At 46.5% G+C, this 72089-nt stretch overlaps 1 protein-coding gene across 2 annotated transcripts; it reads right to left on the reverse strand.

Annotated features, from left to right (window-relative positions):
- Positions 1-3521: 3521 nt before the first annotated feature.
- Positions 3522-55286, reverse strand: HPCAL1 (hippocalcin like 1). Of its 2 annotated transcripts, none has more exons than XM_042891645.1 (5): positions 55093-55286; positions 41386-41432; positions 7145-7544; positions 5843-5948; positions 3522-4742 (listed from the first exon to the last, which is right to left on the reverse strand). In XM_042891645.1, exons 3-5 carry the CDS (start codon positions 7520-7522, stop codon positions 4645-4647), a joined length of 582 nt encoding a protein of 193 aa, XP_042747579.1. In that variant the 5' UTR covers positions 7523-7544; positions 41386-41432; positions 55093-55286; the 3' UTR covers positions 3522-4644. The 2 variants fall into 2 exon arrangements, with proteins under 2 accessions (XP_042747579.1, XP_042747586.1); XM_042891652.1 differs by having other exon boundaries at positions 7145-7547.
- Positions 55287-72089: the final 16803 nt, after the last annotated feature.

Raw genomic sequence — 72089 nt, forward strand, 5'->3', positions numbered from 1 at the left:
GAAGGTAATAAGATAAAGGGAATGGCTTTAGGCTAAAGGAGGGGAGCCTAAATTAGAAGTTAGGAGGAAGTTCTTTATTCAAAGGGAGGTAAGGCCCTGGCACAGCTGCCCAGAGAGCAGCAGATGCCCCATCCCTGCAGGTGCTCAAGGCTGGATTGGGTGGATCCTGGGCAGCCTGAGCTGGTGGGGAGCAGCCAGCCCATGGCAGGAGGTGGGTTTGGGTCCCTTCCAACCCAAACCCTTCTGTGACCCTATGACATTCCCATTGCTCAGTCACAGCGCTGAGAAGCCCTCCTGCACAGCACTTTGCCCCAGACAGGTCCATTCCAATAGTAACCCCTATCTCACTGTCTCTCCCTCTGCCCCTTTTCAGCTGGTTTATGGCTGCATTACTGCAAAGCCTGCTCACAGATTTATGAGGCATCATTCCCATTTGTAACAACCCATTCTATATTTTCCCAAATGTATCACTTTTATCCCAGGATCTGCAATGTCTGCACATCACTGTAGCTTTTATTTCTTGTTTTCTGGTTCCAACCTCAGGCTGACTGCTGTGGCATTCCTGTGCTTCCCTGCAGTAATTTAAAAAATACAATAATCTGGGATCCTGTTTGCCAAAGGCTGCTATAAGCATGAGGTTACACTCTCATCTTTCTGCTCTTTTAGTACACTCGAGTGAATACCTCCAGGTTCCAGCAGTTTGCTGCTGTTCCCTTTAGTGGGCAGCTGTAAACCTTTCCTGTGGCATTTTGAGTTGGCACTGCTGTGCAGATGTTCTCTGCCACGTATGGTGGGGGTGGTGCAGCGCAATAGGCAGTGGGCACAAACAGAAGCACAGGAGGTTCCCTCTGGGCACCAGGAGCACTTCTGTGCAGTGTGGGTGACAGCACAGCCTGACCAGAGATGCTGGGTCTCCTCCTTTAAGCTCTCCAGATGCCAGTGGATGTGGTGCTGGGCACCCTGCTGCCAGAGGTCTGTCCAACCTGCTCTGTTCTTGCTCTGCCTGTCTACAGCCCTTCCACCACTGCAGCGGAACAGAGAGCACCTCAGGGAGGTAAATCTGTTCAGATGAAAAGATGGCAGGGGAGTAGTGCTCTGTTGGACTGCTTAGCCCTGTAGGGACAATAGCAATGGGACTGGTGTCAGCCGATGGCACCGCAGAGAGGTGGCTCTGAGATCAGCCCACGTCCCTCAGCAGCACCAGAGCTGCCTGCTTGCAAATATCAATAATTCAGAAGGGAAGCAACAGAGGAAAAACTGTAGCTGTGCAACACTGACATCTGAATTGGCTGAGTTTATTTTATTTTCTCCAAGGAAAGAGTGCACAGTGTTTGTGTTTTGTTTCTGGTTATTAATGGCACACGGCAGCTGTGCTGTGCCCACCTTTCCCCAAGGAGCGAGCTGCCAGCACTGTGCCTGCTTGCCAGCTCTGGAGGGAAGCCATGAGTTACTCTGAAAGGGGACCAGGGAAGTGCTGGAAAGAAGGAAGAGGAGGAGTGGGACTGCAAGGGTTCTGCTGTCTTCTGCAATGCAAACCCATCCCAGGAGCTGGGGCAGAAGAGGGATGAGCCAGATCCCAAGGAACCGCCAGAATCTGGTGGAACATCTGTGCAGGATGCCTAGTACAAGAGGGAATGGCCTGAAATTGCATCAAGGGAGGTTCAGGCTGGATATTAGAAAACATTTCTTCTCCTAAAGAGTGGCGAGGCACTGGCACAGGCTGCCCAGGCAGGTGGTGGAGTCACCGTCCCTGGAGGTATTCAAGAGAAGGGTAGATATGGCACTGAGGGACAAGGGGCTGATGGTTGGACTAGGTGATCTTAGAGTCTTTTCCAATCCTGATGATTCCATGATTCTCTGTCATGTGCATGTTCACTGCAATGCACCATGGCCTACCATTAATGCCCAGCGTCAGGCTGCTGTGGGCCAGATGCAGTGTAAAGCCTAGGAAGGTGCTGAAATGCCTCACTGAGGGGTGCAGGAAAGGTTACCAAATGTGCCTGGGAGGATGGTGCTGCAGCCCTCAGCACTGGGGACCAAGCAGAGAAGACACCAAAGATATCTCAGGTTGGACCAGGGGAGGTTTAACTTAGGCACTGGGAAGAGTTTCTTCATGGAGAGATGGCTGAGCATAGGAAGGGGCTGCGCAAGGTGTCGTGTGGCTCCATCCAGGGAGGTGTTCAGAAGATGCGTGGCAGTGGCACTGAGGGACATAACCCTTCAGAAGCATGGCAGGTCCCAGCCCAGCACATCCTCTGCTCCCACAGCTGCTGCTGAGCCACAAGCAGGCAGGCACTAACTTTATTTAGAAGGCAATGACACAACCTGGAATTAGTGTAACAGGAGCTGCAATTCATACAGAGAAGTCTGAGCTGACAAAGTAATTAGCTGGAGCTTTCAGAATGCTGGATATCTCCATGATGAAAGAATAATTACACGGCTTAATACAGCCAGGTAAAAATGGACCTGTGGTTTTGTGGGCTTTTTTTTTTTGTTGTTCCAAAATCCACTTTTACTAAGTTAGGTGATTTTTTACTAAACATGTAATTTGCAAAAATACTCACTTAAATTGCTGGAAAAGCTGAAGTTTTGAAGTTTCCCACTAAGCCCTTGGACACTATTTAAGAAGCAGGATGCAGAGCCCTCCCCAGCTGGCAATGTCTTGAAGCTGATGAGCAGCATGGCTCCATCCATCCTCCGGGATCACCGGGGTTGTTCAGCCTGGGAAAGAAAAGACTCCTGGGAGACTGCGTTGCAGCCTTAAAGGGACCTTATAAACAAGATGGAGACTTTTTGCATGGTATGACAGTGACAGGACAGAGAGAAGTGGTTTTAAACTAAAAGGGGAATTTAGGTTGGATGTTAGGAGGAAACTCTACCAGGGGCGTAGTGAGGAGAAAACTGAAGCCTGGAAAAGTATCAAACCTGGGACTGAAACATAGTTTGGGTTCTGGTGAGAACAGTTGGGGTTTTGTCAAACAGTGGCAGAAACTTGCTATTCACCAAAGGCAGAAGCAGAAATCAGAAGAGGAGGGATGGCAGGAACATACAAAAGAAGGGCCGCTTACAGAAGTAGTCAAATGATGGGAGAAGACTTGATGTATGTCTGAAAGCTACACCAAGCTCACTCTTCCATCCTCAGTATATAAAAAAAGGGACATTCTGCAGTGCTTGAATAAAAACATGCCTGGCTCATGTTAAGACCCCGCAGAGCAGCCATGATCTAAGTACTTGGTCCCCTTGGAGGCACCATGTTCCTGTGTTTTCCCAATATTTTTGTGGGTTTTTTTCCCCCTTGGATTACCCAGGAAAAGCAGACTCCTGATTGGCTTTACTTTCATAGAATCGTAGAGTCATTGAGGTTGGAAGAGACCACTCAGATCATCAAGTCCAACCCAGCCCACCCCCACCATGCCCATCACGTCCCTCAGTGCCACATCCCCACAGCTCTTCAGCACCTCTAGGCACGGTGACTCCACCACATCCACCAGCCTTTTACTTGGGTAAAAAGAAGACGGGAATGGACAAGAAAAGTAGTCTTTTATTTCAATGAATATTTCTTGGCATTAGGCAGATATTAAATAACACTGGAATGCACGAGACTATTAACGTATCGACAGCAAGGGGAGAGGTGCAGCGAGGTGGAGGACAGCGGTGCGACTCACGTCACCTCAGGTCACTCGAAGCCACTTGACGCAGCGACCACCAGAACGTAGGACTTCACTGAGAAATACAAAATGAGGATTTGCTCCTTTCGGGCCTCCCGTTAATACAGTAACGCCGGAACGATCGACAGTAAAAATGAACAAATATTTGCATTCGGGAATTAAACAGAGTGAAATTACCCACAAACTGCTACTCATGCATTTCTTTTGGAACAGCAATTTGCTAATGCATAAATACCACAAAAAAAAAAAAAATAAACAAACCAACAATCATCTCCAAGATCGGAATAAATCACGGACAACTAGAAGAAACAAAGCTGGAGTCTATTTTATGCCTTAAATAGATGACCTACATATTTAAAATTTTACTTCACCATATATATATAATTTATATATATATTAAAAGAAAGTAAAGACCATTAGATAAGTGCAAGCAATTTTCCTCAAAAAGAAAACTGGAACCATGCCCAGGAAAGCTGCGTTTTTGTTTTTTGTTTTGTTTTTTACTATTTTTTTTTCTTTGTTTTTGATTTTTAATTTGAGCTTTCTACTCTGTTCAGTCCACATGTTTTTTCTCACATAGTCACTTCTGAAGCGAAATAAGTTACCTGCCACCTGCTACGTTGGGCCAAAGTCCTACCTAGCGTCCTCCCAAGCCTATGGGGCATCCCCTTCCCTGCAGCTGAAGTGAACGGGACACCCCAGCAGAGATTCAGCTCTTTGCATCTGCATGTAAACACCTTTCAGTTACCCTTAGGCGTGCAGAGTGAATCAAAACATTACAGGAAAGCAGAAATGGAGCTGCCGAAGGAGAGCTGCACTGGTGTTAGTGAGGGGCGAGGGCTGTTTCACTCGGACACACACAATCTGGCAATGGTATCTTATCCACTAACTGTTGAGGAATGATTGAGAAGGCATCCATTTGCGAGCAAAGCTTGTAAGACAAGCTGAGATTCTCCTTGCAAACTGTCCGCTCTCATCAGAATTGGCTCGCGCTGCTGGGGTCGCACTGTAACAACCGCACGATGGAGGGATCGCTCTTGGCACCTTTGATGAACTCCTCCAGGGACAGCTTGCCTTCAAGGGAGGAAACGTAAAACAGAAAAGAAGTCATTCATCGCCGCCGCTCTCTGCAGCTTAATAAAAGCCCTCTTCTCACAAGCAGTGCACATATATCTAATCTATCACAAATGCATCTAGGGGAATTTAGCGTGATGCACGGCAGCCAAATCCTGCTCAAGCCCTTAAGCCTGGATGCATCTTTCTTCTGCAAAACAATCCTGCATAAAAATTGTCATTTCTTACTTAAAAAAGCGCTGCCAAAAGAAAAATCAACCGTTCTAATGTCATCAGCAGTTTGCATGGAGCTGAGCTACACAAATAATGCAAACACAGGGCTCGGTACTGACTATGGTTGTGCTTTGAATATGATGTTCCTATTGCTATGATGCTTTAACCCTGATGCCCCACATCTCTGCTTTGCACAGTCGCGGGTGAGCAGCGCAGCCCTGCTGTCTCTGTAGCCCCTCACCTCCCTCCCACTCCCCCAGGGCTTTTCCATTTGAGACACTGAGGCATGAGCCATTCACAAAGGACACCCATTTCATGGCCCAAGCTGCCCACAGGCACTATGCTGGTTGCTGCAATAGGCCACGAGGCACAGATGCACAGTGCTGGTGTCACCAGCTGGGAGCAGTGGTTCCCTTCAGGATGCTCTCAGTCCATTGCAGGAATGGGGAAAGGTCTCCATTTGGGTGCAGCACCCAAGCCAGGTGAAGCAACACAAGAAACTAAGAAGCCATGGCATGCTTCCATCCTAGCTTCAGGCTAGTATCACCCAAAAAAGTGTTTTCTAAAGTTTTTGCTGGTCTGAAAAAGAACACTCATGACTACTAGGAAGTTTATAAGTGTTTCCCTTTCCTTGCAATACTTTAAAGCAAAGAGCAAAGAAGTTGCCAGCAATGTTCTTGCTGAAGTCAAGGGTTAAACACAGCAGGACTGGGAATGTGCCCTGGGGCTGTGGCAGCAGACGACAAAACCCAGCCTTAAAATGCTCTGAAATAAAAAATAGCCTTTCTAGACATAAAACCACATTGTTATAGGTCTCCTCAACACTAGAGCTAAACCCTCACTCCCACCAAGCATCTCTCCCTTGCGCAGGATGAAGGGGATCGTACCGTCATTGTTTGTGTCCATCTGTCTGAAGATCTTGTCTGTTCGCTTCTCTGGAGTGGATTCATCTTCTGGCATTTTCATTACTGATGAAACCATTTTGTAGATTGCCTGCGTATTAAAAAAATAAAAAGCTTTAGGAAAAACATGACCCGAGCTGCAAAGCTTCAGGACTGAGAAAAATAATTTAAGCCTGCAGCAATAAAAAGACAGCTGACCCCAGAAGGCAGATGAGGGACTTTATAAACCAAAACAAATAGGAATTTCTGACTGCAGCTTCTTTTTATTTTTCTTTCCTGTCTTCATTCGCACTTCAAAGAAGCGCCCACGCCACTGGGTGAGGTTAAGAGAAAATCAGGGTTGAGATAAATGTACAAGGAGGTCTGAGTCAGGATAGAGGAGTGAAGCGCCAGTGTGAGAATCTGCCTTCTGCAAGGGGCTGAGGGAGGCTGCTGCTCGTTCACATTCATTTTCAGACTTACAGGAAGGCGCATAAAGGTGGACCTCTTTACCCAGTTGAAACGCACTGGGGACACCAAGTGTGATGCTTGTTTGGATGCAGTTAGGGGCTGAACCACAGGGTCGCAGGGTGGTTGGGTGGGCAGGACTTCTGGGTCCATCTGCTCCCACCCCTGCTCATTCAGGGACACCCAGAGCAGGGCGCCCAGCACCGTGGCTCTGTGATGGGACTCGGTAGGTCAGGTGGGTGGTTGGACTCGATGGTCTTGAAATCAGATAATCTGATTATTTTATTCTAAGTCTGGGTGGTTTCTGAGTATCAGTCAAGGAGGAGGCTCCATCACCTCTCTGGGCAACCAGCTGCAGTGCTTGGCCACCCGCACAGCAAGAAGTGCTCCCTGATGTTCAGAGGTACCTTCTTGTGCTTCAGGATGCTGAGCTTCCCACCATCACGGTGGATGCCACTGACCTGGGACTCAGCCTACAGGGGATGAGAATATGATATGGTCTTCTAATTTTGAGCTCATGTTGACTCAGATTTGAGTTTCAGAGCCCATGGTGTTGAACTTGAGGTCAATCAGGAGAGTAAAATTTGCATTTACGTATTTCTGACCCCATCAAAACCCCACTGAGGAATCTCTAGGGAGCACTGCAAGACTTTGGCTGCAGGCCCGTTGCACAGAGCTGCATTCATCTCTCGGGACCTTTGCTCATTTGCACCTCATAGGTCCCACCATGGCCCCAAGCCACCCCTTGAGAATTATGATGGGTCCCAGCACCACACACCATCTCCAGCCTCAGGTCTAGAAGTCACAGCAATAAACATAAAGCCGGGGGCAGTGGCTCACCTGCACTATTTCCAGCATTTCACCGCGGCTGATGTACCCATTGCCATCCAGGTCATACATGCTGAAGGCCCACTTGAGCTTCTGCTCCAGCTTGCCCCGCGAGGTGACGCTCAGCGCGATGATGAATTCCCTGAAGTCGATGGTCCCGTCGCCGTTGGTGTCGAAGGTGCGGAACACGTGCTCAGCGAACTTCGATGCGTCGCCGTAAGGGAAAAAATTGGCGTAGATTTTTTTAAACTCCTCCACAGTCAAATGGCCTGTTGGGCAATCTTTTAGGAAGCCCTTGTACCACTCCTGCAGCTCATGGTCCGTGAACTCGGTGTTCTCGCGCAGGTCCTGCAGCACTTCAGGGCGCAGCTTGCTGTTCTGCTTCCCCATCCTTGCCCAGAGCCTGGCTCAGCTGCTGCCAATGAGAGAGCATCTGTGTTATCTCTGTGATATGCTAACACTCCCCTAGAGTAGTTTGCGATGCCCAGGTCCAATTCCTGACCTCCACCCCTCCAAAACTGCTGATCCACTGCAATGACTGTGCTGGAACTGGTATAGGGACAGCAATGGGAGTGAAGGAGCCCAAACAGAGGATGCTGAGGCCCTGGCACAGCTGCCCAGAGAGCTGTGGGTGCCTCATCTCTGCAGGGTGGGATGGGCCCTGGGCAGCCTGAGCTGGTGGGGGGCAGCCAACCCATGGCAGGGATTGGGTAGGTAGGCTGTTCTGTTCAACTCAACCACTTCTTCTGTAAGCTCAGTATTTCCTACCACAGGCAAAAAGTTGTTAACCACCTTCTGTTCTGTCAGAAAGTGTAACAGTGCACAATAACCAAAGCAGTGTGCCATTGCCCTGCTTTGCATCCCCATCAGACTTATCCAGAGCCAAAAGAACAAGTGTTGAGCGGCATGGCATGCAGACACCAACACCACAAAATATACCAGGGCTGAGCAATTCCCAGAGGTAAACATCCCAGTGATGCACAAGAACGTGCAAAAATGTTACAGGTCAGCAAAAAAATAAGGGGCTGTGCAGCAGAGAGCTGAATTTAAGCTGATTTTATTTGCATTCCACTTATTTTGTGTGTTGTCCCAGCAAAGTACAAAAAGCACATCATGCCCTGTGGCTGAATGCTTGGAGACAGAACCCAGCTCAATGCAGCAAGCTCTGCTATCACCAACCAGCACAACTCTTCACCATAAAAGCTGTGTTTCAGGCATGAAACTCTACTTCTGCCCACTGCATGGCAGCTTTCTGCAGGTCTCTGCATGGCTCTGCTTGCTGGAACTTGATGGCCAAAGGAGGCTTGGAAACGTTTAGTGCCATTACTTTCCTTTTCCCTTACAAAGGGAGGTCCCTCAACAGCAGGAGCTTAGTTGTTGGAGTCAACACTTCTGATAGCAGTAAGATGCACTCTATTCTTTGGATGGATGCTCATTTAATCTCAGCCTCAAAAGCTTTATATCCCCGTCATCCTTGCGTTCATCAAATTACAGGTTGTTTCAACCCTTCCTCCTCTTCTGGATTTTATGTCAGAAAAGTAATGTGCAGCAATCTAAACACAACCCTTTTCTGTATACGAGCTTTCTGAAAGGCTTCATAATGTGCTCAACCCAAATGTAACCCTGCTGCTGTTATAACCAATTTGTGGAGAATAATTAAACAACCGATGTTAGCATTAATTTTTTAAAGCACATCTCAAAGCCACCTTCGCCGTGCATTGTGTTTCAGGTAGCTCCTCCAAAATGCGATGCCTAAATACCTCATTAATCATGGTAGGAGCCCCCTGCTGCTGGCACCCCACTGACATTTCATTCGATTGCTTTCAGCAGATCACTCGTTGGCCAATTTAGCTGCGAGAGCACTTGGAGGATAGCTGCTAATGGATACTGCAGGGAGGGGGCTCGGGGTGCTCAGGTCAGTGCTGTGATGAGGGCTGCGGGTAGCTGGGATGTTTGCATGTTGTTGTTCTTTTAAAGAGCCTGTGCTATCTGAATCCCTTGCCTCAGGGCCGGCTGTACACACTGGCATGGTGGGAGAGGGCGCTGCTTACACCAGGACCAGGCTGGCTTTTTCACTGCATTGTCTTTGACCTGAGCTCCTGAAGGGAGGCTTCCATGGCATCAGTTAAGACTGCAAGAGGAATGGCACCTTAGAGAGGCACTTCCTTGTGCAAAACTCCTTGAGTATGGATATAGCATTAATAAAAGGGGGAAAGACCTGAAATGCCTGAATGTGAGACAGCAGCGATCTTTAGCAGAGAAAGTGCACAGTGCACACAATAAATACTCTGTATTACCTCTGCCGCATGCTTTGCAGGGGGAAAACTGGCACCACTTGTCTCACAGAACAGAACTGAGATTCACAATGGTCCCAAACCTGCAGCATGGTGCCCCTGGGGCTAAGGGAGCCTGAAGCCAAGGAGCAGCGTAAGGCAGGCAGCCAGTGCTGTTCCACTGCTCTGAAGTGAGCTAAAATGCAAGAAAGGCTCCCACGGGGGTGGAAGACTTTCTATTAAAACAGCCAAAGCATCGGATCTGTCACTGGTGCCGTGGGGTGCAGAAGAGGAGACAAAAGAATTAGCCCACAGGGATACTGTGAGCGTTTTGTTAAGAGAGGCTCTGCTTGGAAATGTTATTTTACAGCAGTGGTGACAAAGATTGGCACAGGTTCCAAAGAGGCTGTGGGGTCTCCTCCTTGGAGGTCTCCAAAAGACCTGGCTGTGGTGCTGGGCACCCTTCTCTGAACTATGTCTCTGCACTATGATGGGAGGTCAGATGAGGTGATGTCCAGAGGTCTTCACCAACCTCAGCCAGCCTGTGCCTTCATCACAGCCTCTGCATCCCATTTCCTGCAGCCAGGTGCAGATGGCAGCCACAGAGATGTGCTTCATGGGGCAATGGAGATGTGCTCCAGGGGGCAATTCAGCAACAGCCACCCCCTCAAAAACCCAGCTGGATCTGAGGTTGGCTTTTATTGCAGCTTGATCCTTGTAAAAAAAGGGCAGGAAGCCCAAATAAAAGCTTTGGTCCCTTCCACCCAGGAAGGTCACATAGCAAATAGTGCTGCAAACCAGGACTGTAAAGATGGCCCATAATGAGCATGCTTTTCTGGGAGATGGGCATCAGGTCTGACCTAGGCTGCAAGGAGAAATGTCCAATTACACAGGCTTGGGGAAGATCATAGACTTTGCAGTGAAGAGCAGATTCTCTTACATGGTTTAATAGCAGTATTCTCAGCTGCACCAGAGAAGTCACAGGATACACAAGTACACTGCTGTAGATATCAGGTTTGTGTGAACTCCTATGGCATGGCAGCATCCTCATCCTCCAAAGTGACACCTCATGACAAAGTTAACAGCAACAAGGAGCCTCTCCGCATCTCTCAGTTAATAACAGAACCAGTTGGACAAACTCAGTCCTAATGCTAAGTATCCCCTGCAGCCTTCAGAGCAGGGATGCGAGCTTTGGCTGCAGGAGCTACAGGTTCTTCTGCATGGAGAAAGAGCCAAGCGAAACCCAGCAAGTCCAGAGCAAACAACACAAATAAAGAAATGGGCTCTTTTCTTTACGTTCAAGGATTAACCCTGCTTTGATTTCATACTGCTTACCTGAAACTTGTTGTCAAGCTGGTGAGTTGCACCAGAAGTCCCTTCCAACTCTAGGGATTCCATGATTCTATGATTCTAAGTTAAACTTTTTTCAAGAGCTCAATAAAAAAGTGCTTGGAAGGAAGTGATTCCCACCTGTATCAGCCTCAGTCTCTGCTGCAGAAAACCAGGAATCATATCAGCGTGTACACTGAGCACCATGCAGAAGGATGCAGATGCCCCCAGGGCTACATTCCTGGGAAAGCTGCACCATAAGCATGCACTCAGGCACCAGAAAAGTATCATAAAAATCCCAATTCTATGGCTGGGAACGACCAACAGGTGTAGCTGAGCATCCATTCCCGGCTCTCCAAAGAAAGACAGAATTACACTGCTCCAATACTGCCAAGAACAATGTCAGGGGAATGCCCCAAGATGGCACATTGATTTCATAGAGCCAAACACAATGTCTGAAACCTCAGAAATTCACTTAGAGGGCTCTGGATTCCTCCTATTTGCCACTTTCTTCAGGATTGTATTCCTGATTAACTCAGGAAATTAATTAGTCTGCGGGCACTGAGCATCGATGCACAGAGCTGAAAGCCATTTGGGGTGCAAGCTGCCAGCCTGCACCCTGCACAATTTGGCTGTGGGGCTTCCCCTGCCCCATTGCCCTGCCAACCTTCCCAAACCCATCCTGAATGCACCAACTGCTGCAAATGAGGAAAACAGGGCACTGGAGACCTGCACAAGGGCCAGAAAATCTGGCAGCTCCTCAGGGAGCTCTCTACAACGTTTTCCAACTCAGAGAGGAGAGCTTATTACTGTAAAGGGCAAATATTCCCAATGCAATAAGAAAAGCATAGAAATATTTTGAGCAAATTAGGAAATTAGGTTAATTTGGGTGGGAGCAGATCAGGCAGGGATGCAGCCTGTCATTTGAGACAGGAAAAGCAAACCATGAGTGGATGTTCCTCATCTCCTCCCTTTGCCCTTTTCTTATTTTTTAATGAAAGCGAGGGAGAAGCAGGCAGCCTCATTCTGCTGCTGGATGCTGTGCAGGGTTGGCAAGGCTTAAAAAAAATGTTTGGTTTGTTTACACAGTATTACATGGCAAGGAAAACATGTCAGCACAATGTCTTAGTATACAAGGTCTTTTTTTCCAAGCAGGTTGGGTTGCACGAGGAAAAACTCATGTCATTTTAATTCAAGGTACCATTGTGATATGTGATTCCAAACAATCTTCCGTGAGCGCAAACCACAGAAACTCTGTGTGCTTCCCAAAGGGCAGAGGGAAGGAAAGGACAGAAAGCAGCACAGGTTCAGCCTGAAGAAAAGGCTCCAGGTGCACCCCACTGCGGCCTTCCAGTACCTAAAGGGAGCTTATAAGCAGGAGGGAGACTGACTTCTTACATGGTCTGACAGTGATAGGACAAGGGGGAACAGCTTTAGGTTAAAGGAGCACAGATTTAGGTTGGACGTTAGGAGGAAGATCTTTGCTCAAAGGGCAGTGAGGCCCTGGCACAGCTGCCCAGAGAGCAGTGGGTACTCAAGGCCGGGTGGGGTGGACCCTGGGCAGCCTGAAGTCCCTTCCAACCCAACCACTCTGTGGTTCTGTGATTCAGTTTTATTACATCTGAGATTTCAGGAACAAAAAACTGAGCAGTGCCCAGCTACAGTCACACAGCGGCAACAGACTGGTCTCTTTTCCCCTTCTGGTCACCATCACAAAGTCCCTAAAGCATTACAGGATGTTCAGTGGCCTACTGACTTCTTAAAAGTCATGTTTGCTTGCACTAAAGGATAGACGTACTGATTTGAACAACAAATGCCATCTTCCCACTTTTTACATATCTGCCTTCTCTGCAGAATAATCACAGCCTTGGGGAAAAGGAAACTGAACCGAATTATTTCTTCTGCATCACAAGAATTACCAAAACGTGGCAGCATCAAGTGCCAGCCAACTGCACCTGAGCAGAGCCCACAGCACCAGTGCCATTCACGTGGGGAAGATGAAGAGTCTGGGGACAAAGACACTTGGAGAAGAGACAGTGACAGCCGATAAGCAGCCCTCAGAGGCTGTTCTGTGAGACCGCTACCACAGCTAATAACGTCTAAGTGGGAAAAAAAAAGAGATGTGACATGACTGTTTTCCCAGCTGCACGTATGGTGCTGAGACTGGGGGCTTTGAGGAACCAGGGGATCCCAGAGGAGCTGTCTCTGGCAGGGAGGAGGGCTGGGATGGTTTTCAAAGACTGGTGAGGAACTGAAGGGAAGCCTTACTTAACAAAGGTGTGCTTAGTAAGATGATCAAAAATGTGGGTTTGGAGGTACGCCAACCAGCAACCTCAAAAATTGAACTGCCATTTGTTTAGATGCTTAATGAGACACCAAGGGAGAAAGAAAAGAGGAAGACGGTTTGCAACTAACATTTTCATTGACCAAATACACAATTATTGCTAACAATTTCTACTGCTACTCAATATTTTGTTGCCAAAGTCTCAAACAGAACAAAACTACATCTCTATTTTATTCACCTAGCTTTCTACACAGACCTTCTCTATACCACTGCTTGTTTTTATGTATCACCATTTTAACAAAGGACAGAAGCCACCACTTAATTCACCTGCAAAAACAGATTTCACCAAACCACAAACAAAATTCTCCTCAAAACACTGCTTCCTTTCCCCTTTGGTGCAACTACTAATGATAGTAATCTAATTACTTCTTCACACCTTTATTTTCCTGTTTGCTGAATGAAACAAATGCCTAAATTGAAGACCTATAAGCAAACAGAGTGTTTTGCACTGTTTTTTCTTTCTGCACAGGTGTAGAAAACTCTGTAAAACAACAGCTCTGTAAAATAACTCTGTAAGAAGAGCATCCCACCAATATGGTGGTGCTGGAAACCAGCCCAAGCTCTGCACTGGAGGAGGGCATTGCTCAGTCTTTGTGCAGGTGGCTGTGCTAATGTCAGATCTTATTTTATTTTTTATAAGCAAGGAGCCAGAAGGTAAGAGGTTACTATTCCTTACAGGGAAGCCATGTCTGCAGCACCCAGCTTGCAGGAAAGGGCAGTGCCACGCTGGGAGCTTTATGAACAGGTCAGGGTCAGCACAACTTTCGTGCCTTGAGATCATAGCTTCAGCACCTTGTACTGAAACCAGATTGCAGAGGACAGCTGCAGACACATCCAGGCGCACGATGACATTTTTAGGGGAACAAAGAGCAGCTGTGGGACAATCTATTCCCTCCTCTGGCATTTCTGTGCGACATTCAATACTTGAACGCAAATCATCTCAGGAGCAAACCGTGCCATCCCCAGCCCAGACATCACTTTTCTCATTAACCTCCACCCCGGGGCTCTATCTCAGTAATACCCACATCAAATGTGCTTTCCCAATCGCTGCAGGGAGGGCTGCCTGGAGTTGCATCTGTCAGCAGGCTGCAAAAGACGGCAAGCGGAAAATCAAATCTAACTGAATTTATTTCTAAGTGATGCCAGTGGTGGCCAAATGGGTGTATTTTCCTCCCTAAATGGGTACGGTGACAGGAAGGAGATGAGCTGGGTTTGAGGCAGGAAGCCCCCAACAGGCATGAAATGAGGAGAGCTGACCTCCCCCTGAGACTACACATGGGGCACAGCCTGGTCCTGTCATCTCAGTGCCCCATCGGTGAAGGCTCGGCTGGAAAAACAGGAAAACAGGGTCTGCTCTGAATGGTTATGTAGATGGTGAATATTGTTGGGGGGGGAGAAAAAGCCCCACTTGTGACACCACCTTAAGATCTCACTTTCAGATAGCGCTATCTTTATGAACTTTGTTTTAGTGAAGGAAAAAGAACGTAACCGGTAAGGCTTTACTGTGCCAGGCTGCGGACAGATAAGGTCTTCTAGGTCTTGCTGTGCCAAGGTACTGCCCTCAGCTGACCTCTGAGGGTCCAGGCACAGTACTCAGCTGCTCTTTTCTCTTTTCCTTTATCATTCCTCCCATTCACCGAAGAAACTCCAGGCTGTGCCTGGTATCAACCACTGGGCAGCCCCACTTCTAACAGAGCAACAGAAAATCCCACAAAACTCAACATTTTACCTGTTTCTCACCTTTCACAAACCAAGATCCATGCTAACAACCAGGCTCCCACTTTTTTTTAATATCCCTTTCTCAAGGATGACACAACTATTTTCCTAGAAATGTGCAGCAACTTTTCTGTGTGGAGAGAAGGAATCCTGTGTGAGAAACCATGTCAACAAGACTTTTTTGTCAGCGGTCCATTTGCGCAACACCAATGCCATAATTTATCATTTAGTTCTTTCCTCTATGGAGAAACAGGAAAAAAGTGTTTAAAGGATGTGCTGGTGATTAAAAGGAGGGGTACACTGATGGAGAACAAGGTGCTAAATAGAAGGTTCTGGCGTGGTGTGCTCTCCCAGCATGTGCTGACATCACTTGTCAGCATTCATGAAGAAGGCCACTTCCCTTAGCCTTGGAGCCCATGAAGCACACTTTGTGCTTATTGAAAAGGGAACATACAACCTCCACGGCCAGGGGAGCCAGCTTCAAAGCTGCTGGAAATAGTTGGCGCCACATAAGAATAGGCAATACTTTAAAAGAATTTCAGGTGCTTGCGTCCTTGTGAAAACTTTACTTCAGCTTCTTAACCCTCTATCGCAGAGAAGACAGAACAAAGCTGTTCTGGAGACCTCCCTATCCCCCACAGATTCACAGCTACAACAAAAGCAGCAGCAAACATCCATGGTGCTCCCTGAGGAAGGCCAGCCCTTGTACTTCCTCTCTGCAACACGGGTGTCTCCAATTGCACAAGGAGTGGCAAGGCAAGAGCAGACAGATGGACATTTCTTCTGATTCTCCAGCCCATGCCTCCAGTCTTGGGCATTTTGGTGCAGCAGTACTTTGTTTTGGAAAAGGAAAGGAGACCCAGCTAAGGATGACCCTGCCAAACAATAGCGCACTGCCCTGGGCTTTGGAGTGACTCCAAGGAGGGTGGGGACTGCAAGGAAGCAGACAAAAGCGTCTGCAGAATTTGGATAGAGATCAACGTGGAGGAAGTGCTTCCTATATCCTACAGCCCACAGCTTTAAATAGCACTGCTCCAATGCGCTGCTGAACACCAAAAGAGTTGCCATTGAAAGAAATGACAGGGCCCCAGCACCACTCTTCCTTGGAGCTCTCCAGAAGCCCCCAGATGTGATGCTGGGCACCCTGCTCTGGGTGCCCCTGCTGGAGCAGGGCTGGGCCTGATGGACCCAAGATTCCTCCAACCTCAACCCCTCTGTGACCCTGTGATTTACTCATTTTAAATGCAATTATTCAGTTGCTGCACTTCTTTCCTGCCATATTCTCTACCTTGAGCATTAGTTCTTGTGAAGAAAGCCTTGCTTGCTGTTTTTCAACACACTCAGTGTACTGGAGGAGCACAGCCTGCCTGTAAGCCCAATACAGGAAAATGTGCACTGCGGCTAAGTTGTTTAAATCTACATCTCAGGAGTTTGCAGTGGGCTGGATGATTTAATAATGGAAAATGAGGGAGACTAGGAAGGAAACCACAGGTTTGGAAAACAGCAGGCTAGAGACATTAAGATGCAATGTGGGGAAAATATATTCCAAATCATACTCAAGAAACAAAACCAAAGACATAGGCAGGTCAGAAAGAGCAGAACTGCGCACACATGCTCTCTGGTAAGGAATGGCACTACTTTGAAATGCTATTGAACAAACAAACTTCAGCTTCCTGGAGGAAAAAATTAGTTCATGAATGGCTCCGCACAAAGCAATTACCCACTGGCTTGGAACAGACATCTGTGGTTTCAACCTGCTGAGATAGCCATCGAAACTGCACTTGTTCCAAAACTGAGAGAGATTAAGAGATCAACTCCTCCTTTCTTTTACAAAGGAGTGAAGGAGCCCAAACTATTTGTCATAGCAATTATCTGCCAGGTTCTGGGTTCAATGGACAACAAAATGTGCTCGGTAAACGTACATTTGCTATAAAGCTGCCAGCTTATCTCTAGTAATTCATATTAAGGCAATACTGTGAGCACTCAGCTGAGAAGCAGCTGTGTTCTGCTGAAGTCAGACAAAGCACAGCAAGGAACAGCCCATGGCAATGCCAAATTCATGGCTAGGGTGAGTGACATGAAGGTGCCTGAGTGCCAATGGCTTCCACACAGTGCTATGTGTGATCCTGCAATACAGAGTTTTAATAGGTGATCTGCCCCTATTACAAACACTGAGGATCTCAGAGAGCATCACTCCCACACCACTGTTCCCTGCGTGCCCTTCCTGACTGGCTTCCCATCCCCTCCCAGACATCTTTTTTCGTTTCTCTGTGCCTCTGGCCACCAGGACCACCCACACCATCTTGGACCAGGCCCTTGCCCCTACTTGCACAGTGACACTGCGTTCCCTTATCTGTGCTGGGAACCCATCCAAGAAGGGGATTTGGCTTTTCCAGGGCTGCTTCGGGTCAATCTGTGCTTGGCTGTACCAAGGCTGCTCCCCGTGCTCACCATGGAGCATCCTCTCCCCTCCTTACAGATAAGGGTGCATTAATGCAGTGGCACAGAGCTCCCCTGAATCCTGTGCCATTTCTCTGACCTCCACCTTAGGGTTAATCATCTTGAAACCACATCCTGACTTTCTTTTATGTTAATGACAAATGGCAACTCTGTGGCATCAGATATTTGCTCCTGCACTCCCAGATGCATCTACACCGATAACCAGTGAGGTCAAATGGAAGAGATGAGAAGCTCAGTGGAAAAACAACATAAGAAAGAAATGTTCCAGTTTGCTTCTGGAACATCTCCACCAGCACAGCCATCTCCACTGCAGGGCATGTAGGGAGTTGTCAGTCTCTGCTCCAAGTGATCAGGAGGGACACGTCTGCCACCCACCCCACTCAGGCAGGGAATAGTGCTGCATTTGTTTCATAAAAAAAACACCCACTCAGCCTTGTACAAAAGCAAACAAACAAATCTAACCACAGCCTTAACGATGGGAGACCACAATCGCTCTCTGTTTGCTGTGGAATTGGATACGTGTACTGGAAAACATTTTCAGCAAGTGCAGCTTCTTGCATCCACGTATTTGTACTCTATACGCCATCCAGCTGTTGCTTTGATTTTTCCTTCTGAAGGGAGTCTGAGATCTGGCCCAGCAGAGGAACAGCTGTAAAAACCTGAGAGGCCATTAGGCAGAATGGTTCGCTTAGAAAATTAAAATTGGTCTTTACCACAGCAGCAAAAGAGACAAAGATTGTTGGAAATACACTACTGAGCACTGCTAGCAGGCTGCAGTGTGACCAGAGCTGCTGTCACAGCTCAGCAGGTGCTCACACCCTTACACACTCAGGAAGAGAGCAGACAGCCAAAATGTGCCCTCTGCTGCTTCTCCCCATGGCTGAGTTGTGGTAGCAAAGGCACACACCCTCCCCAAAAGCAACAAAAGCAACCTCACTTTACACCCTCTGCAGGAGTACTGTCAGGTCCAATTGTTCACCAAAAACCCAGCAGCACTACCTGCATGTGGGCACCACACTTGGGCCAGGAGAAGCTAGAGGCCAACAGAGTGGCTCAGCTCCAGCAGTGCTGCCTCCTGAACCAAACTTTGAAAACCCACACGTTTGGGCGTGCTGCTTTGTAAAATGCATACGTAGAAATAGCCCACGGTGTGGTGAGGTGCTGAGCGCCCGCTGCCATCACTTGGCTACAGGCTGCCTCCAAATCCATCCTGGCAGGTACAGGGAAGGAGCCAGGGATGAAGAGAGGCTGCCTGATAAATGGCAACAGATAGCACAGCTGAATGCAATATCCACTTCCCCTGCTTCAAGAGGCTGTGGACTTCTTTCCTACCATTGCCTCTCAGCTCACAATGTACAGTTATGCTCACCCAGACTAACAATACTAGATGGTCATGTTTTAAACTCAAAGAACGCTTATCTCTCTCTGGATACTGGAATTCTGCTTACCTTCATCAAGCAGCGGTGCCAAAACCTGTTCATGCACAGTATAAATAGCAGCTACGAATCATCACAGCCTCTGGCATCCAGCAAGTACAGATTTTGGCACCTGATGTCACAGAAATGAGCTAAAGCACAATACAGCAGCCCATGGAGAGAGCTGGCGCATGGGCACAGACCACGGTCCTTATGTATGAGACAGAAGCAGGCTGACAGGGCTGTGGGCGCTCCAACCCTGGAGACGCTCAAGGCCAGGTTGGGTGGGCCCTGGGCATCTCAGCGATTGTTAAGTTTGCCTTCAACCTAAGCCATTCTGTGACAGGGCAAAGCTGCAGCTTCATGTCTAGAAACTCCACTTCCACACTTTACTTAGTTTTATTTAACAAAGTCAAAGCATAAGTGCCAAATTTTAGGCTCAGTCACAACTCTCCCACTAAACAAATTGGCTACTCAGATCGTTAGTGCACTTGAGGATAACTGTGCATCCTCCTGTTTACACTCTGCTAATCTCTACATTTCTCAGCCTGATAATAACACCAAAAAAAATCCACTTTCAGTTTCTGTCAGGAGAAAGCTTCAAGAATTCAAATGCTCCAGGGACCTTTTTTTTTTTTTTAATTAGAAATACTATTCTCAATATACTACTGATTTTAGGCAACCAAACAGATCTGCAAAATTAAACATGCCATAATATAAACCTGCTGCTTCTGCCTGGCACCACTCCTTCCTTCCCTTCGAAGCAGTGGCTTTACTGGGGAAGTTCTTCATCGAAGCAGAGAGGCCAAGTGATGCAATAGGGCTAAAGACACGTCAAGGAGAGCAGGGAAGGTAATGCCTAAGTCAGTTATGTAAGCGGGGAAGCGTGGGGTGAAGGAACGGGAGGACACTGCGGGACGGACGGCAGCGAGCCTCCAAAAGCTGATAAAGAGCTTTGGCAGGAACCAGCTGCCCCACCACAGTGGGCCCCCAAACAGTGCTGATGCTTTCACTGAGATCTGTTTTCTAACGCTGATTTATTTTTGTTTGCTTAGTTTGCTGCTGAAGTGCCTACGGACAATGATGCTATTAAGCTCTTATTATAGCATGAGATTAGTCTGGGTTTCAGTTTCTGCTGAGCCAGCTCATTTCCTTCTACATTCATATACTGGAACAGATGCTACAACACAAATGGGCAGTCATCATAACAGCATAAAAAAAAAGACTTTCCATATAGCAGGAGTTAAAATTATTCTTTTTCACAGCTTTAGCCAGGACAGTTCAATAGCCTGTTCCTCAGACTAATTACAGGGCATTTAAGAGGCACAGAGCTATTACGTAGCCTTTTCTTTAATAACGAAAAGAGCAACACACCCCAAAATATCAGGACAACAACTGACTAACAAGAAGACTGGTCTAACTGGCTGGATAAAAGCCTCCAGAGAAACCAAATATGAAAACTACTTTGTTCTCCTCCTGCCATGCAAGTGCCTCATGTGAATGTAGCACTGGCTTTGTACACCAGATTGGACTGCAATTAGTCACACAAGTTCAGCGTGAGTTAAAATCACTGGATACCCTAAGAGCATCCCTATGCTGCAACTGGTTCTTTCCAAACAGGAAAAAAGAGATTTAGGTTAGATATAAGGAAAAAGTCTTTTAAACTGAGGGTGGTGAGGCACTGGCACAGGTTGCCCAGTGATGTGGTTGATGCCCTGTCCCTGGAGACTTTCATGGCCATGCTGGATCAGGCCCTGGGGAACCTGATCTAGCTGTGGCGTCCCTGTTCATCGCAGGGGAGTTGGACTAGATGGCCCTCAGAGGTCCCTTCCAACTCTAAGAATTCTACGATTCTATGAATAACTCACCTTCCATAAAAACCCACCTCAGGACTGCAATGCCAACCAAATTCAAGTGTCCAAGCCATCCCAATGTCCCCAACCAAGTCACCAAGGGACCATCTCCCCATGTGCTGGTGCCCAGCCTGGGGCATCCCCAGCATGGGTAGATGCACCCCTGTGAAGCACAGGGCTGGGCAGCACACAAAGCCACACTCTCTTGAACTTTCGAGGGGGAAACAAGATGGAAAGACTTCAGAACCATTCATAAAAATGAGATGGTGGATCTCTGAACAAAGCCACCTCACCATCTTGTTCAGCACAAAGTGCTGCAGAATGCAACGGACAGTGGGGATGCCTATAGGAGGCAGACAGCCCACAAAGAACCAGCAAGCTGTGAAGTAGAAAAGCGCCACCTAAACATACAGATGATATATACACCAGTAGAAACTGAGTTAGGATGAGAAATGCTGATTAAGCTTAGAAGGGGTTTCAGAGCAATCTTTCTAAATCACTGGCTGTTGGATTTGAGAGAAGCAAGGCAGAGCAATGCATGGAGAAAACTTTCATTTAGCTCCCTGGTCTGAGAACGTTATTGGCATCTGCGTGCCCACTGCAAGTCCACTGGACGCTGCAGTTTGATTTTTGGTTTATTCTATGTACCTCTGATCTCCTTGCTGTTGCTCTGCTCCTGACCTGTTTGACCCCAGCACAGCTCAGGAGGATGCGGGCTGTCCTGCTCACTCCTCCCGTCTGTCCCCAGGCTGGCATAGCAGCCCTACGGCCCCATGGCTTGAGCTTCCCTGGCTGCTGCCACTCATCAGGAAGTGCAGGCTTGTGGGGAGCTTATTTTTAGATCCTTCTTTTTTTTTTTTTTAAAAGCACAAAGCCAAACGTGCACACACAAGCCACTCGTTCACTCTCACCCTGTTCATGCTTTATGTTCTTCCTATAGTCAGAAATTGGAAGAAACCCTAACATCGCTTCTGCCTACATCACCTGACATAGAATGTCCACTTCCATCCTGGCAAAAACAGGAGCTTCTTGAAACACAGTGCTACGTCTCCAATGAGGAGCTGCAGAGAGCACTGCAGGCTGTGGTGCTGTGGAAACTAGCACCTGGCTTCCACCTGGCAAAAGGCACAGGGCAAGCCCCCCCCAGGGGCCCCAGGCTTTCATCTTAGAGGCACAGGCTGAAGGTTCCTGGAGCGGTCAAGGCCTTTACTGTCAGCTGTATCTCAGAGCCAGGGGAATGGGTCACACACCCACCATGGGAACTGCTGGTACACTGCTGAGCTTCCCTCTATGGTAAAATAAAAGGAAACATTCGAAACGACAGAATATCCCAAGTTGGCAGGGACCCTCAAGGATCACTGAGTCCAATCTCCATCTGCACACAGCACCACCCAAAATCCAAACCCTGTGTCTGAGAGCAGTGTCCAAACACTCCTTGAACTCCAGCTCTCACTGCCCTGGGCAGCCTGTTCCATGCCCACTGCCTTCTGGTGCAGACCCTTTCCCTAATCCCACCTGACCCTCCCCTGAAACATAAATCTGAACTACGTGACACTGAAAGAAGGCATCAGAATCATTTCTAGTATCTCACTACTGATTTTTACCTCTGGGACAGGGGATACACAGTAGCTATGCCATTGTATGAGCACTCAGAGAAGGACTGGGCACCTTCACGTACTCCAAATGGTCATCAGACTCACAGGCTTTGCTTCCAGAGCCTCAACAATAATAACTTGTCAAATTATGTGGTGCTCCACACTAGGACAAAAAATAGACCTAGCACAGCCTTGCAGGTACCTTTAGTAATTCAAGAATCTTTTGTTATAACTGGCAAATATTCCTGTACATTTTAAGCAGCAGAGGTGACTTGCGAATATCTTCTCCCAGCCCAAATCAACAAACCTGTGGTAAAAGCCAAGCTGGTAGACTTGCAGAAAGGCTCTAGGGCAGCAGATGACATTAGCTAATAAACACTCTTTGCTTTACTCCAGACCAAGCCTATTGGCCCTCTGAGCCAGCTGGGTTTTCCAAGCAGGTCAGTGCTCCATGGTACCCAGAAGGAAATGGATCAGCTGTGCACAGCTGTGCCCTCCAGCCAACAGATAGAGAGGTGAGCAGCACAGTCTTCTGCCTCAAACCTCCTCACCCCACATGATGTTGGAAGCATGTTCTGAATGCACCACCATGGAGAGCAAAGTTCTTCAGAACTGCAACATGTCTTCTTTCCAAAGGTTTTCTTCCAAGTTATATATAAAAATGAAAAACAACCAACCAAAAAACTTTGTACAGTAATTAGAAGCAAACTAAGAGGACACTGACTATAGCTGCCCAAAAAACTTTGTACAGTAATTAGAAGCAAACTAAGAGGACACTGACTATAGCTGCCCATGGCATTTGCTGTACTGGAGATGGAATGACTTAAAACAAATATCATGGCAAGGCTTCAGGTGTCATTAGTCACCTTGCTGGTATTTTATCGGCTTCTGCACAGTGCCTGTGCAGCACCCTCTGGAAATGCAGCACAGCATGCACTGCCAAGGTCAGCCAAGAAGCCAGATACCACCTTGCTTAAAAATGGAAATAATTTGATCTGTGGCAATAAAAAGGCATACTTTCTGGAAGCTGCATGATGTGCCCCTGTGCCTCCTGTTCCTTGAATGCCCATGCATTTAAGTGTCTTGGCACTCACACATCAAGCTCCTTCCTTTCCCACCTTCAGTGAAACCTACAGACTACTCCAGCAGCAGCTTAATGGACTGTGTTTATTGCTGCATCCTTCACTTTATAGGTCAACATATACCAGAAAGCTAGCAATTCTCAGCTAATCAGATTTCAATGCAGACTGACAAATGGCTCCCAATAAGAATATAAAAAAAGCCATAAAATAAACAATCCCTGTAATCATGTAGCTCGATGTAATGCAATAAGCGTGCAGAAAGCTCACACACTTTACCAACGCATCTGTTTGCACTCTGTGGCAGCATCCTGGGGATAGTGGTGCAGAGGGGGACCCCTGCCTGGGCACGAAGTGTCTGCCCACATAGTAGTACTGCTGGTCACTACTGTTTGTGTTCCAGGAACAATGTGATATCTTAAAACACAATCACTAGCAGCAGTTCTTTGACATACCATTAGTGCACTTGTACAATGCCAAAGTCTGAGCTGAAAGCCAACTGAAATGATGCTTACAAAGGTCTTTGCTCCACTGCTGGATAAAACCAGGCTGGCAACTGCTATGAGGCAAGTCCTTTCTATCTACTCAGCCAGCCGTCCCACCCCATAACCACAAACTGACATCAGAGACAGGATGCTTAAATTGGTCTTCCCGTGAAAAGCAAGCAAATCTTTCTACCCTCCTCTGCAGCTCTGCTCTATTTGGTCCTTCCAAATCCAAGTCCTACACACACAACCACATCTTACCCCAAGACAACTACTACATAGGGACATAATAGAATACTCATCAATGGAGGTCCTCAAGAGGCAACTGGACTGAGTCTTAGATAAGTTCATTTAGGCTCTTTACCCAGGAAAGATCAGATCTGACGAACTTTCAAGGTTGTTCCAAACCTGGGTTGTTCTTAGTCCTGTGTTTCAGAAAGCTCTCTCATAACAGAGAAGAGCTTGAGAAATTCAAGTAAATCACTCCCACACATCCCACCTCTCCTCCAGCGGAGCACTGTTGGCTGTAGGCACTTCACACCCCAAGAGCCAAACCATTGGCTCACCAGGAAGCAAGTGAGCCAGGAGAAGAGAGATGCTGAACAAAGGCAGGCAGAACATCCACACAGGCCCTCAAGTGGCTTTAAAGGATGGCTAGGACTTCCAGCTGAACACCAGTGTTTCTGGAGGTCTGGCACCCGAGCTGCTGCACAGGTAAAGGGGATGGCAAACCTGCCAAGGTCCCAGATTAGGAGTGAAAGAAAAACCCGTGTACACAATACTCTTACTGCAGCTATAAATAGCCCCCTCTGAACCTAAGTTTTATACACTGCACTGACACTCCTGACTTAATAGGATTTGCTGGGTAGCCTGAACCAGTTCTGGCTGCACGGGGCAGCTTGGCCAAGCGGTGTGGCGGCATTTTCACAAGTTGTGTGCAGAGAAAGCAGAGAGAGCGGGGCACAAACTTGTTTTTGGTGTTGCATTCAGGCTAAACCAGGAGAAGATCCTGAGAAACTCCTGAAGGGTCATAAGGAGGTGTGCATGTGCAGCATGATGGGGAGAAAAAAACTTCCAGGCAGCAGTTTCAAAATAATGAGCTTATCCTATGGCTAGGTCACAGATACTCCTGTTTCTATGACAAATGCTACTTCTTTCTCCTTTCTACTCATTCTAGAGTAAGGAAAACAATGCTCCAATAAAATATGCTTTATAGAATCCTTCATATAATTTCAAATATTCGATTGCTTCTCTGCACTGGCTCATTATGTCATCTCACTGCCTGTAAGTAAACAAAACCAATTCTCTCTAATGAGTCAGTACCTTATCCAAACAGTCCAAGATAAGGATCTAAACCACTCCTACATTGCTTGTATTCCTAACAAATAAATCCCTCCCTGCTTGGGTTACTGCCTGTTAACCTGAGTACTGGGAACCAAATAAATAATCTTTTAAATAATCTTTTATTGTACCACATCCACCACGTTGCCTTTGTCTCAGGGTGTTTCACAGTTGCTAGTGGTGCTGAGAAGCTGGCCCAGGTCCTGCTTTGACCCTTTGATTGCCGGTCCCGAGGGTGAGCTGTGGTGCCAAGCCTGTGCTCACCTGTGCAGGACCAGGTAGGGCAACTGCAGACTGCTACATGCTGCAGGCTGCTGACCCAGTCTGCTCAGGATGTGCTCAGAAGCAAGCTCGTTGCTCCAGACATGTGGCACCTGCAAGGCTCAGGGATGCCGTCTCTGTGTGCAGCACTCCTGGGCTTTTTTGGGGATGAGGTTTGGCTACTGGAAGCACTGGGAATTTATAACACAGAAAAAGAAAGAATAAAGCTGACCTCAAGCTGCTTCAATACACTCACTCTGAAACCAAAGTAGCAAAGACGTGACGCATCATTTTTTCCTACCGCAATCTCAACTGTTATGGAAAATGCATTAGCAAAGAAAGGGCCCAGCTCACGAGCTAACCTCACCTGCCTGCTCTGCATCTGCTTCTTCAGCATGCACTGCACGCCTCGGAAATCATATACTCAGTGTTCGCATGGATATCCAGGAACCCTGGGCAGAAGTGACTGTAAAGAGGCATGTAGTTTAAAATTTCATTAAAGAAACGGCTATAATACAATCACAAATCACTCGATTCACTGGAGGCTGAACGTTGCTAAGGAAAGTTATGAGCCTTCCCCTGCAAATAAACTTATCTACCTGCAACAGCCGTTTTACAATGTTTTTATTTAGCACATGTACGAGCTCAGTCAGGTGATCCTTGAAGAGTTTAAAACAAAGAACATAGCAAAATGTAAAAGGCCTCAACAAACCAGCAAAATGCTGCTAAGAGGCTCTTCCGGCTACACCTCATGCCCAGCTTTCTTCTCAGGAGCCTTTCTGCAGGAGATGGAAAGGCAATCTGCTCCCCAAGAGCTGAGCAGGATGGATGACGGATTGGTGGCTTGCACTGCAAAATCAATTTGCTTCATTCTGTACAAGTGCTAATTTGGCTCAGGGAGAGGGGGGGGAAAAAAAAAAAAAAGAAGCAGAATGGGAAGCAAGGAAAATGCTTGAATGTTAGATTAGGCCAACTCCTCAGATAGAAAATCTAGATTAAATTAAGCATTCCTGCGAATTTGTAATAGAGGAACAAATGGCTCCCATCTGGAAGCTCAGCAAATTAACTTGGATTCTGGTTAAGAAGACAGCAGCAGACCGTGCTTCCAGAAATGTAAATATGCAATGTGCATTTGCAATCCAATCACAGGCTAAAAATGTAAAGCAACTAAGAGTGGAAATCTGATTTGGAGTCTACCTTCTTGATGGAAAATAAAACAAGAACTCACTGTAGACACAGCAATCTGGACTCATTCCTCCTGCTCAGAGAGATGCTGCAAGATGAGTGTGCAGCAAGGAATCCTTCAGCTGCTTTGGATTGCAGCTCCTGCTGGGGCTGGCTTTCCTCCCTTGCGCCCTGCTTCTCCATCTCCTTTTCCATCTCATGTCTCTGGCCATACTATTTTCAGTTCTCTGTTTTCACTTTCACCACTATATTTAGTCCTTGTTGTTAGAGTATTTGAGCTCCTCATTGCTTGAGGTGTTTCCTTTTGGTTTTCTGGTAAGATATGAAGTGTCCTCAGTGTGCAGAGAACTCACCCAGGGGCTCAAGAACAAAGCTAAATTTGGCTCAGAACAGGACAGCCCCTGTGCCAGCAGGGGGGAGCAGCCCAAGGAGATGAAGCGGAGAAAGCAGGAGCCTGTTTTAGATGCTCCCTGGAGGTGCCCACATCCCTCTGGGCTACAGGGAGCCTGTGGAGACCAGGCTGAGCCTCCTCACACCATCCCCAGGAGCCTGCTTTCAACCCCACAAAAGGAAGGAAAAGCCATTACAAGTTAATGTCATCCATATGGTTCAAGAACTGATACTGCAAGGGAAGTTTTAGGATGTTCTGCCCCCAGAAAGCGTGCATGGAAAAAGGATGTTTCTCAGTGGAGGAGGTACGGCCGTCTGTGATCACAGCAGGCACGGCTGAGATTTTTAAACTAAAGGAAAAAAAAAAACCCTCTAGAGAGAGGATAATCAGGAAAATCAGTTAATTCCCACATCTGGTTTTAATAAACAGACAGGGAGATTGGTAAATGTGGACAAAAAAGCACATAGTGTCATCTAAACTCTGGAGAACAAAGAGCACATTAACATCAACAGCGGCAGTCAGATAGGATGGTGGATAATTAGGCAGATGATGAGTAAGAAACAAGAGCAGGCATTAACATACTGATACTGGGAGCCAGGGCAATACAGCAGAAGAGCCAGCAATGGAAAAGCCAGGAAGCAGAAGTGGACGTTAGAGGAGAAGCAGCCCAGGAGAGGGGAGCAGGAGAGACGTGAAAGCCCCACAGTGTTCATGTGAGACTGCACAGCAGAACACAAAGCCCACAGGGAGATAAAGGTGCCAGCAGGGGTCACATACTGGGGAACTGCAACTGTCCCAAATGTTAAAGCAAAGAACATAATGTTAAGAACTGACCACAGGTATTCTTGGAAGCAGCAGGCAGTGGGTTTAGCCCTCCAGCTGCTGAAGTAGAACGGGGTGATGCTAATTCAGACACTGTAAGTAGCTGTAAGTGCTCACAGAAAGTAACTCACACAAGCATGGAGCAATGGGTTAAGTAAGCAAAAGGAAACCCTGACTGGAAACACAGTCATTAACATTTTCAATTTTAATAAGCTTAGAGGAGTCCAAGGAACTTAGCAGGGAAGTAAGCTGGGTAGAACTGTAAGGAGCTTCACGTGTTCTTACAGTAAAGATGAAAATGTGAAAAGAAAAGAAACAAGCTGGTATCCCAAGCAAAGTAGGGGAGACTTGCTGGGAACAACTCTCAATCTGACTAACTAAATACTCACCAAAACTGGGATACTTGAGACTCATCAGATTGCCTACGAGGAACACAAAGGAACGCAGCAAAGACAGCTGTGTCCCAGAGGCCAGGAAGCCAAGGGGTAAAGAGAAATTGCCAAAGTCAAGCTGAATTAGATCACTCCAATGAAAATAAAGAGCAAAGACCAAAATGTTCTTCAGCGATACAAATAAAAAAAAAAGAAGCAAACTTAGCTGATACTTCTAAAACTGAAAGCACCAGAAGAGAGATGCTGTCGCTGCATCAGGATGGCGAACAGCAGGTGGAAAGAAAAAACCCACAAAGCTGACAAAAAAACCCCCAAACCTTTATAACAGCCTGTAAGTTTACCCTGAAAGTGGGGCAGTTTCCTACCAGGGAGGGAAGTGAGGCATCTCCCAACATAGCAAGCACCCAGAGAGGACCCCCTTGGCTTCTGGATTGGAAGTCTACCCTACCCCCGCAGCAGCACTGAGCCGACTGTGCCACCAGCATGGCTACTAAAAGCTGCTCTTCCAGCAGTGCTGACCACCACCCGCTCACAGAGCAACTGACACAACAGGTTGTTGAAAGAGTCTCTTGATGCAAGGAGAAAAACCTATCTTAAAAAATAAGATTAAACGAGATTAATTGCCACCTGCGGCTTCATCCCTCGGCACCCACAGACAGGATTGCTATTGGTGCTCTCCTCAGCGCCTTCACATCCCGTCTCTGACCTAGGCAAAGATCCCTTTGGCAGGAGCTGCAGAGGCTCCCACACCTGGCAGCCCAGAGGAGGTGTTTATTTCTGGCTGCCACTAATCCGATCTCTTCGGGGACAGGCACAAAAGGCAGACCAAACCCAGCCTAGCTGTTGTGGAGTAAGAGCAGTCTGGCTCATGTTTACTTACCCAAATTTGGTAGCAAATAGGCTAAGACTACAAACAAGCTTTGCCCTGAATAATCCTAATGTCACACAGGTGTCTGCCTAGAGCTCATTTCCCCAACTTTGGAACCTGAGCAGAAGCCAATTGCATCATTGATTAACACTGTCAGGACTCCTTTCCTCTGCCACACGCAATCAAGAGAAAGGCGACTCATTTACCTGAGAGAGCTGCCTCTTCTTGGGATTAAACCAAAAACCACAGCATGAAATGGATGTAAAACCTCCAGCACTGAAGCATCACCATCAGAGCACAGGGCTGCCTTCAGGGAAACAGAAAATATCCCTAACAAAGAGCTGTAGTTCTGCCACAGAGCAGCACCAACTTCTTTGCAACAAGTGCTGCACCAAGACAGTGCTCAACCACACCACTGGCACTGACCACGTGGCTGCAGGTCATTGGGAGTCACAGCCTGCACAACAGCACTGCTCCCACCACACAAACCTATTCTTGTCCAGCTTACCAGGAAAACAAGATGGGTGTTGCTGGAAGAATAGCAACCAGAATAACTTGAAGAAAGGGTAAGAAGCTATATGAGTAACTGTGTGACTTATGCCCAGCTCCTCTGCTGCTCATCACCTCCCAGCCAGCTCGACTGGGTGTAGGCTGAATGCATCACTGCTACTCCAAGTAATGAAAAACAGCTTAACCTTCAACCTGCCAAATGCTCGGGGGACATCTCCAACAGAATGACAATTAAAACCAGAGCTAGCACATATGCAAGTCTCTAGCGTGAGCAGACATGAGGCTTTTCTGAGTCAGTTGTTCTGATGCAATGCAATAAGTAGCGCTGTGACTTGGAGCTGCAAAAATGTTAAAAACGTACAAGTTTCCAAAATGCCTAAGAAACCAAACTGAAGCCTTTTCTGCAGCCTTACAGTTAGTTCTGCCTTGCCTTCTGTCTCACAAATCATTGCACTGCAGAGCGTTTAGCCACCTTCCTACATCCAGCTGTGCCCATCACCAAGCACTGGGCAGTGCTCTCCGCTGGAGACCTGCTGAGGGCAAAGTCAAGCTGTAAGCAGCTATCCTGTTCTAAGGGCTATTCCAGGCTGTACAGAGATGACTGACGAGGATCTTCACATGTTCTGCACGATACCATCAGCTCACAATGAAGAGCACTTGTGACCTCCCATCAACAAAGGCTCTTGGCATCTTTATTGACTCAGATGAAACATGTATCTAAGTGCACAAATAAATCCATCCGACCCCATGATAATTGAAGCACATGCCCAAAATAAAATAGGAGATTGAATGTTCTTCTGGCTCGGGGCATACTTCATACCCCTTTCATTATATGCTTTCCAGTGCAAAAAAGCATGATGCTGAAGAAAAGTGTACTGGAAGAGAACCAGGCTACAAACCATGATTTGTTTCACTGACAGTGTTTTATCTTTGCATCACACTTGCAGGGAAAGAACAGCAGCAAAAAGGCTCAAAATTTATTTCAAAGACACTCATGCACTGGCTGCCTGCTGGCAGATTAATCATTTATTGCCCACTTAGCATAAATGTAATTGTTTTGGAATTCATTCAGACTGCAAAATTATAAGAGGGCATAGTGATTCGAGTCAAATCTGACTCTTTGTTTTACATCTGCTACAGAAAGAACCAACTCTGAGGGGAAAAAAAGGCTCATAGATGAAAGTTGATCGACCGCCCAGATGCAACTCCAGCCCAACCCCTTCAGATCTCTCCAAGAGATGCCATTTACAGAAACCACTTCTAATGAGGAAATCTTCAGGCAACGGAGGCAAACCCGAGGGCAACCAGCATCAATCTTTATAGATTATGAATGACCGCTTGCTCTTTTGCTTCAGTAATTGTGTTTCCCCTTATAACTCCAGTCTCTGTGCTCCACTTTCTTCCACAAACTCCCACTGTTGGGCTGTGGTAGCCAATGCTGGGTTACAGAGCAGTCACCATGTGAAAAGCACTTCATCTTCCCTTCAGCTCACCCTGCCAGGGCCAGTCTGAAGTTTAGCAGCTCCTAACACCCTAACACCCTTCAACATGGAGAGTCACCTCCTTCTTACCTTCCAGGTGGTATTTGCCAGGAGTTCTATTGTGAAGGAGCATTTAACTTAGAAAAGAAAAACTGAGGATGCTGCTCCAAATAGTGAACAGTACGCTTCTAATAAGGGCAACAAGAAGAAGAAAATCACTTTTCTTTAAAATAAATAGATGGACGGATAGATAGGCAGACAGACAAAAGCTAATCCTCCCAAGTGGTCCTGAGAAACCTATCTCATTGGAAGTAATTCCAGAGAAGCCTCCCTTGGAAGCTGAGCATCTGTGCCTGCAGCACCTGGGGTACCGACATGGGTTGCTGCCCTCACATAGAGCATCTCATAACCCTGTGTTATAGGAAGGGCGTTAAAAGCTTAACCACGTGGGGGAAGGGAGGACAGCTGCCCATTTCTGTGATGAGAGAAGTGATGCTAAAAAAAACAGAGTGCAGAAAGCCACAGTGCTTCAAAGAATTCTCCAAACTGAGCTGCAGCTAAGCTTGCACGCACAGATCTGCATCTCACGGACAGGAGACAGTGACAGCAGAGGAATGAAGTAAACAGCCATTTGCCAAAGACAACTTTCCAAAACAGTCAGAAAATGGTAGCTTTGGTGGGGTGAAGCAGTGGGTTCAACAGACATTCTCATAGCATCACGTTTGCGTTTAGGGACGATAAATGAAAAAAAAAAGTCAGCCTTGCAGATGGCCGGTCTCCTCACCCTGACTCAGGGCCAGGCACATCCCATCTCTGCAGCAGCACAGCCTGCAGAAGCATTAGCAGTAATTAAGAAAAGCCAACTGCAGCGAAATGCTCGGCTGCTGTAAGAGAAACGTGTGCCGCTTGGGTAGAGATCCTTTGCTCTGTTTTCCACTTCTGATAGGCCGACATGGTACATCCCTTACACACCACTCCTAGGGTGTCCCCTGCTCATTCCTCCACCTTGACTGATGTCACCAAACCCCAGGCAGGACCCTGAGCAGCTCTTATCCCAGCGGCTCTCCAGGAGCCCACTAAGGACATCACCTGTGGCTGGCTGCTGTGCAGATGTGTGCTCTTCCAAACTGCCAAACAACTTTCCAAAGTGCAATTTGCTGTCAACTCACAAAAAAGCATGAACTGGAGAACAGCTGATCTGCAGTGGTTTTCCTTAAGCAGCAATGGGATATACATTGAGCAGTTTTTTGGGGAGAGGTAGGACAAAAAATTGGTTGCTTTGTGCCCTTTCTCTCTGGGTCCCATGTATAGCTCCAAGCCCACTTGTGCAGCTCGCTGTAAGATTAGTTGGCTTCCAGGCAGACAAGGGTAGACCCTTAAGACGTTTAAGTGATTTGGGGCAGGATGATCATCTGTCTCCTCCCTGACCACAATTAACTGTTCCACATCCCTCATCATGCTGGGGAGGACGGCTCAGGGCAGCAAGTGAGACTGAGCACCTGGGTCTGCAGGAATGGGCTCCCTGCAGCATGACGAGCACCGTCCCTCCTCCCTCAGCATCCAGGGCTTTGAATCAATGCTCTTATAATGCAGACGTGCTTCTCCCTTTTGCTTATTCCACCCAGAGTTCAGTGGTGCAAACAGAAGGGAAATTAGGCAACAAAGCCCGGTGGTGGGCTAATAAATCATATCGCAGACCTGCACTCAGCTGGTTGCAAAGAACATGACAAACCTAAAATAGCCTGCAAATTTCTAAAATTAAATGGTTCTTGGTGTTAGAAAGGTCAGCCATCTGCTCAAATGTTCATGTTCTTGTTAATTTAACCTTTCTTCTTTCACTCTCCTCTCCTGACTCCTCAGAAAGGAGAAAATATCGCCTAAGTCACAGCAGTTCTCTCTTCTTCCAGAAAGCTCTACGCACAGAAAACACATTTTTGGCTAGGGCAGACCACAAAGCAAGAGTCAGAACCAAAGTGGTGGAAAGAAGCACTATGTCAAAACCTACAGAGAGCCTGGACTGCATGTGGCATTCAGGAGACAACTCGCACGGCGCTGAAATCTGCACCCAGTGTCTCAGGGTACTTCTTGTCCTTCCCTCCCAACCTCTACTCAGTCTTGCAGGGCTCCTAGAGAAACCTAACATCCCATGTTAAATGGTCATCTTCCAGCATGGAGAGCTTCCAAGTAAAATACAGCTGGTCTCTGTGGATTTCATATATGTATCTAATGGAATTGTTTCCTTAAAGTTATATATATAAATATGCATATTTGTAAATATATATATATGTTTGTATGTTTAAAAATATAAGCATCTGGAGTTTCTCAGCAACAAGCAAGTAAGGCCAGCCCAAGGCTGAGCCTGGGTTCACAAGGAGATCAGTGGGCTTCTAGCTGTATAGGATATGAAGAGATATGAAGAACCAGATTCTGCTCTGCATACTCTCACAGTCAGAGTTATTCTCCCTTCTCCTCTATTCCATGTAATAGAAGGAAAAAAAACAACAAAAAGATGACAAGTTCTGATCAAGCTGAAGAACAAAGGGTGAAGGGATATGGAGCCCAAACATGTTATTTCCAGGAAGAGGCCAAGGCTGGGTAGGGGAAAGGAAAAGTTGTGAAAGCAGATGGCTGATAAAGAGTCAGCCTTCTGCAACCACCAAACACTCCTCCAACGCCTCTTGAAGGAACTGGCCAATGTGCTTCATTTGGTTGGGAGCACTCCTCCATTGGGATCCCTCAGGTGCAAAGGAGAAAGCAATACCTGCATCCTAACACCTCCTGCTTTAGGCTGGGAATGATGGCTTCAGAGCAGACAGGGCGACACGCTGCTTTATTGTGTATCATTCTGAAGCAGCAGGAGCTGAAATGAGATTTTGATGGAGATATTTGGATAAAATTCTGTGTAGTGGAGGCATTGTACAGAATTACCTACTGGGTTAAACACAGCTGAGTTTGGATAGAGAAAACACGCCCACACTGGCTTGAAAATCGAGCCAGGAACAGGTGTGAACACTTGGTATCGCAGGTGGCTTAATTTGGGGGAATGATGAGGAATGCATTATCCAGAATTGTTGCCATTCATCATTTTCTAACACCTCCAGCTTAAAAACTTGCAAAAGCTTAGCAGCCTGACCTCTGGGAAGAATGTAAAGCACTGCTACAGCACCAAAACCAAAATATTTTCCTGTTTTTAAAAGTCAACAGGACCCGCATAATTTGAAGAACGGTGGCCTAAGGGAATTGGTTTCACTGCAAAACTGTTTTTGGGCATCTGCCATTAGTTTAAAAGCCCATTTTTGCTTAATGACTGCAGTTTCACATCTTCCCAATGCCATGCATTACAACTGTCATCCCATAACCTCAGATTTATGAAAGCATCCCGCAGCATCATTATACTCAGGAGTCTGCTGACATTCCCATTATTAAAACAATTCTTACAGGTCTTCACTTGCATTTAGACCTAATAAACCCTGGGTCCTGCTTGGATGTGGAGGAACAGGCAGTACCACAGAGGAGGACCTATCCCTGCTCGCACCATGCCATGCAGTGCCCTGGGCTGCAGGCAGAGCCATCATCACCCCAAGCACCTTACAGAGCATGGGAGGCTGAAGGGAAGGAAGCTTGAGATGCGATGAGAAATAAAAGTCAAATTGACCTGTGATTAGCTAAAAACAGAATGATTCCCTCATCATCATGTGAAGGATGAAGAACATGATAAAGTCAACTGTCTTACTAAGTTAGGGTGCAGAAAAAGCATTTGGCTGGAGGTGAGTGCAACCACAGAGCTTGGAGCAGTCTGGAAATCGTTGAAGAAGCAGACAGCCTGGAAAAATGAAAAATCAAACTCTTTTCCTTTGAGATCCTGCCTATGGCTCAAGAGGACAATCTGCAGTCATTTTCCAGGTACTCCACAAAATTCAACAGTTAGTATCTGCCAGCTCTGGAACATCTTCTGTACACACTATCATCCCTCAGTCCTCAATTCAGTTGTCATTTTACGGGTAAATTCATCTCCACTCTCCTTATAGCGGGGAAGAAGGACCATTCAATCCTCTTATACGACTGTCTGAGTGGGGAGCGGAGTTTATCAAATATATCTAGTCCATCTTCAAACAAAAACAACTAGAACACAAACCCAAGCAAAACAAAAGGAAAAAGCTCTTTTCCTCAGATTCAAAATACTTAGAAAACACACAAACTCAGTGAAGATACCCGCAGTGCATTCCGAAAACAATCCATTCGAGCTGCTGCATGCTGAAGTTTCTATTTTCATACTCTTGCATTAACATAGCCATTGTACTCCTTATTAGAGTTAAAATATTTCATCATAATTCAGAAAGAAGATATTTTAACTTATAAGGAGACCTAAAAACAAACTGCCTTCATGACTCAAGTATAAATGATGATATATAGTTACCTATTCTATGGGTAAGTATAGGTAGCAGCAGTACACAACAGACAATGAAAGATAATGGATGCAGATTAATACATGCCTTAATTCTGCTGCTTCATGAAATAATGGTAGTCCCAAATGCCAAACACAGGCTAAAAGTAAAATAAGTAAAACAAGTTGGGGGATGTTCTTCTTTTAAAGGGATAATTACATTAGGTAGGTCAAAACTTCAAGATGGGAGGGTCTTCAAAAAATCTTTCAATCAGTGTTGAGAAATGTCTTCCTGCCTTCATGCCTAGCTGTTCTTAAATCCAATATGTACCCCAAGTCAAAATTATTCACTTTATTTTATTACAGCCAATCCGACAGCTTACATTCACCAACCCTACATGCCACAGAATAGGTCAGATTTTACCAGCTGGCTCCCATACTTGCCTCAACAGCTCACCATTAGCAGGAACAGAGCTGAAAGGCTTTGGAAGAAGGGCTCCAATAGAAAACTTTCAGCATCCTCATGACCTACAACTGTCAAACACACCTTCCAACAGGCACACTGCACTGCCCAGTCAGCACTACGAAACACTACAGCCACAGTGACCATCATTTTAGAAATGTGTGAAGTAACAGTTATGTAGTTATTGAAAGGACAGGCATTTCTGTATATGACTAACGAGGAAGATGTAAATGTTCTCCTTCTTTGAAGACGAAGGCTTGAAGGGGGCAGAAATACTTGCACATGGCACTAGGGCACAAAGGGACATGGCTCAGTGATGGGACTCAGTAGGTCAGGTTGACGGTTGGATTTGATCTTGAAAGGCTTTTCCAACCCAGATGGTTCTGTTTTTTTAATGTCCTGAATCCCTCTGCATACCTATGTGGTTGCATCCTTTCAGAGTTGGAGACAACAGTGCCAGCTCACAGTAGCTTTTCCCAGTGTTTGCCTGCTGTGCTCTTAACCAGAAATGAGGAAACTAATTTTGATCAACTCCAGAGTGTGAATATTTGTTCCAGTTCAGAAAAACCAGGCCTTGCTTCTTATTGCTTTCTCCTTTCAATAAAGGCCAAACACAGCAAAACACAGGAAAACAGAGCAGCTCTGCAGTGGTTTGGGTGCTGTCTGCCTGACCAGCAGGAACCCAGCTGGACGGATGTGCTGCCTGTAGATAGCACTGACTGCACCCTCAGGCTAACCTCAACCATAGGACATGCCTTTCTCTTGGCTTTATCAGGGCAAAAGCTGCAGCAGGATGATAAAAGGAGATGCCATATTTCAGTGTGTTTTACAGATGGGGCAGAGCTGGCCCCAAAGCCAGCAAGGCAAAGGGATGTGGGCAGCACAAGAATGGCACCCACAAGAAGTAATTGCTGGAATTGGTTGGTCAACCATGAGAGCACGGATCCTATTCTACCACCTGTCCTTCCTACATCAGACACCTCCTCCCTGAGAAGAACAAAGTGGCCAGGTCTGAATGGATAGCTCCTTTCCAATCTCAGCAAGCAAGGCTTCTCCCAGCAAGGGCTACATGCCAACATGCCGTCGTATTTTATTCCAAGCTTGGACAACATGATTGAGGTCACAAGAAAATTAAAGAATTAATGATGCACTTTAAAGAAAGAAATGTAGAAAAGAAAAAAAAAAAAGATGTGCTGAGCTCATGACTAATCTTTGCAGCTCTTGGTATGGGCAGGATTTGCACAGCCATGTTGATTTTTTATAAAAATAGTAAATCGTATTATCCCCATGCTGCAAGACCAAAGATTCGCAATGATACCTTAATACAGATTAAATAAAAATAGCACTACCTGAGTCAATCTGAGGATGATAATGCTTTGTAATCCTGCACTATTAGAGGATGAACGTTTGTATAGCAGTGAATCAACACGAGATACTTGCATGAGGAGATAGATGCTCCTTTTGCCTTGCTGAACAGTGACATTTATACGAAGTGAAGAAGGTGAGGGGTGGTTGTAGGAGGCACAGCACACAGAGAGGAAGACAGAGCTATTAAGGGGTAACTCTATAATAATATGTATATAACATGCATAAAATAATAACGCCACTTTTTAAGGCTGCGCCCCACTATCTTCCAGTTCTGAAATCCTGGCTAACTCATTAAGCCTGCTTTTAATTTTTTTCCCTGTTGCTGTAAAGAATCAAGTAAAATCTTTAAATTTTCAAAGTTCTTGCAAACTGGGCAATCAGGAAGCCTGTGAGAGCTCAGAATCTTCTGATTCATTCATAAAAACAAAAACAGATGAATAGCAGTGCTGCACATTCATTGTTGTTGTTTTTTTCCTCCTTAATATCCTTGAATGAGCAAACCGTACACATTAGAAGCAATACAACACAGAAATGCCTCAACAGTGGAAATGCTAATAAGATCCATTTATAACAGAACCTAGAAGAACAGAAAGCTTCAAATATCACTTTTTAAGGCTGGTTGCAGGAAGAGGAGAAAAACGTAAGCTTTGATTGGTGACACATTTTAAGCCATAATAAATTCTTCTCAATTATGCTGTTACATAAGTGACTCACACAAAGGTACTTCACTTGCTATTGTGCTCCCCATTTGTGCTTTTTTAAGACAAGTTTTCCAATTCACTGCAGATTTGTTCTTCCCTGCTGCAATATATCAGTGCGTATCGCAGACATCTGGCCCTCACAGCCTGCTGCAGAAGGTTTTATCAAACTGTGGGGAAAGGTAAGAGAATAAGGTAATGCCAGTGAAAGGTATCCCTTTCCCCAGCAGGAGAAGCCAGGGGGCTTTCCAAGGCAGTAGCACAGAGGATGTCCATAAATGAGGGAGAATAGCCTCAATTCCCCCTAGCCTCCTTGACTTCCTCCTCCTTCTCTTCCCAGGTGAAGGAGGAGGTCCCTGTGCTGGAGATCTTGCACACCAACAGCACAGGGATCACCCCAGCCCTGATCTATATGACAGGAGTATTGCCCAAAATACCCAAGTACCAATTGCAAGAGCACTCAGATTTCCATGACAAGATGCAGGCAGTCCCCAGGCATCTCCACGAGCCCAACTTCCAATGCCCTGTGAGATCTCCATTCAAGGGGTGCTACCTTCCCCCAGAAACAAAGCTTGCACAGGTTTCAGCTCAATTTCCAGTTTGAAAATCACAGAATGAAATAATCACTTGAGTTGAAAGGAAACCTTACAGACCATCTAGTCCAACTCCACTGCAATGAACAGGGATACCTACAGCTCCATCAGGTTGCTCAGAGCACTGTCCAGCCTGACCTTGGGTGTCTCTATGGATGGGGCATCCACCACCTCTCTGGGAAACCAGTGCCTCATAAAATGTTTCTCTAAGCTATTTGAATAGGACAGATCTTTGGTGGCAAAAACTCAATTCTCTACTTTAAGATTGAAGTCTTGATGTCCTTGCAGGTGCTGATCTTGATGTCCCATCCTGGACTATTGCTCACAGCCCCATTTCAGCCATAGAGTCCCATGCCCATGCAAATGACAGGCAGTTTTGGCTGTTCCTCACCCCATTCCACATCCCATCTTCCCTCTCTTGCACATATCTTTGTTTTCCATTTGCTGCCACCCTGAAGAAAAGCATATACCTCTAGCCACTGAATTCATGCCCCAGATGGAGAAGACCCCCATGCAGAAGACACCCAATGTCACTGCTGGGGTACCGCTATCCTGCTGGCACCCAGGATACACAGCCTCCTAGCAGAACCACCACAGCTCCAATTTGGCTGTCTTGCACAGAGTGGCCCCAGTTCAACATGCTCCCAACACATGCAGTCCCTGGCTGGGACAGTGCCTGTGCCCAGAGCTGCTTATCTGCTTACAGGCAGCACTGCAGCTAAAGAGCTTGCTCCATCAGAGCCTGCAGTACCCCATCAGGAGAGCACTGAAGCACATGCTCCAACACCCCATCCTGGCTGAGGCCACTACACTCAAGCACCCAGCTGAAGATGAAGCTCCCAACACCCACCTCAGTGGCTACTGTGTGCACTCTCCACACCAAGAGTACTCACTGTGAGTGAGATCCAAGCTACTGCCAGGCACTTTCATGTTTGTCATGGTGCTCCCCTTGCTCTGAAGCCACCCCCACACCACAGACCACATGTTGTATTTTGAAAGTTGCCCAGTGGTCTCAGCACTTCAAGCCTATCTGTCTGCCCATCTCTCACCACATGCCATAAGCTTCCAAACAGAAACTGCTGCATGTCCTAGAATTACCTTAATACTGCCACGGACCATTTAAATTCCCAAATCAGAATAAATAACATATCTGAACTTTAAAGGCAAAGAGAAGCACAGACCATAACAGCAGCAAAACTGTAATGCACAAACACCCCAAAGCTTCAAATTCTGTTTTATAAAAGTCCACGTTTCACGAAGACCACAGGGCTTTCATGCTTTTGAGAGCACTATCCAAAGGGATAATGCAGGAGAAAAAACAGCAACTATGCTAAGTCTATTTTGGAGTATTAGCAAGTTTTGTACCTATCACCAATATAAGTGTCACCTTAAATGGCAGCAAAAGAAAACCCAATGCAAGTTCAATTGAAACTGGCAGTAGGAAATTATGTAGCCTTTAAGACAGTGTTACAGCCAGCAGCCCCATGCTCCACTCTGCCCTCAGGAAGAAAGTTTCATTCATCTTTCAACATCTCAAAAAGATCAACTGATGATTCAGGTCTCAATATAGTAATTATTAGTGCAAACAGCACACAGGTTTATAATGAAGATTCATGGCAGCTGCAGGGGTGGGGGACAGGAGAAGTTCGTAAGCTATTACTCACATGAACATTTGCAAAAGGCGCAGGGGATTCATAACTTGGCCCTGTAAGACTCGTGTTATACGGATGTATGCCTCAGTAGGAATGTTAGGGATTAACTGAGCTTCCCTTAAAAAAAATACCAAAAGTACCAAAACATCGTTTATTAAGTAAGGGATAATTTGTTGATTAAAGATGTAATTGGAGACAAATAAATTTAAAGGAGTAATAAATAAAAGTAATTGTTTTCTGGCCAAAACGAACACATACTTAAGATGGACATGAACTCAGTATAGCATACCATTCCCCCCTGCCACATCTCAACCATACTCTGTACAGACACAGCAAGCCAGCCTGGCATCATCCGTGGGGAAAGGCACCTTACCTATTGAAAATACATTTATTTAAAAGATGGAGAAGTCCATGAAAGGCTTTGGACACTTAGCTGTGGTTCATTAGTCAGTCTGTACACACAAGACCTCTAATAGCTTGTATCCTGTGCACTAGGGAAATGCAACTAAAGAATAAACTTCCTGAGCAATTAATGCATAATGATATAATTTCGTTAATCTCATTGGAAAGAATCTAGAATTGAAAGAGGAAACAGGGTGTGGATTTCTCTAGAAACAACAAATGCAAACAGCAAAGGGTGCTGCAGAGCAGCATTGCAGGGGCAGTGCTGGCAGAGGCTGGCTGCAAGGAGGAGCAGAGAAGTGCCCAGCGCCTGAGCTGGCTCCCTGGCTGTCAGTGTTTCTGATCAACTCTGTGTTCCTGTAGCTCTTCTCTGATTTCATGTTTCATTTACTTACAAATAAGAAACTAATGAAGTGCAGACAAATGAAATACATGGAAGCTTTGGGTACCCGCCAGGGCAGAACCGGTCACACGCGGCAGAGATTAGCACGAGTTATGCAGATCATCTGAACCACTGGAAATTGCATTCCTTCAGATTAACACAGATGGTCAGAACAAAAGGGAGAAAAAGGACAAGGCTATTCCTCAACACAGAAAACACTGCCTGCCGGGCTGCACAGGCTTTCTGTGCAAAATCCAGCTACAGACTTTCCATGATTTAAGTCAAATACTTAAGAAAATATAAAATTCATTTACCTTTATCGAGTCTCAGCAAGTTCACTCTGGTGCAAAGGTAAAGCCTCCCATTTTGATGGCAACTTCATGTTCAAAGATCAGCCTGCCAGCTCTCAACACGTGCCACAAGCTGAGACAATGCACGTTCCTGCACCAGCTGCCCTATCATTCCCACGTAAGGCATAGCTCAAAAGAAGCAGGATCTGGGACGTACTCACCACCTATCTTGGAACCTCTTCAGGAAAAGTCCACAGAGCTCAATTGCCTGAAGGAGAAAACAAAACAAACATGCTTTACATCACAGTTTTCTTCTAAGGGACAGCCTTCCTTCTTTTTGGCCTCCTCTCCACAAACAAATTTTTCCAGTTCAAATCAGAATTTGTCTAAACACATGAAAGCTCTGCTACAGCTCTTGCTCTAAGTTGAGCGACAACTACTACTTCATCCTCTGCATTTGCTTTTGATTATTTGTCCTGAAAGAGAAATCAAAACCCATGTTGAAAAACACACAGATTTCTCTTGAATTTGCACAGTGATTTCTTCTGGCATTCAAAAATCTGCTGAAACCATCCCTACATCTTTTTGTAAAACACACTTCCAAAATAAGCAAGAATCAATTTCAAATTGCATCAAAATGCCGTGGTGGAAAGGTTTGCTTGATTTATGCTTTAGAATACTGCTATGCCAACATCCAAAAAGCAGGAGAAACAGCACTGGAATATAACAAGGCCTGTTCCGGGATTTCTGGAGCCATTAAGCATTGCTTTCAAAGGGCAGAATTCAGTTCTCTATCAGTTGAGCATGACACTCAAAAAAAGAATATAATAATATGCATCTTTTCAGTATCTGCCAGCTCCAAATGCCAAGGTTCATCAGCACTTAAAGAGTCACAGACAAGAGCACAAGGAGCAAGCTCACCTGGTTCTGCGATTCGTAATCTCTCAAAGTCTGTGGTTAGCAAATCGAAAATGATAAGGAAATTGGGAAACTAACTCGCTCCAGTTCCCATCCTCCCACAGAACTGCTCACAGTTCGTCCTGTTGCTCCTTGCCTCCAGCCCAATGCCTCCAGATGCTGCAATCCCACAGCTCTGCAACGAAACCCTCACAGTGCTCCATCCCAAAATAACGTAGTTGGTCCTTCCAACAAAAAAACCCAGCCACAGAGATCCCAGATAGCAACAAGCCATCCAACAGTCGCTTCCAGCACCCTACAAGGGGGAATTCCTCCTTTTGTGATTACATTCAAACCCTTCCACCACACCCTGAAGTATCCCTACTGCCAATTCATTCACCAGAGGTAACCACAAGCCTAGGTCAACACCTCCAGTACAGACAACAAACCTTCCAAATACAGATTCTGATTGTGTCCAAAGATTTGGAATCTCCCTCCTCCCCAAGCACTAGCCATTTTCCCCACTGTGACACTACTTGTTGAATCTCAACCAGTATTTTATCAAAAAATACATCAGTTACAATGCTGATAAATTGACTGACCAAGCAGTCAGGCCCATCTCTGCAACCCCCTACCAACAGCCTATGGAGACTGACCGCACACGACTTGGCCATGTACTGGACAGAAGCCTGGAGTACAGTTAGCACATCTTTGCACCATCCATAAGGAAAGAGTTTCACCAAAATTCTTCTTCCCCAGCTTCCTTCTGAGAACACCAGTAGCAAAAGACAGCTAAGATCAAAGCACATGGTATCATCTGCTCTCTTGCACACAACTGGTTGCCCTGCTATCAAAGGAAATCAGCATGTCTGACACAATCTGTTCCAGATTAATCCACGCTGCCTATTACTCATAAGCACCCGGAAGATGCTTAGGTGGGAAATAATTTATTAACTTCCAGGAAAATACTGTAATAAAAGTCAGACTGTACTGTAATTCCATCTCCTCCCATTTAAAACATTCAGCACTATATTTTTCCTTTTACATCATTACGGAAACCTCCATAATTTTCTACATGTTTTCAGAAATAATCACCAAGGAGAAACTGAAACACACCAAAGTCAAGCAGGCAGCTGAAATCAGGCTGATACACAAACCATCAGAAGAAGACAATTGCCACAAGGTGCCCTCTGCCCCGACCGCCTGCAATGCCGGCTGAGCGGCTCTGACCAAAGACCCAACCCTGCTGCGCACATCTTCCCAGCAGCTGGGGACTGTGTTATACAAACCCCTTCCCAAGGCCCAGAGAATTTGGAAAGAAAAATAAAGAAGGGAAAGAAGCCCACACCCTTTATGTGAGCGCTCCCCGATTGGTTCTCGTCCTATTTTATGCCAGCATCTTCCCTCTTTGGTGCAGATGTGAACTCCATCAGTCTTCTGCTCACAGGAAGGAAGATCAGGACTCTACTAAAGTTTCTATTACTCCCAAGATCACCAGGCAGGAACTCACAGTTGTGAACTGGCAGCAACGCAGGCATTTAAACAGAGAATTTTAGCCTCAACATCTTCTTAGAAGAAAACCCATTATTCTCATTTTTTACAGGAACGGATGTTAAGCGCTTCAGGCTGCTGACCAATGCAACCCAATGGAAAGACAACGTCACAACCAAATTGGGTCACCAGCAAAAGAGGAAATGCAAACCAGAAGCACTTCTCATCTCTGTTCTATGCCACTGGTACAAATTATCGTGCCTTCCCCATGCGTGTCACATTCAGGAGACCTTACAGAACAGCACATCAAGATGATTTGGCTGTAGTTATATGCTTAATAAAACAAAAAGCCATTTCCCAGTCCTCAACTATATTTCTGGATTCCAAAACTTTTAGGAAAAACAAAACAAAACAAAACAAAACAAACCTTGCCTATATTCTTATAATTATCCAAAACTTTTGCTCCAGCCTGAGGAGTAGAGGGTAACTGGCCAGCACATGTTAATCTCCATGTTAACAGCACAAGAAGTATTCAAATCCACTGCCAATTAAAAGTAAGGTATAATTGAATTAGCAGAAGCAACTTATGGCAGAAATTCAATTACAAAGCAGAATTAAAGGAAGAGATGTCAGTAACTTTTGGAGGCTGGGCAGGAAGAGGAGAGTGCATCAATCTACTATTTTCAGTGCTGTTAGCAGAAAGCTTAAGGAAGAGATGCGTTCAAAGAACAATTTGTAAAGGCCTTCCTCGGAAAAAGAGCTTCACTGACGGGTAAGAGAAATGAAGGTGACAAATGCTTTTTTGGTCTCATTTTCCGAGATGATTTCAACCCCATTCCATTGCGCCATGTCACAGACATTAGATGTAGTTTCTCTGTACACAACGGAGAAGCCTCAAGTGTTGGTGCTTCTCGTTCTCTAAGGGCCGCCATTTCACCCTGCTCCATCCCAGCCTCCACTTATTTCCCTCAGGCTGATACTTCTCTTGATCAGCCTCAATGCCGACTACCAGTAAGGCCCTCCCACACTTCCAAAGTCCAGCTTTCGTAACTGCACTAGGTCAAATGAATACTGTTAGTGACACTGCCGTGCTTGAGAACAGTACAACTTGTCTGCAATCCCTGTGTGCAGCTTTGGAAATAAATCCCAACGCTAGATGCTGCCTGTGCTTTGTTAGCAACGCTTCCTCACTACAATTTCATCTGGAATCTGCAGTTTCACAAAAATGTGGGCGTTTTTTTCTCTTTTTCTTACCCATGGCACAAAGAAACTCTCAGAGGGATGTATCCTCCAGGTTGCTTTGTTTTCCTCAAGGCCTTTCAATGAGGGAAGAGGCATCAGGCATTCCCCTGTCTGTCAGAGGATTTTCACTCCCCAGGCTCATTTCCAGCTCGCCTAAATCCAGCAGATCACTTGCATCACTTGGCACGCCTGTGGCTCCCAGCTAGCCTGCAGGTTAATTCTTTCTGGTTCCTGGGCAGGTTTTGCAGCCCTCACCATGCTCTAGGCTGCTACAGCTACAGATCTAGGCTAATTTAAAAGCTAATTCAAGTCTTCTATTCAGCATCCTGTTCTGACTGTAGTGCAGGTACATCTCAAGCTGTATGTCCCCTGAGGGGCTAGTAGTGCTTAGACAGATGCCTTTGTTTCACCAGATTCAAGCATCGTCCCTACTTTCTCTGCTTTGAATGCTGCCCATGGTACCTCTCCTACAACCACTTCACCTCAGCAGTATGCCTACAACACCCCCAGAAGTGCACAATAATCCAAGCACTGAATGGGAAGCAGATGTACAGGTTCTCAAGGAGTATCACAGAAGCATCTGGTTAAGTCAGGGATTGAATTTCACTCCCTCAGGTCACTGACCCAGCTGCAACTCCATCACAGAATCATAGATAGAGTCATAGAATCATTAAGGATGGAAAAGACCACTCAAATCATCTAGTTCAATCCATCCCCACCATGCCCACTGACCACATCCCTCAGTGCCACATCTCCAAGGACCTTGAGCACCTCCAGGGACAGTGACTCTACCACCCCCCTCGGCAGCCTATGCCACTGCCTCACCACTCTTTCTAAGCAGAAATGTTTCCTAACATCCGACCTGAACCTCCCTTGGTGTAACTTCAGGCCTCTCATCCTAGCCCCAGTAGCAGAGTCCATAGGTCCTAGACCTGCTTCAGCAGTCACTATGAACAGAAAACACCCCTCAATTTGCACACATCAACCTAGACACATGCACTGGGGCAAACAGGGCCAGACAACCCAAAACTCTAGATTCAATCCCTCCATTTTCATGGTGAAATTTTAGGAAATAAGCCATGCCATCACGCTCTGTTGCATACCTGCCACACCAATGTGCTATTATCAGAGTAGATACATTTCCCAGGTAATTCAAAGAGCTTGCACCTAAACTGGTAGAAGATAAAGTCTAGAGTAAGTGTTGCGCCATCTCCAAAAAGCACTCTGAGCATCCCCAAAGGTTTATTTATTGAAGACAGCTTCACTGGAGCGGTTAAAGTGAAGAACAGCCTGAAGTGTGTGGTACAGGAATCTTATCTTTGGCTGATGCTGTCACAACACAAACAATTATCCATGCCAGGCTCAGGAAAACAACAGGGGAACCAACAGAAACAGAAAAATACCCAAGCAAAAGGAAAACTTGCATGCCAACAAACGCCACAGGCTGCATGGCACTGGATCCATCTCACAGCCACAATTCTCCTGGCTTCAGAGGAGCTTTGCTCACTTCAGCCAAAGCTGAAGACTGCATTTTTTTTTTTTTTTTTTTTTTGTATTATGTGTCACATTTGGCTTACGTACATCCTGCCAGGGACTCTCACAAGCTGGCTGAGAAACACGGGCCACCGGGGATGACTGTACCCACATCAGGACAGTGAGGATGCCATACAAACATCTCCACCCAAGTTAAGCGAGTAATCAATATTTGCAGCCCAGTTTCACATAAGCAGAGCTATTTGGCTTATTAAACACAGCCCAAACTTGAGTTCTACATAAACAACTAAAAGGAAAGCATAATGACATAAGGAAGCTTTACAAATTTGAGGGCAAGCAAACAATGGTGAGGAAGGCTTTCTCGGAGCCAGGGCTTCATACTGGACGCCAAGCTGGGTAAGTTGATGTTATCACATACCTGATTCCCGAAGTAAAACATGTAAGTGCACAAACTGCACTCCATTCTGATTAGAAGATGTGCGTGTGTAAAAGAAGGGAAGGAAGGTATGGAAATTTAGTACTCCACTGTGACTAAACACATTAGATTTTATTAATTCTAATTTAAAGTGTCAGAACAAGGTGAATTATTTGCAATTAAGTATTTTTCCCTTACTGAACTGCAGGGTTTCTTTTTTTTCCAGAAAGACTAGTGACTGATGCCACACGCTGCCAGGTCAGGCTCAGACTCACACGATCAGCCATTTAGAAGGATACAGGCAGCTGAGGCCAGAACAGTGCCCGTTATTTACTCTATTTCCTCTTCTCAACTTTTTCCCAGTACAATTAACAAAATTATGTCACTGTACATTCACTGCCCAGGAAGTTTATCTCTCTCTTCCCCTTTCAGTCCTCCTTTTCATTTGCATTTCCTTGCTTCACAGGATGCTCTAAACTAAACATTATATTCAAGTTACACGACACAGACTGGGGAGGAATGGAGCAACAAGGGGAGGTCGTGGGAAGGGAGGTAGCTGCCTAGCAAATCTTAATTTAGCAGATACAGAGGGCATAGTGTCAACTGCTTTTTATTAACAGGAGATTGCAAATTTGCATCTGCTAAGGTTATCAGGTGGAAGGACACAACAGAGCAGTAGTTGAAAGAATTCAGTTTCCAAGGACTGACTGAAGCATGAACGTACTAAAAAATAAAACTACAGTGATCAGTGCTGTTACGGCATCAGGAAGCTGCTGCAAGTAACCTTAACCCTCTCTGTATATTAAGACTATTTTATGCCACATGAAAACGTGGATTCTCTGCACTCTCTGGCTGTGGAATACGCTGCTGAATTTAAAATGAGTTCATCACAAACTAGTGTTCCTGGACAGATCATTTATTCATTAAAAAAATAACACATTCTTGACTTTATAATTACAAAGGGGAAAACATCTTGAAAGCAAAGCAAAAAAACAAGGCTCTAGTTTCCTACTAACCCTCCAGAGAGCTGGGGAAGCAGCATTAAAAGCAAAAGTGCCTGTACAGTTCAATCTCTGCTTTACAGACTGTAAAATATCAGCCAAAGTTGAGGCTGATGGGCTTCCTTGCTTGCTTTCAGCCCTTGCAATCTGTGTGTGGCACAAGGTACTGGTGACACCACTCTCTGGAGCAATGGGGACATTCAAGTGACACCACTGGAAGTCCCTTCTTTCCGTAGCAGGGTGGCACTAAGGGTGCTTTTGTGGAAGCCATGTGGAAACCAAATTTGGCACATGAAACAGACTAATGGGCATGGCACAAACTCTGTCACACACCCAGGTGACAGTGAGCCACATGCCTGCTCCTGTCGCAGTCTCTCCAGGCACAGGTCAGAAGATGAACAGCAAGCTCACATGGAGAGTGATAGACACAGTCCTACCTCTGGTGATACATCAAGCCAGGATGTGTTGTCTTTCCATACAATTGCTGTTACACTAGCACACGTGCTTGTTCAAAGTCCCTGAGGAGACTTTAATATTAGTCTGCTAAGCCTACATGCACACAGCTCAACCTGCAAAAGAACAGTAGAACTGGTTTTGCAAAGCTTTAATGAAACCCCCTTGAGCAAATAATGAAGAACTTCTTTATTTTATTTTATTTTATTTTATTTTATTTTTTTTATTTTTTATTTTTTTTAAACAAATGTGGCTCAGCACGAAGTGTCCGTGGGGTCAAGAAAGAGACCCATAAGACCCCAGTGCCAGCCATGGGAGACACACCTAAAAACAAGGCTGGACAACAAGAAGCAGCCAAAGCCCACACTCCCACTACAGGTGGGCCTTAGTTGTGAAGCACCCAGAAACAGGGAGACAAGGGCCACACCAACTGTCAAGGCAGAAGATCATAGAATCACCAAGGTTGGAAAAGTCCTTGAAGATCATCAAGTCCAACCTCCAGCCCATCCCCACTGTGCCCACTGACCGCGTCCCTCAGTGCCACACCTCCACGGTTCTTGAACACCTCCATGGACGGTGACTCCACCACCTCCTTGGGCAGCCTGTGCCAATGACTGACCACTATTTTGGAGAAGAAATGTTTCCTAATATCAAGTCTGACCCTCCACTGGCACAGCTTGAGGCCATTACCTCTTGCTCTATCGCTATTACCTGGAAAAAGAGGCTCACCCTCTCCTTACCAGAACCTCCTTTCAGGGGGCATTTGTAGAGAGCGATAAGATCTCCCCTGAGAGAACTCCTCTTATCTAGATTTAGTAATTCAAGTTAGTTTGGACTCTTGACTGTGTCCTGTAGCAAGCTAGGGCTCTGGAAATGGCAAAATCAAAGCTGTCTTTCTGAATTACTCCCATAAAAATCAGCACCTGATAAATGAATTTGTTGCTGGTGCTCTCAGCTTGTAATGGCGCACTTCACTGAGAGGACAAGCCTTCTGGCAAGCAGCAGCATGCCCTGCAAACAGCTTGCTGACAGTCCCAGCTGGAGGCGATGAAAGACACAGGCAAGTGTCAAGAGAGCCAAGAGTGGAGAAGGCACCTTTAGCAATGCTAAAAGGCTTGAATGTGACAAAACCTGCCTGCAGCGAACCGTTTTGGCACGGTGCCCCTGTTGGTGTCTTCTGAGGATCCAGTAGGACCTCAGTAGATGTCAGCCATGACAAAAGGACAGATTCTTCAGTGCCACCAGGACTGGGGCCTGGCCGTGCATGCTTGTCTGCAGCATCAAGACAGCCCTGCAGAGCGGGAGAGGAGGGCTGGGGGGAGGTTCAAGCTGAAGAGCAGTCCTCCCTCACCCTGTGTGTCTCCTGAGGGAAAGGCAGCTCTTGTAAGGGCACATAATGGTGAGGTTCAGGAACAAACGCCATTTTAAGAACCATGACATGAGGAGAACAGAAAGCTGTGGCAGGAGGCTTCAGAGCTCACTCTTACTTGCTTTCAAACCATTACCACAGCTCCAATTACCCTCAGCTGGAAGGAAACCCAATTTCCATTAAAAAAAAAATAAAATAAAACCATAATAAGCTTCTGATGTATCCTCTGACAATCAAAGCAAGCCCCAGCTCAGCCTGGCAGAATGGCTTCCCACAGCCTGAGCATGGATCCAGCCACAGTCCCTAAGAAAGCCAAGGGAAAGGAGCTGACAACGCCTTTCCATCTCAGTGGGTTTGCTCCAAATCAAGCCTAATCTGAGAGGAACAAGTCTCCTTGTGTTTGCTGTGGGCTTTGAAGTACTGGGCTCTCTGCAGTGCTAGGTTTGGCTCATCACCCCTCCGGGCCTTGCTCCACTGCAGGATGCAGCCACCGAGGTGTTATTGCACAAAGACAGGAGAGAGGGCTGATGTAGAAACTCCTGCTCATTTATGTCGATATGGCTTTCAGACTGGTCACAAAAGGTGACTGAAGTATCTGCATTTCCAACCACAAACCCCACACACTTCAGCTCAAAAACAATACAGCTCAGTGCAGTGGAAATCAAAGCAGTGCCTAATCACTGAGAGCTTTTATGCTGATTCCACTTTCTTCTCTCTACTGTACAGTAACTGTAGCCATCTCTTCACAAGAGCATTAGAAGGACAAAAAGCAGCAAGAGGAAATTAAACCAAGCAGTGACACAAAACGGACGAATAATTTCAGAAGACACTTGCTCTGCAAGCTGGAGGCAACAGCAGGAGCAAAAGAGGCAGCAGCAGGAGCTTGCTCAGGGCTGCGCTTTGGGAGCGTTTTGAGATGCAGCAGCCACAATGCAGTGAGCCACAGCTCTTTCCAGGCAGCTGCTTCCAAGCCAAAGTTTTAAGTTGCAGTGCTCTCTTCAGCTCTGGTGGAGGGAATAAAGGTTTTTCCAGTGTCTTCTAATAGACTTAACAGATGTTGCTCCGAGGCCCTTTCCTAAGCACCATGAAGTACTCTTGCTTTCTGTATGTTTGCTTTCAATCACTCAGTTTAATAAATGAGCTCCATGCTGCTGGAGATGCACACCCAGCATCCTCCCTGCTCACCCCTGCTGCCAGCTTGCAGACTGCTGCCCTTGCCCCTTGAGAAGCTTTGTTCTAAGAAATGCAAAATGATACTCTCTGAGAAACTATTTACTTGTTTAAAAAAAGCCTGGATAAAGGGGAAAGGCAAACACTGCCCCACCAGTGCTAACTGCTCTGACAGCAGCGAACACAGCAGGATCAGTAGCAGCAAGCTCTCTCCCTTCACACAACAGAAGAGCTGCCAAGAAGAGAGAATCCTGCTCACAGTGCCCTTTAGAGAAACCTAGAAAAAATCCTACTACCTCAGCACAGCAAAAAGCATCCATTCTGCACAAGGCACATTCAGAGAGGTGAATTAGAAACACAGAAGGCACGGCCACCAGAAGGCTTTTTCTGTTTGTTTTTTTTTTACCTCCCACCACAGCCACCTTCACCTATGCAAAATGATGTTGTAGGAGCCACGTGCCAATTCCCAAGCATCAGAAAGATCTGTTTCCCAAGCCCATGCCCAAGCTGTACACTATCCATCACCCCCTGAAAGGAGATTGTGGTGAGGTGGGGGTCAGCCTCTTCACCCAGGTAACAGTGACAGGATGAGAGGGAATGGCCTCATGTTGTGTTAGAGGTGGTTCAGGTTGGATATTAGGAAACATTTCTTCTCATAAAAACTGATGGGGCACTGGCACAGGCTGCCCAGGGAGGCTGTGGGGTCACTGTCACTGGAGGTGTTCAAAGAACAAGGAGATGTGGCACGGAGGGATGTGGTCAGCGGGCAGAGTGGAGATGGGTTTGTATTTGGACAACATGATCTTAGTGGTCTTTTTCACTTTAATGACTGATTCTATGATCACAGCCAGGAGCAAGGTTCATAATTCCTTCAAAACACAAGTTTGGTATTTGCACACCAGCACACACAAGTGCACACACACCATCCCTTTTACTCCACTGCTCTCTGTGAGATGCTTCCTGCACTTCCACTTGTGGGAAGCACGTTCCCAATGCTGGCATGCTGCATGGCTGCAGAATTGGAAACAAACACCTCTGCTACTCTGACTAGCATGCCGGTTAATTCCTTATGATAAACACATTGTCTGAAACAGAAATTCAGTTTAATTGCAAAACCAGCTGCTTCAGCTTAGCCAATCCTCCTGGCACAAGCATCAGGATTTCAGTATGCCTTGCTTCTAGTGAGCATCTCTGAGGCCAAAGCAGCCTTTTGGGACTTGGCCTCCCGCCCTTGAGGTCTCCAGCTGTCCCTGCCAGCCAAACCCAGTGCTTTCTAATCCAGCTGGAGTTTTGAAGGTTTACCATCAGCCAGACACCTTTCTGATGAGGTTAAGATCACAGCCACTGAAATCCTAGCAGACATCATTTTTTTCTCTCAGTTGCATAAAGTGCATTTATTTCCTTACGAAAGTCTAGGCAGAAAAGAAAAGATGGCCTCCTAAAATCGTGTCTGTAGAAGTCATCAACAAAACTGGCAGGTCTCAAAGGACGGTGTGTTAGCTGTACGTAACTATAGCTATGCCTAGGTTGTCGTCCTGCTTTTTTGCCAGACAGATATCAAGTAGACCGTGTTGCTCTATACAGGTAGTTCAGTCATCAGGAAAAATGTTTAAGCGTGCAAGTGAAGAGAAAAGCTGATCGGGTTGTAGAGGGTATCTTTTGCACCGAATGTTGCCAATGTCAGTTTCTACAGAACTCAACTAACACAAAATCTTTAAACTCCTTGCTTCTTTCTTTGACTTTAAAGAGAAACACACCTACAGAACAAGCAATGCTGGAACAGCACAAAGAACCATTTGCCGTTACTTCTGCACTGGTTATTCGCAAGTCCCTATAAACCCCCTAATTATAAGCAGCATCTTTTACTGTCAGCGGCACATTTTGTGCTGTGCAGCCCAGGAGACATGCAGTATCTCTCACATTACAAGTTGGATGCAGCCTCCTGGCTCCTGCCTCCTAATTGCAGCACGGACAGTGCAAGGGAGTGCATCATTCATTGTGCAGCCCATCCTATTATATATCCAGCCATTTGCACTGGACTTCCAGAAAAGAACCGTTTCCAGAAGGTTCAGCTGAAGAATTCACACTCCCAGCTGCTAAAAGAACCTGGAGCTCCTTCATGGAGAATGCAGTCCCACCATTTAAGGCTCATGGGATCACTGCCTCTGGAGTGTGACAACAGGCAGATATTTATACGGAAAAGTCAGGCAATGTAGAAATCAATGGGTTAATTAGCAGATTAGCAAAGTACAACCAACCCGTGACAGCTTTTACTCACCAGAAGGCTGATAAAGTGGAGATAATTGTTTGCACTCCTTATACTCTCTGGGATGGCAGAGGATTATTGGAACGATGGAAATTTCAGGCATTGATTTAAAACATTTTCTGCTCATTAAAGCTAAACCCCAAGCATTTTGCAAGAGCAAAGCCTCCCAAAACTCATAGCGTGGGATTCCACATGATGCAGTGATGCAGCCAGCATGGGCTACCCCTTGCCAACAGAAAGCAGCTTCGCTCTGAGTTAAGCCTCATGAAGGTACTCAACTTGGGCACTGCAACTGTTTCCTAACATACAGTGAACAAAGAAACCAATCCCATGTACAACCACTATGGGAAGCACACCAGGAACAAGGGAAAGAGAACATTTCAGGAAAAATAGTCAGTTTTTGTTCCACTTGCTGGAAATTGTTGGCATTTGTTACTGAAGCCGACCTAGGAGTCAGGTTTGAATGAAGGAGCAGCAGCTCCGCAAGAGAGAGATCCCCTTCCCACGAGCATCAGCGCATCTCACACACACACACAGAGCACAGTCTCAATCCTTACAGTCTCGTGTCACTGAGAGCAAGAAAAAATCCCTACAGTAGAATTCTAACTCAACTGCCACTTGGTTTACCAGCATTCTCATCCCTGTCAAATCAAGGTAATCAATACATCAGAAAGTATCGCGCAACTTCAAAAATACAGTAAATGATGCTGCACAAATATTTTTTAATCACAACCATTCTGAATCACAGATCAAGTTGGATTTCTTTGGGTTTTGTTTTTGTGTTTTTTTTCTTCTGCAGTCACAGTCCCCGAGCTGACTGTTGCTCAGGCTACATCAGCCTGAACCAGCGGTCTGTGCCTGTCTCTTGAACCCGGTGCCAGCCCTGCACCCAGCTGTAACAGAGAGCCCCTGCAGCTGGCACAGCTCTCCCCACCCAGCACTGCTCCCCAAGAAGATGAAGCCACGCCAACAAAAAGCGCTTTTTTTTGCCAGGGTAGCTGACAGCAGACTAACACTGCTGCCAGCATTGCGACATCCATTCGAGAGCAGCAAGCGGTTCGTTTTTTTTTCCTCCACTACACAGTTTCCTACACTTTAAGCCAGACAAAACCATTACACTGTAGGCAAGAAGCGAAGACCAGAAGAAAGCAGGTGTGGTCGAGAGGCAGCGCTGCCGGCTGGCATCTCCCCATCTCGCGTAGGCAAAGATGCGCGCAGACTGCCTTTCCGCGAGCCTCACCGCACCAGATGACAGCCGAGGCACGCAGCTACTGTGCGATCCGCTCGCGTGCGGAGAAGGGAAGGGCCCCGGGGTTCAGCACCGGCGGCGATGCGGTCCCCGTGCGTGGGCACACGCAGCATCCTCGGCACCGCGCGATGCCGCGGGACCCACCCAGGGCGGCTGCTGCCCGAACGCCCGCCGGGCTGTGCCGAGAGGCGCCGGGAGCGTTCGTACCCACAGCCACAACAAAACGGCTCCCATTGAGAAAACGCGTCGGGGACGGAACAATTGCCTCCTCCGTTTGTTTTCCCCGCAAAGAAAACTCCGTCTCTCTGCCACATTTACATTTGTGAATGGGACTACAGTACAGCCTTCGGCTCCACCACTCGCCTAGCAATATTCCTGCGGAAATAAAACCGGCGTTTTCTCATACGCACACAAACTACCCAGCCGCCTTCTCCCAAACTGAGCCGAAACTTCCCCGCCCGGCAGTCCGCCCGTGAGCCCCCGCCCGCTGCGGTCGCTGCTCCCTCCGCTTCCCGGAGCGCCCGCAAAGCCGGCGCGGGGCACCGCGCGAACATCGGCCGCTGCCCCCGGCTCCGGGGGGGGGAAGGGGGCGGGGAGGCAACCGAAGCGGAGTCGTTCAGCAACGGCGTTCCGCCAGGGCCGGTTCGGGAGGCGGCAGTAGGAAGTAAGATTTTAGGGAGCCGACTGACTCGTGCGGCGCGAACTTCGCCGGGTCTAAGATCCGCACGCGGAACGCGCGGATCCCCGCGTCCGTCCTTCCCAGCAACCGCACGGCGCTCGGCACCGCGCACCGAAAACGCAGCGCCACGGCCGGCGGCGGCCGCGCATCCCCGGCGCTGCCCCCGTCGCCCCCCGTCCCGCCCGCAGCCCGCGCCCCTCACCCGGCTGCGGAGCGGTCCCGCGGCGGCCTCCCGGCAGCTACAACTCCGCGGCGGAGCCCGGGCGAGCCGCACGCCTGCGGAGCGGCGGCGAGCGGGGAGGAAAAGAGGAAATGAGCGGGAGGCGCATTGGAGGGAGGGGGAGGAAGGAGCCGCCGCCGAGGGAGCGAGCGGGAAAGCGAGGCAAGGAGCGCAACTTCCCCGCGGGGCAGCGGCGGCGCCGGGGGGCGGAGCGCGGCAGTACCCCGCAGCCCTGCGCAGCGCCGCGCCCCGCCGGGGCCGCCCGCCCGCCCGCCGCCACTTGGTATCGCCCGGCCGCCGCGGGGCAGGAAGTGCGGGGCGGCGGGGAAAAGTTTATCTCTCTGTTTTTCTATTTTTGTAATTCTCTTTTTTTAATTATTTTTTTAATCTATTTTTTGTTTTTTTTTCCTTTTTTTTTTTTTTTTACTTTTAACCCCAGTGCGAACAAGGAAGCGCTCTGCCGCAGGCCCTACAACGAGTTCTGCCGCCGCAGCCAGCGCGTCCCCCCCTCCCCGTCCCAGCCGTGTCACACGGTGCCGGGCAGGTGGATCCCTACGGGTGCGGTGCCGCTGGCCGGGGACAGCTGCCTTCACGGCGCACCCCGCCACAAAATGGAGGGGATTGAGGGCTCGGTGCTAAGCTGCTTCTCGAGAGAGGTCATGGGAAGCCTTCTTCATAGCTACGGCCTGCAGAGCGCACGGGGGAATGAATCCTTCCTTTAGGATTTCTGTTTTTCCCTCATCTCCTGCCCGGTACACTTTCGAGTCAGGAACGTATGGAGAATTGAACGCCGTTCCCGTTGTGCCTTATCGGCAGCTTTCACTCTGCCTTCCCTTGTAGGAGCGCAGGCGAGCATATTCAGTGCGGGCACGAGATAAGAACCGAGCAGAGCTGCAATCAGGGCCACACCAGGAAAAAAAAAAAGATATTGAGAGATTTCAGCAACAAACCTTGGAAGGCACAAAAAGCCCACTGCCTCCAAGCTGCAGATTTTCAAAGCTTATCTCTATACCTGGTCTGCAGATTTCTGTGAGGACAGAAAATTAAAAAAAAAAAAAAAAGCCACCTTTCACCTCAATTGCAAAGATGGAATACACTGAAACTATTGATGCAAAGCTGAAAGTGTTACTCAGCAATAACCACTTTCTCCAGCCCCTTTCAGAGTAGTTAAACCATTTTGCCAACTTAAAAAATAATACATATATTAAAAAAAAAGTCAGCCCAAGGCAAAAACAAGCTGGGAAACTGGCAAACCTGCACTGTTAAAACTAGAAGCAACTCGAACAGGAACACAGAATGGAAAACTGTATGCAACCACTGTCACTGCCAACTTCACACGCCTGCAGCCCGCTCCTCCTCGCGGGGGGTGGTTACACATGAGTAATCCCCTCGGTTTCCCTGCACACCCTGGGTGAGTGCTGCCAGGTGCTGGGGCTGTGGCTCACATGGGGCAGGCAGTCGCACAGCCCCTCACCCGGTGTGCTTGGCGTCAAGCCTCACCGTCAGCCCCATCCTCACAGCCCTCCTTTGGATGCTCTCTCATAGCTTTATGTCCCTCTTACACCGTGGCCCTCAGCCTGTGCACAGTGCAGGAGGTGAGGCCACACAGCACAGAGCAGAGCGAGACAACCCCTTCCCTTGCCCAGTGGCAGTTCTGGGCCCGGTGTAGCCTGGGATACAATTGGCCCTTCTGGCTGTCAGGGCACACCTCTGGGGCTCGGGGACTGTGAGCACACTTGGGCTGATCCATGGGGTGCTGAGAATGGAGATGCGTGCTGATAGATGTGGCTCTGAACTCACGTGGCAGAGCGCTAGGATGTTTCAGTCAGGAGCTCTCCATGCTGGGAGACCCAGGGCATTTTGCTGTCAGTAGGTAACTACTTCGAGAAGCACCCGTGGCTGCGCAGTTCAACAAAAGTCACTTCCTCTCTTTGATCCCTCTAGTATTCAGTATATTAACCTGTGATTAACTGCAGAAATACTTGAAATAATTTTGCTTTCAGATGTTATTGGGGAACACATAGCAAGAACCAAATGAGGCATTTCTCTTTTATACTCAACTTCTTTTTTTCAATGATTGCAGCCTTCCAGCTGTCACCAGAAACAAGATGTTAGTCAAACAGTCATCACCAAGACTTTGGAGGATGTTAAGCACTAATTCCTGATATGGAGCAATATCTGACTGACAACAGTCTCCTGGGAAACACCAGGGAAGGAAGGAAAGCCTCCCAGAGCTGCTGGCTGCACACAGCTCCCTGTGTGATGAGGAGAAGCTGCAAACCCTCATACATGGACAGCAAACTCTGTGTTTGGAAATTAAAGTTAGTGTGTTCATAGTCGGTTTCTCCCATCAATGCTTAAACATACTTGAGCCCACTTACGTAAGAATTTCATGTCCTGTTATGCAAGACTGGGCCCATTGGATGTGTCTGCCTTACATGAAGTTCTTTGTTTAATGTTTTATGTTAGAATCATAAAATCATTTGAGTTGGAAGGAACATTTAAAGGCCATCTGGTCCAACTCCCCTGCAACGAACAGGGATGCTGACAGCTCCACCAGGTGCTCAGAGCCCCATCCAGCCTGACCTTGGGTGTCTCCAGGGATGGGGCATCCACCCCTGGAGAGGCAATGCAACACCACCTCTCTGGGCAGCCTGTGCCAGTGCCTCATCACCCTTACTGTAAAAAACTTCTTCCTTTCTATCCAGTCAAAATCTCTCTTTTAGTTTAAAACCATTTCTCCTTGTTTATTAAGCCAATCTAGTAGATTGGATTAAAGACCCTGCACTCACCTAGTGCGGGTCTTTACCAACCATGGTGCCATGGCTGCTTTGGCATCTCACCTTTCAGTTGATTTTCTTTCTGCTTTTCATTCTGTTTCTATAATCAGAAGACAAACAATGAGGGATTGAATTAGATTCATCTGGATGATTCCAGCTCTGCTGAATCTGAAATTACCATGCAAAATTCCTTCTGCTGTCCAGTGCTTAATCACCAAGGGATTAGGTGGAGACGAAAGTCGAGATGTGTGGCACACTGCTATTCTTTAAATATCTGCCATAATAACATGAGCTCTGGTGGTAGCATTAAGGCTATTGCTAATCTCCAGCTATTACCCGCCTTGCTGGGTTTGGTGTGATTGATTCTGGGTAGGTGTTAAAGCAATATTTACCTTTTTTGAGCAGTTCATCAGACCTGGAGCCCTATATGTTTCTGGGGATTTCAACTCCTCTTACTTCTACCCAAAAACTATCAGAGGAAACTGCTGTCAAGGATTTCAAGATCCTTCCCTCTGGATCTCCTGATAATTGTGATTATCAGAGCTCCTTCTCTGAAGGCAGCTGACTGTTCCAACCATTTTCAGGCCAGATGGGAGCTACAAGAGCCAGGATTTGCTTCCACTGCAAACAGGGCCCATCTATTGAGCCTCACAATTTTTGCTACCAGATGCTGGGGCTCAGGTTGTTGCAGGCATCAGTCTCATCCATCAGTGCTCCTTTCCACTGCATTCCCAGCCTGGGCTGCTTGAGAAATGCCATCTGTAGGCAAGAGAATTGCTTTGATAGGCAGAGCCAGTATTTAATGTACTACCAAAGTAAATAGGCAAGGGGCTTTGCCAGTCATCTGGATTACAGAATCTGAAGGTGGAAAAGAGCAGGTCAGATTTTATAGTGTGTTCCACTGCTAAAGGAAGCTTGTTCTCTGCAGTATCTTCCTGGCCTGTTTTCAAGACCTTGAAGGGTGAGGAGAGATGAGATGGTGATATTTGCCATGCCCTTAAGAGTTTCTTTGTCTGGTTTGAATGATGTAATACGGAACAACTGCAAGTTCAGAAAAAATGTAGTTACATCACAATATGTAATGGAGTTTTTGCATGGTTTTTCCTCTCCAACATACTTGCTATGCCTGCTGCTGTGCCAGTAAAAGCAGATAGATGCAAAAGAAAAACCAGTTACAATACTCCATCAGTGTGAAAGAAAAAATAGTTGCAATATTCCATCACTGTGTCATTGCTCTTCTTCTCCTTAGCAAGAGTTTGTTTTAGTTGCTTTCCTCTCCTCTGAAGAAAAATGAATAGTGAGAGCCGTGATGACCAGCAGTGAGGCTGGGAACAGCAGATGTAAGCTGTACAGCTGTACTAAGACGAAAGCAGACTTTCCTACCTACAGCTGTATTAAAGTTGCTCTGGAGATAGCCACAGTGCCTACGTGTGACTTAGCATACGGACAGCCAAGGCATCAGGCACATTTATGCATATAAGAACACTTGGTGTCTTCTTTAAGTCAGAGAGAGCAACGATTAAACAATAAAAAAGACATCTGGCTGTGTGATCTTCCTCTCAGCTAGCAGAAGGACTGAGTGAGAAAACAGAAAAAAAAAAATAGAGGGGAAGAGCTTACGAATTAAAACAGCACATTTTCATTTCATCGACTGTTGTCTACCAGTCTTTTACACGGGAATCTGAAAAGGACTTCATTTTGCCTCCAAGGCTGCAGTTGCTATGCTAGACACTAAAGTTAGATGCTTCAGATAAGGTATTAATACAAAGGCTTCTTGCACAGAATGGGTAAAACCTGCTAAATAGGGAAAATGTAAAAGCACAGTTTTTCTCTGTGGTGCTTTATGTTAGTTTGGCACTGCAGTGCTTGGTCACGCTGAGATGTGCCATCAAACAAAGCGAGGGAGGTGGGATGGTGGTGTCTTAACTACACCTACTGAAAAGAAACAACAGAATTTCCTCTGCTCCATCGCCCGTGTGTGCTTATTTCCAGCTGCACCTACCAGAGCATAGCTCTCTCATGGGTGCATGCGCAGGAAACAGTACCTGTTTCAGCGCCCACATCAGGACTCATTGACAGGAGATGTAACGGAATTTACTTAGTGTTGGTGGTCCAAAACATCAAACTTTCATTGAGAGAGGTGGAAAGAGTAAGAAAAGCTGAGCATTTCTACACAGCAGAAAATAACTTGCTTGTTTATTTTCTTTGTTTCGGGAAAACAAAAAAGCCAGCAATTAACCATGAAGAATACCGGTGTATCTAAATGGAAATCAATGATTTAGGCCAGCATTAAACAGCTGTGAAAAAAAAAAAAAAAGCAAAACAAAACAAAGCATTTTAATTCAATCAGGACAGTAAATAATAATATAGTAAAACTGATGTTTCCCCACTGTGACTTCCAGTTTTGCTGAAACTGCTTTTTTTTTTTTATGTTGCTGAGCAAGAGGATGAGGAGGAAACCCGGCAGTGATTTCTGGTATGTTTGAGCCAACAAGATGCTATTTCAGTTCTGTGCCATGCTGTGTGTGCTGGGATGCTGCCCAGAGCCAGCAGGGCAGTGGCAGGATGATGGGCTGCATCTCTCGCCCAGAGAGCTACTGCTTTTGGAAACCTTTCTCCCAGCTGCACAGATCCACCCCCAGATCAGAGGTTCACAGCAAAGTGCCATTTCTCATGGAATTGGGGTCCATATCTAAAGGCAAATCCATGTGAATCATTCACTGCAATGTGGAGGAAGTCAGGTTAATTTTGGCACCAGCAATGGAGTGCTCTTGTATTGCTCCTGTTGGTAATTAAGGGAAAGCAAATCACAGGGGAGGACAATAAAAGTATTAATTAATAACTTTTTTCAAAAAGAAAAAAGTAATTTTTGTTTTAAAAAGATGTTTTATGCCTGGAGAAAATACTTATATAGGACAATCACATTGTTGGGTGTTTGACAAGTGCCCGCTAATAATTAAATAAGGGCACTGACTGCACATTTAAATCATCACCAGATCCTCCATGTCATCACATGGATGTCCCAGTTCTGCCGACCTGAGCATTAAAGTGATACTCCAGCAAGTTTAACAAGTCTGCTTGCTTGTCCCAAGCTGGAGGATCTGAGCTGTGTTAATTCCAGTAGAGACCTTCAAAGTAATCTTTTCTGCTCCCTCTTGCTGGCAGATTAAAAAGTAATAAAGGTCACCAGATGAGTTCCTAACAAGTGCTGCCCAGGGTCACCTTCTGCATAAAGCACTGCAGCGCTGGGTGATTAACTTTGCACAGAGCACATGTCTGCCTCGCAGACATGCCCTCCCACCAGCAGTACAAATCAACGTGGCATTGCCTTGGGCTTCTGTTGGGAACAGCCTTTAGTGACATCACAGCAAAGGGGATGTGAATAATTGGTGTTTACCCATTTGAAACACACTTTAAGCCATATTGCAGCCGTTACCCAATGCTTAAATACTCCATCATTTACAAAAGCAAGCAAAACTGTCATACAGAGAACACAGGACACAAGTGCAATGCTGCAAGTCACACCCTCGTGGCACAAGCAGGGGTGTGTGCAGTGATGGGGCAAGAGTATGCCCTGACACCCCCAGCTGGGCAAATGCCTGGGGAGAGCATGGGGCTGGCCATGACTAAAAATAATCCCCCAGGTATGGGAGCTCTTATTTGCCTTCTCACCAGCTCTGCAGCTACTTAATTTGAATGTTGCTTCATCTCCTGTCTCCCTCATGTATCATCGCTAATTAAAGTACACACGCTGCTCTCACCAGAGCAGGATGTGGGAGGCAGGAGAGGCTCAGCCTCATCTGCTGCTGCTGCACTGCTTCTGCAAAGCCATGTGCAGGGGAGCGGGTCCTGCTGGGAGCCCCCTGCCACCCACTAGCATTGCTGATCTTCCCCGTCCTCCCCTGCAGCCCTGCTTTACTTCATTCCCATCTCAGTGATGGTAAAGGACACGAACAGCAAGGAGTAGACGCAACCATTACTGGGCACAGAGACCACCAGTGCCACCCAAAGATTCAACAAGATGCTCTCAGAGAAGAACGCACCAAACACAGCATGTTGAACGCTAAGCCATTCCTTCGTCTCTGCCTGAAGTGCACTGCATTAGACAAATGCACTCTCCCCATAAATGCCAGGAAAAAGCACTGCTGAGAACTTCCATGGCTCTGAATAATTAAATCCCAGAACTATAAAAAGCTATGAGGGAATGGAATTTAGAAAAATCTAGTTTTAGGATAATTATAGCACAAATGGGGAGAACACTTGGACCCAAGACAGACGTATTAGTAGGACGGCCAAGCACAGTAGGTCAAATTCACACTCGGCAGCACAGCAGAGCCTTCTGCAGAGCTCCTCAGGGACAGATCCAGCTCAGGGAGTAAAGGCAGACCCTGCATTTGGATGGAAGGAACAAGCAGAAGTCAAAAATAGCACCTCTTAATATAGAAAGCATTGACATGACTGGAATTATTTCAGGTTAGCATTCATGCTCCAGCTGCAAATGGGAAGTGATATTTTCCGAAATATTTTGTTATCATAGAATGATGGAATCATAGAATCAGTAAGGTTGGAAAAGACCGCTAAGATCGTCTAGTCCACTCATGTCTGTGACTGTTCTAGACCACTTCCCTCAGTGCAACATCTACATGTTTCTTGAACACCTCCAGGGATGGTGACTTCACTACCCCCCTGGGCTGTCTGTGCCAGTGCCTTGCCATGACGTGTTGTGACACTGCTTTAAGTGTCCTCACCTCCTATCCTCTGTTATCACATCTACTGTGTTACAACTGTCCCAACAAAATCTGTTTCACAAACTTGTTGTGTTTGGGCTTTCTTAAAGCTCCATATGCTGGAATTCATGTGTTACTTGAGAGCACAGGCCTTTTCAAAGTACTTATATTTCTATCCTGTATTTTGCTTGGGAAGTTTGAAACCCTGAGCCACCAGCAAGCAAACACAGAGGTTTGAGACATTCAAGAATGGATGCTTTCCTGTGTGACCTACTGTAGGAAACCTGCTTTAGCAAGGGGTTGGGCTAGGTGACCTCCAGAGGTGCCTTCCAGCCCCTACAATCCTGTGATTCTGTAAGTTGGATATTTTCACACAGGAGAAGGCTCAGGGGGACATCATCAGAGCATTCCAGTACTCAAGAGTAGCCACAAATAGGACAGATGAACCTCATGGAGAAGGAAAGGGGCAATGAATAGAAGTTACACCAGGAGTAATAAGATGAGAATCTAATGAGGTTTAACAAGGCCAAGCGCAAGGTGTTGCACCTGTGTCAAAGCAATCCCAAATAGAAGTACAGACTGGGAGAGGAACTCAGAGAGAACAGCCTTGTAAAGAAGGACTTGAGGTCCTAATGGATGAAAAGCTGTGTGCTCTTGCATCCCAGAAAGCCAACAGTGCCCTGGGCTGCACTAAAAGAGGAGTGGCCAAGGGGGAGAGGGAGGGGATTGTCCTTGGTGGGCCCCATCTGGAGTACTGCAATCCAGGTCTGGGGCCCCCAGATGCAGAGCTGTTGGAGATGGTCCAGAGGAGGGCCAGGAAGACAATCAAAGGGCTGAAGAACCTCTCTTACGAAGAAAGGTTGAGGAAGTTGGGTTCATTCAACTTGTAGAGGAGAAGGCTCTGAGACTTCATTGCAGCCTTTCAGTCCTTAAAAGGAACTTACAAGCAGAAGGGTGACTGACTTCTTACACAGTCTAATAGTGATGAAACAACAGGGGGTGGCTTTAAACTAAAAGAATTAGGCTTACGTTGGATATTAAAAAACATTTCACTCGGAAAACAGTGAGGCCCTGGCACAGGCTGCCCAGAGAAGCTGTGGGTGCCCCATCCCTGGAGGCATTCAAGGCCAGGGTGGATGGGATCCTGAGCAGCCTGATCTAGTGGTTGGCAACCCAGCCCATAGCAGGAGGTTGAAACTAGATGACTTTTAAGGTCCCCTCCAGCTTAAGCCATTCTCTGATTCAGTGATTCAGGACAAGCAAGCAGGAGCATCTGCACTCTCCCAGCTGTCTCTTGACACAATTGCCCTGTCACCTTTGGCAGCAGCACCGTGCTGCCAGTGACACTTTGCTTTGCCACAGAAGCTCTGTGGCTGCCTGGGAGCAATTTCATAGCTAGTTCTGGATGGAGGGCCAGGCTGGATAATCTCTAGAATGCTTTTAGGTTTCCTGGATTGACAAGGCAAGAAGATGTCAAGACAAGTTGGAATCATCTGTGCTAATTAAAGATCTCAAGCCAGTTTTATGATGGCCAGTGTTCATTAACCCTCCTGTTCTCTGTCAGCTCACATTTCTATGACCTCTCTCTTGAGGTGACATTCATTCCCTGTATGGAGTTATTGGGTGTAGTCATAGCACACTGCTCTAAACAAGTGCTGTTTCCATAGTGGAGAGCAATGACTTCCTTTATACTTTGTTTATTAAGAGCATAAGCATCCTTCAAAGTGAAAGGCTTTCCTACAAGCCCATGCCATTCCTTGAACTTAAAAAATGCTTAAAAGAAGATACATGCTATGAGCAGCTGGGGAAGAGAACTGGAGAAAAAGTTGAAGCTCAGTAAAGCTGCAGGTCGGGCAGACAGGGACGGTCAGCTGTGCAAACACAGACTGGGTTCAGCTGCAACAGCTTTGCCAAAAAAAAGGCTGTGGACTGCACAACAGCAAGAATCAACAGTGCCATGGTTTTTGTGGAAATGCCAGATGTTACAAGTCAGATAAAGCAGGAGAAAAGCTCGTGAAATGTGAAATCACCTCTGCACACCCATCAAGGTGACTGCAGAGTTGGGGAGAAGGGCTAGGGTGGTGGGAAGTAAGCTGAGAGCAGGGGCTGGCTGCTGGAAGGATGAGAAACTGGAAGGGAAACATCCTCCTCCAGGTGGTAATGTGTTGTTTTAAGCAGAAGAGGATGCCTGCAGTGAACAGAAGCAATGAGCTTAAATTAAAGCAAGTAGGAATCAGAGCCTGCACAGGGAAACAAATTTCTATAGGTAAGGGCATTAAACCACCAGACTGAATGGCTGGAGGGGATTGACATTTCCATCAAGCTACCAACAGGTCAGACAAGTGGTGGTTAGAGATGATAAAGTAGCACAACCTGCCTTAAGGCTGGAGAAAAGATTAAATGAGCCCCGGTGAATCTTTCCAGCCTTGTTTTGCTGTGATTTATCAGAGGATTCACAGGTACAATTTCCCGTATTTGTAGGGTTTAAATGCAGCTCAGCTTTCCAGCACTGCACTGAAGATGTTGGAAGATAAACGAGACACTCTTGTCCAAGTCAGGTGACTTCCAGCCATGCCTGGAGCACCCCTGCAAGACACATTCAGGAGCTAAGAAAACAATATCCAAGCGTTTCTTCCCAGTTTTTGCAGAACTTAAGTATCAGCAGTAATGGTCCCAGACAAACACCTAGCTTTGAGGCCAGTTGTACTGCAGGAGCAGGACTAAGACCCTAGAGGTCCCTTCTACAGTGCCAGTAGAGGTAAAACAGGACTTTCCCACGTGCCAGCAGAATTTTCTATACTTCTTAATACCTAGAACATACCTTTTCACTTGAAAAAGTGTGCAACAAGTGTCATTTATCCCCAGGCTGCCCCAGTCCTACCTAGTGCCCCCAGGCAGCCAAGCCAGAACTTGCTGCTGGATCCGTTTCAAACCACATCCAATCCCTTGGGTCATTTCTGCTGCTGGGCTTAAGACAGCTTGATAAGGAGAAATATCTTGATTACCTGTTTTGTTTTATTACCACGGAGAGTAAATGAATTATGTATAATGACACGGTCCCACCTCAGCGTGGGAGATGACAATTTATGCTAATTCCTCTCCCCTTCTCATGGTGTTTATTGATTTTTGAGGGCCTTACTAAATCCACCAAATGGCAGCCAGAGAAGACACACCGTGGTAGTGGTGCAATCAGTACAGCCTCAAAAAACACATTACAAAGAATGAAAGACTTTATATCTATCTGGAAAAAAAATGGCAAAACATCAAGACAAACCTTACACAAGTCACAGTGAGCTCCTTACAGCCCTGTACACAACCCAACTCCCACATGTTGTAATGCAGCCGTTGCACACAATGGCACCAGATGTGTGCTGCTTCTCTGCTCCTGCTGAGTGCCCAGCAGTGATGGCAGGTCACTGGGAAGGGCAGGGGCCATTGTGACATTCAGACAGGGTGATGTAGCAAAGCAGGGCTGTTAGGGGACGACTGTAACCAAGCCAAGTGAGCACAACTCTGATGCAACCATGATATAAGAACAAGGTAATTCTCCTGCCTTCCTTACAGCTCTTTGCTGCCTATTAGATAGACAGTCACTTTTTAGGAACGTTCTTTTTTTTTTTTTTCTTTTCTTAATTTTTTATTTTTGGCACAGACGTCAGGTACAACAAGCCAGGAATTTTTTTGGTTACAACACTTCAAATCTAAACACACCCTTACATCCACTGTTATACGAGGGTATGTGGGGCTGACAGGATTGTCATCACCCCATGGTGCAGCTCCCCTCATAAGCAGGGCACCCAGTACTCAAGGTACCCAGAGGTGGGACTCAGAGAGCCTTCCTGCTTAGGGAAAGGATGCATGAGACAATCATCTGCTTGAATTTAAAAAGACAGATTTACAAAGAATAATTGCCTTCTAACTTGGCAGAGAATGTGTGCTGCCTTTAAGAGATTCACAGCTGTTGTCCTGTTCTGGTGGAGCTCTGAGCTTAGAAAAAAAAAATATTTGATCTATTCTTCCTTCATTCAACACAACTGAGAATCTCCCAGAATATTTCCATTAGGATTGCAGCAGGTTTTCCATTTCAATGTGTTGGCAGAGAATATCTGTCACACCGATGGCATTTTCTACACAGAAAGCATCGCCAACACTTACAGCAGACAGCAGCACATACATCACCCAAAGAGCTAACTGCGTTGTAGGAGCAGCAAGACAGGATACCTTTTCCTCTGACCATGACTGCAGGTTGCCTCGAGCAACATAAATTTTGCAGTTGGATTCCCAGATTTTGCACCATTTCTGCTCTAGATTGACAGCTCTGGCATTTAGATTCATTTAAAGCTAAGCAACAATTAAGTACAAAACAAATAGATCAAGTTGCAGAACCACCCGCATTTGTAACAGGCTTCCAATCCTCATCCATCATTTCCCACAGCTCCTTGCAGGGATGCCAGGCTCTCACCTTTTAAAAAGATGGATTTTTTTAAAGTTCATATTTGCACAGCACTAGAGCACAGCTGGAAAATCCCTGTGTAGCCTTCCCCCAGAAAAAGGAAGAGACAAAATGCCCCATAGGAACTCCTGGAGAGTGACCAAAGAATTAAACGAGCGATACAAAAAACAATGAACCTGAAAGAAGAGGAAAAAGTCAGTTTCAGCTCCAAAGTCATGCTGGTGGTTTTAACTGTGGATACATGGTGTTGCAGTAGACCTACATGGTGTTGATGGTTTCAGCACTGAACCCAGCATTTATAGAAACATGCGGCAGCCACCACCAGAACCGGTTTGCAAACCCTCTCAGATGTTACCAGCTTGCACTGACTCAGATTCTGAAGCTTATAATTTATCTTCTGTTACACATACTGAGAGCTGTAGTAGAGTTACAGAGCTACCTATCCTAGGTAAATCATTAACAGTAACTGAAAGGCTGTCCCTTAAAGCTGTTTCCAGAAAGACTTTATGCACACAGCTGAAGCTGCCCCTGCGTGCTGAGCACATTCTTCTTCTGTTGAAAGTGTTTCAAGGGCAGCTTCTTTTATGAGGGTTTTGCAGGGCAAGAAAAAGCCAATTGTGATGCATGCTATGCATTTTAGATTCTGTTTGTTGCAGAGGAACCCAAATATTGCTCAAGTGCTTGGATAGGGTTGGGTATCAACTCTCCATCTTTGTCCATGGAAAGGAAACTCTCAGGGCAGCCCCAGTCTGTGGACTGGGGAACTGAGCTTGCAAGGGATGGACCACAGACCTGTGCCTTGTTTTAGGTGCAAATCATGGATGAAGAAGCCCTCAATATGCAATATGTGATAGTATATTATTTACATGTAATTGTTGAATGTTACATTTCTGCTAAATCCAAGATTTGAGAATTTTGAAGTCTACTCTGCTTTAAAAGTAAGACTCTGAAATAATTTTTCATGTTGATGCAACGATCAAAGTAGCCAAGGAGGCCATCTCTCTGCCAGAAAAGCAATGCCCCACAGGAGTAATTCTTCAGTCCTGTTTTAAATATCCCCACATTTCCCTGAGAGGCCATCCAAAGTTCTACTTCATGATCTGCGTAGAGAATTTCTCCTGGCACTTATAAGATATACACATGCTAAAAGCATGCAGAAGTCAAACTGGGCTCTAGGAAAAATTTCCAAATGAGTAAACCCAATTATTTAAATTTACCCTTGCAAATCCTTCACATTTATTTTCTAGCTGCCTTACGGACAAACACTTGCTGACAGTGGGGCCATGGCATGGCTCTCCATCGCAGTGCCAAGCTCGGGGCTTAGAGGAGCACTGAGCAGGTCTCAGAGGCTTAAAAGCTTGCTAATGTGACTTCCATCTACAAGAAGGGTTGTAAGGAAGGTCTGAGGGACTACAGGTCTGTCAGCCTGACCTCGGTGCCAGGAAAAGTTATGGAACAGATCATTTTGAGGGAGATCACAAAGCATGTGAGGGACAACCAGGGGATCAGGTCCAGCCAGCACAGATTCATGAAATGCAGGTCCTGATTGACCAATCCAATCTCCTATGATCTAGTGACCCGCCTGGTGGATGAGGGAAAGGCTGTTGATGTAGTCTACCTAGACTTCAGCAAAGCCTTCGACACCGTCTCCCATAGTATTCTTCTGGAGAAGCTGGCAGCCTGTGGCTTGGACAGGTACATTCTTTGTTGGGTAAAGAACTGGTTGGAGGGCTGGACCCAGAGAGCAGTGGTGAGTGGAGTTAAATCCAGCTGGCAACTGATCATGAGTAGTGCTCCCCAGGGGTTGGTACTGGGGCCTGTTCTGTTCAGTATCTTTATTGGCACCCTCAGTAAGTTATCAGATAACACTGAGTTAGGAGAAAGTGTTGATCTCACTGGGGATAGGAAGGCCCTATGGAGGGATCCTGAAGCCAGTGGGATGAAGTTCAACAAGACCAGGTGCCGGGTCCAGCGCTTTGACCACAACAACCCCAGGCAATGTTACAGGTTTGGGGCAGAGTGGCTGGAAGACTGGGTAGAAGAAACTGACGTGGGAGTCTTGGTCAGTGTTGAGCTGAACATGAGCCAGTAGTGTGCCCAGGTGGCCAAGAAGGCCAATGGCATCCTGGCTTGTGTCAGAAATAGCATTGCCAGGAGGAGCAGAAAAATGATCGTCCCTCTGTATTCAGCACTACTGAGGCCACATCTTGAGTTACAGTTGAGTTATGGCCCCTCACAACAAGAAAGACATTGAGGCCCCGGAGCTCAGGGTTCAGGGAAGGGCAACGAGGGGTCTAGAGCATAAATCTTATGAGGAGCAACTGAGGGAACTGGGATTGTTCAATCTGGAAAAGAGGAGGCTCAGGGAAGAATTTATCACTCCCTACAACTTGTGGTTGGAGAGGCTCAGCTCTTTTCACATCTAACTAGCGATAGGATGAGACGGAATGACCTTAAGTTGCACCAAGGAAGATCCAGGTTGGATGTTAGGAAAAAAATTCTTCTTTGAAAGAGTGGTCAGGTGCTAGAATAGGCTGCTCAGGGAGGTGGTAGAGTCACCATTCCTGGAGATGTTCAAGAAACATTTAGATATTTTACTGGGGGACATGGTTTAGTGGAAAATACTGATAGGTGGACGGTTGGACTGGATTATCTTGGAAGTCTTTTCCAACCTTGGTGATTCTATGATTCCTGGTACAACTGTCACCACTGCACTCAAACAGCCTCTTGCGATGCTCCTGGGGATGTGCCCCACCCGCCACTGGTCTCCCAGTCTCATTCCCCATGAGGGTGCACCCCTTAGTCCCAGCAAGGCATCCCTCATCAGAGATGGCGAAAGAGCACTCATCTGATATTGGAAACAGATTCCTCTTGCAAATATTACCTTCAACTTATGTTTTGCAGAGGTACAAAGCTGCTTCTTCCAAACAAGCCCACGTCAGTCATTCATAACTGAAATGCTGTTGTTCACATATCTCTGAATGGAAGTGCAAAACACCCCACACACCCCCATCCTCCTCCCTTCATGACTCAGCTACATCCATCCCCCAGCTCTTCCTTATTCTTCCATTGCTCCCAGCCCAGAAATCACTCCCAGCCTATGCTCAAGCTGTAGGTCTGATGCGTCCTGGAATCCGCACCCCTTGGCACAAATGAGCTCAGTGCCTGCCTGGATCTAGACTTTTCATTGCATCCCTACATAGACTCTGCTCAAACATTGACAGCCCTTCACTGACCTGTCCGTGTGACACAGGTTGTCTCTCCTCTCTGTGACAAGTCCTTATCTCAGACAGCAGTAAGTGTCAGAGTTCACCATATCACTTGAGTGGACTGCTTCAAGTTTGGCTTTGAGACATGCAGTGCTCTCTATTTTCTGCATGGCAGTGTTGATGCGAAAGGTATTACATTCAATGTGCTGTCTCCTGCACTTCTCTCTGCTAAACTATCACATTTCCTGTGGTGTGGTGTTCTCTGCCAATTTGTCCCAGTTGCAGTGATGAAATTTGGCAAAGCAACTCAGTCCTTGGGTGGTATTGTATCAGATATCAAAGTACTCTCAACATGCCTGCCAGTGTTTTGATGGTGTTACTTAAACACCGTAACCATGGCCTTAGCTTCTTAGTTCAGCGTCCTGGTTGAGGTCCTAGGAGGAAGCCCTGTCCAGCAGTGGCAATTGAGGAGACTTCCCACTGAAATTTCTCAAAGCTTTTCTGCTTCCCTCTGATGCACTGGCTTGTCGCCACTTGTATTTATGGAGCTCCTCAGGTGTCTCTAGGATTTCACCAGTCCTCACCCAGATTATACTGTTTTGATCTGTGAATCCCTTCAAATTAATCTAGTGGAGCAAGACTCTTCCCTCTGATATACGTAGAGATTCATGTTTTACTGGTTATTTCCAGTCCGTTTGTTGTGGAACATGCTAGGAAACCCACTCGTCCTGAACTTGATCTTGGGAGGTCACATGCCCTGTTGGTTACAGACCCACCATCTCCTCATGCTTTGTGTCTCAGGTCCTTCCATGCTTCTTAACTTGTTCCTATTTCTAATGCCCAGATCACCTCTGTCTATCGTTACATCTGTTCTCTACTCACTAGTTTGCCTTATCTTCATCTGTTCTTCACAACTCTCCTTCATGCATCCATATGCTTCTGCTGAGGGTGTAGCATTTCTTTGCTCTTGGCTCGAATGCTCAATCATGAAGGAAGAACTCCAGAGACTAGGTTGGGCTTGAGCCTTAGGTTTGAAGAGGAAATCATCCAAGAATGTACCTACTTTACCAGATATCTAAAGAGTATACGAAATAGCGGGGGGTTTTTTCAGAGGTTTCTGTCTTTGTCAGAGTTTGGCGAGAGGGAAAACAGGTAATTGATCCAGGTCCAAATCAAATCCTTTTGAGTTTCAGTTCCTGCTCAAAGATGAAGCACTGCAGTTTGGGCAAAAGAACTCCAAGAATTCTTACTTAAGGAAATTAAACTTGTTTGTGTCAGACTTCTTCCAAATTTGCTGGATCAGATTAGGCTCAAGCTCTTTTGCTGAATTTTGCTGAAGCTTGCAAACCGACAAACATCTGAGACAAGCAATGAAATACATAATCCACTTGGATTCAATCTTATTTCACAAGGCACAAGCAACTCAAAACCAACTGAGAATGGAAATTATTGAGTAACTCTAAGTCTATACAGCTGTGGTACTTAAAATGTCCTTCTCTTCTAGAACTCTTCTAAGGCATTGAGAAAACATAAACCTTGTTGAAATACAGATTATCCATAGTAGTTTTCATATTTAGTAGCACACAAAATGAGAGACTACACAAGCTTAATTCTTCTGCTTCCCTCACCCATGATTTTCCTCTGCCACCAAGAAAATCTCACTTGCTCTCCTGCTCTGCTGCTATCCTTACATCTGTATGTTCACATCGGTAGGTCTGAGACCTACTTCTCTGGGCAGCCTGGTCTGGTCGTTGGCGACCCTGCAAATGGCAGGGGGGTTGAAACTCGATGATCATTGTGGTCCTTTTCA

Source organism: Lagopus leucura, unplaced genomic scaffold, assembly GCF_019238085.1.
Source record: "Lagopus leucura isolate 7727_CA_CO unplaced genomic scaffold, USGS_WTPT01 Super-Scaffold_73, whole genome shotgun sequence".
Taxonomy (NCBI): Eukaryota; Metazoa; Chordata; class Aves; order Galliformes; family Phasianidae; genus Lagopus; species Lagopus leucura.

What these genes read in the sequence shown, in the direction of transcription:
- HPCAL1 (XM_042891645.1), bottom strand. Translation starts at nt 7,522, where the DNA reads ATGGGGAAGCAGAACAGCAAGCTGCGCCCTGAAGTGCTGCAGGACCTG. An exon ending in AAATGCTGGAAATAGTGCAG is followed by an intron (nt 5,949 to 7,144) that starts GTGAGCCACTGC and finishes TTTAATACGCAG; the next exon opens with GCAATCTACAAAATGGTTTC. An exon ending in GATGGACACAAACAATGACG is followed by an intron (nt 4,743 to 5,842) that starts GTACGATCCCCT and finishes CCTCCCTTGAAG; the next exon opens with GCAAGCTGTCCCTGGAGGAG.